The sequence below is a fragment of the Lissotriton helveticus genome, chromosome 4_1, assembly GCF_964261635.1.
Source record: "Lissotriton helveticus chromosome 4_1, aLisHel1.1, whole genome shotgun sequence".
Taxonomy (NCBI): domain Eukaryota; kingdom Metazoa; phylum Chordata; class Amphibia; order Caudata; family Salamandridae; genus Lissotriton; species Lissotriton helveticus.
In genome coordinates this window covers 804,765,585-804,837,673 of record NC_136063.1, presented here as the reverse complement: position 1 = coordinate 804,837,673, position 72,089 = coordinate 804,765,585, and positions in this window count along the sequence as shown.

Below are 72,089 nucleotides of genomic sequence, written 5' to 3'. Positions count from 1 at the left end.
TACAGGGAACACATAGAGATATATTGGACCTTACATACCTCTCTGAGTTGGCTCCGTGAGAAAGGTGTTTTTACTTCCGCATTTTCCCCTCTTCTCCCTCTCACCATGTCATACTTTGACATGGTTGGGTGGTCTTGGTGGTACGGAGAAGCTGGGACCTCACATCCCATTTTTCATATTGCTCCTGCGGACACACAGGTGGGAATTGACAGAACGCGAAGCCCACGCCCAATTTCCGCTTGAGCTATATGGAAAAACACCAGATAACCCTTGCCAATCTAACCTAAATGATAGGAAATTTACAGAAAGAGACTCAAGCTCTTACTCTTAGTGTAGATACTCTGCAGCAGAGTACTGTTCCTAATACTGCTACAGGGACCAATATGGGGCCTTCAGGAACCCAGTTTTTTCCGGACTCTGCTTTTTGGGGTGGGGCAGTCATCCAAGACACCACCCCTCCTGCTATACCCTTAGTCCCTATTGAACGATTTACAGGGATCCCACAAATGTTGCCACATTTATTACTCAATGCCAGTTGCATTTCATGTGCAAAGCTGCATGTTTCCCTACAGAACAGTCTAAAGGGTTGTTTGTTCTATGTTACCTGGGTGGTACTACTGCCACATGGTCAATCCTTTTGGTAGAACATAACGGCCCGATTCTTTATGATTACACAACTTTCAAGGGTGAATTGAGAAGACTATTTGACAGACATTCTTTTATGCAATCTGTTGATACAGAGTTACTGAATCCCACACAAGGCACTAACGACCTTATGACATATATAGCTAGCTTCAAAATAATAGTTGCAGAAGCAGGGTGGCCGGAGGGCAAATATAGCACCCTTTTATACAGAGGACTCAGGGGGGAATTAAAGGATTTGTTAGCTCAAGTGGTAGATCCTCCAGAGACTTGTAGTGTCGTCATTGACCTAGTTGTCAAAATTAGATCATCGGTTAAGTGAAAGACATAGGGAAAGAGGATGCTCAGACAACAGAAAACTGTTATATAAAGAGAAAAAAGAAGATCCTGAGAAACCTTCTGAAGAACCAGAACATATGCAAATAGGCAGCATGAGGGGCCCTATAAGAGAGGAAGAGCCGCAGAGGCGTAGAAATAAGAGCTTAAGTCTGTACTGTGGGAAGCAGGATCATTTTTGTATGATTGTTCTGTGAAACCCAAGAGATGAAAGGAGTTGGAAATGACTAAGCCCGGAGGCAAGATGGCGGTCTAGCGCTAGACCGGTTTGCAGCACCTTGCTGAGCTCCGCTTCTTCATGATGATCAAGACGATATTAACTAAAGACTGATGGCTGTTCACTCGTAGGAAAATTGCGGAAACCGAGTGAAATTGGGAGTCTGAGCTACACCCTTTTTTATATTGCTGCCTTTGTTTGCTACTTTGTACGGACGCTATGCTGCAAGGGTTGTTACATTGTAGCAGATTTATGGGCAGCCTCGATACGCATTCAAACCTTCCTGGCTCTACACGGAGATTTGCGGCTCTCCCACACAGCGTATCCTGTAGATTGCAACCCGCTGTACTGACCGTGCTTCGGTGGGCCTGTCGGGCGGGGCAGCCGCCGCAACGGAGATTCGTGGTTGTGGTCTGCGGTTTCGCCTGCCGGGAGCAGCCGCGTCTACGGGAGAAGACGCCGAGAACAACGAGAAAAGCAATGCCGCCGCCGAAAAATGCCTCAGCCGCCGCAGCCAGAGCACGGGTTGCGAAGGCAGCCAAAGTCCTTCGTAAAGAAGCGGAGAGGCAACAACGTGAGGGCTCATTGGATGGGGGAGAGTCTGACAGTCTACCAGCCAAGGCGGCGAGATCTAAAGCAAAGAAACAACAAGCAACACTGCCTGCGATTAACACCCCAAGACAAGAAGTCCTCGCCTCAAGAAGAAAGCTAAGTACCACTGGGGGGAGGTCGGTACTCGAATTATTGTTAAAGGAACAACCGGCTCATGCTAATTCACAGACTGAGACCGAGTTACCAATATCTACATCTCTAAATGATGATCAGAACCTCATACTGGATGAGAACCCTGAGGTGTTTGCTATGCCTCAGACAAACGATGTTTCGAGTTTAAACAATGGAGCACCTGACCCCCAAAATGCCCCCGCCATTTTCCAGCTCATAGCCGAGGCTACACCTACTAACCTGCCTGCTAGTGAGACTTCTGGGACTGAACCCATACAAAACTGTGAGTTGGTAGAGGGGCTAGAAACTAATGTGAATCAAGCAGAGGAGGGGCGCGCTATGTCATTCACAGGTCCAGGTGGTAATATTCTAGGAGTACAAACTGAACTGGCAAATTTGACTGTGGAGACAGCATTAGCCATAAACCAGTCCATATCTATAACACCGACCCTGCACTTAGCCTCCACTGAAGAACTACTGTCTAGACCCCCACACATCTATCCTGAGCAGACTGTATTAAATGATGGTATCACCGAGTTAATACCGAATGTAACCCTGCTATTAAGTGCTCAGATCCTGGAGGGTGAAAAAGATCTTAGCGAGTTCTATTCCTTCTCTGATGAGACTGGAGAGGTTGGAGCTGATGCTGTAGGAGAATGGTCAGAGAGCTATGAATCTACGGAGGAGGAGGAGGAAGACGAGGAATCAGAACCCCACCCTTATTCTTCAGAAGATAGCTATGGGGAAGGAAGACAGAATGTTAATACCGTTAAAGCTAAGTCTAAAGCAGGGTCTAGAGCCATGCAAAGTAATCCAGGACATTCTGGTATATGTCACGATGCCAGCCCCGGTATCTCGGAGCTACCTTCCACTGCGGTTGAGACTATTTTGCAAGCGATACCAGCTCATAGAGAAGAGGCCGCGCTAGACAGCAAAAGATCCCGGGCGGCTCTGCGCAAAATGCAAGGGGTTGTCAAGAAACTTTCAAGACTTGTAACCATATAGGCGAAACAGTCACAGAAATGGAAGTAAGGGTGATGTCAGCGGAAAAAGACTCTTCTGAGAACACTGAGAAAATCAAGCTTCAAGAGGCAGAGCTGATGGATATTAAGTGGAAGCTTGAGGATTATGAAAATAGGCAGCGGCGCAATAATTTGCGCATCTTAGGTGTGCCAGAGAAAATGGAGGGGGAGAACGTGCGAGCTTTCATTATTAAACTTCTTAGTGAGGGGGAGGAGCTTGGCGGGCATCCGTGATGGCCGCGTGAGCACAGCGCTCTCCGGACCCCCGCCACTCCCGGCATGATATCCTGAACATATCCTGATTCTTCACGAGGATTTATGTAGAGGACGCTGGGCTGATCTTCCTGGGATTTTTGGAATTTGATTTGGACCCGGGGTGCCGAAGATACGGCGATTCGAACTTTCGGGGTCCGCCCTTGAGGTGCGCCCGGGACTGGGTGAGGCTCTCTGGCCGTCTCGGAGTTGAACAACAGCGGCAGGGGGATTGGACTTGTGGGTCCCCCTCTTAGGTTTCGGTTTCGATTCTGCCTTAGACTGAGACATCTGGCAGGGGAGTCTGGCCTGGGTTGGGTCCGGCGCACGGGACGGCTATCGGGCCTTGGCTGGCTTATTCTCCTTTCAGGCTGGTCCTCTCCTAGTGGTGCCCTTGCAGCGGCCTTTTGGTCCCGACGCCCTACTTTCCTGTGGCCATTTCCATCGGGTCGAGTGAGTCTCCTGGTGACGCGGGTTCCGACATGGCGGGCAGAGGGGACCGGGAGACACGAAAGACCAAGACGCCCCTGCGTGGGGACCCGGTCCAGTCTAACGTTATGGACCGTTACACCCATGCGAAGGGGTCCCCCGGGGCCGCCCTGCCTGGCCCAAGTGCGGTTGACCACATTGTGGACGCGTCAACGGAACCGTCCTTGCAGGACATCATGGGCGCCATTTCTGGCATGAAGGAAACGATAGGTCAGCAATATGAAGCTTTGGCCCACAAAATCGACACCGTGGCCATTGATGTGAACTTGATTCGGGCCGACCTGTCTAAAACCAATGAGAAGGTGAAGTCATTGGATATCAAGTCATCCAGCCTCACGGCAGACGTCTCGGAGATGCAGACGGAGATTGGCAATCTCCGTAGGGTGAACGATTTCATGACCCGGCGCTTGGAGGACTTTGAGAACAGGGCACGTCGCTGTAATGTGCGTGTGGTTGGCGTTCCGGAGAATCCAGAACCGCACTCTGTTGATCTCCTGGTCGAGGACCTGATCCAGAACTACCTCTCTCCGTCTGGGCTGAGTAAATTCTTCACAGTGGAGCGTGCCCATCGTGTTCCGGGAGGCCAGGGTAAGCCTGGCGCCCCGCCGAGCCCTATTGTTGCGAAACTCTTCCACTATAGGGATCGGGACGCTATCCTGCAGGCATCACGTGTGAAGGGCCCGGTGGCCTTTGAGAATGCCACGGTGAACTTTTATCCGGACTTTTCTCAACAGGTGCAGAAACAACGTATGGGCTTCCGTGGAGTCAAGAAGCGTCTACGGGACATGGGATTGCGCTACGCTATGCTTTTTCCGACCAGGCTGCGAGTTGAGTACAATGACCGAACCTTTTTCTTTGATCGGCCTGATTCAGTGAATGACTGGCTGGACTCTCTGCCGGACCGACCTCCTGCGGCTGAATCCGTCGCCCACCCGGGTGGTGCTGAGGGTGGTGCAGAGAGCTGAACTATTTGTCTTTGCCCGGGTCCTCGTGTGAAGTGACTTCTTCTGGGATTCTATGCCTAAGTGCCTCTACTGTCTGTGTGTTTTCCTTGTTATTTGTCTTGTTGGGGTGGCGGGTGGGCCAGAGCCTTTCCTCCTCCCGGGTCTTTTTGTAGAATGGGGGTTCTTGGGCGACAGGCACACTGCATGTTGGGGTGGCTTTTTAGCTTCTTGCAGGGGTGCAGGGTGGGGGGTGTTTCCTTGATTGTTGGGGGGTGGGTGGGTGGGAAGTTTGATGTTTGTATGTTGTGTTCTCAAGGCGACTCTATCTTGCTAATGATGTTTTTGATGTCATGCTCATTGGAGGGGGGTTGCGGCGTTGCTGTGTGGGATGGGGGTAGCGGGTTGAGGTTTATTTCGTGGAATGTTAATGGTCTGGGGGATCGTATTAAGCGGGGTGTGGTGTTGCGATGTATACGACGTTTGTCTCCAGATATCGTTTTTCTACAGGAGACTCATTTGGTGGGCAATACATGTCGTGCAATGAATAGGTGGGGCTATCGCCTCGCCGCACATTCGGGGTTTACCACGGGTTCCAGGGGGGTGGGTATCCTTGTTCGGGCTTCCCTCCCCCTAGCTATTGATGATGTGATCCTTGATGATCGGGGGCGTTACGCCGTCCTCGTGGGTCGCTATGAGGGTCGGACCCTTTCCTTGTTTGTCATTTATGTGCCCCCCGGTCTACAGACCTCTACCTTTTCCGATTTGGGCCGTGTGTTGTTGAACCTCCCTGATAGTACTCTCTTCATAGCAGGTGACTTTAATTCTGTGTTCTCCGGTCTACATGATCGTCACCCCCCTAGGGACACCCCTTTGGCCCAACAGTGGCTGGGTGGGTTTCTGGATACGTTCGGCCTGGTGGATTGCTGGAGACTTATGCATCCTACTCAGCTTCAATACACTTTCCACTCTGGGGCCCATGGGAGTCTGTCTAGACTGGATTATTTCCTGATGCCTGCGGCGCAGTCGCTAGCGGTTCGTGAGATTAGACACCTCCCCCGGGGCATCTCTGATCATTCTCCGCTCTGGCTTTGTTTTGAGGTGGGGGTGGAGGCGGCGGGCCGGGTGGCTCCTATCAACCCATGGCACCTCACCTCCCCCGAGACCCGTAATCTCTTGATTAAGTCTTTGGACAATTATTTTTTAGACAACGAGGGTTCCGTATCCTCTGCGATATCCCTGTGGGAGGCCTTTAAGACAGTGATTCGTGGGCAGGCCCTTTCCCTTATTGCTGAATCCAAAAAGGCGAGGAATCGGGAGGTGGTAGACCTTGAGAGGGAGATTACGGAGATAGAGGCTGACCTAGAATCGGATGTTACATCTGCTAAACTCCACGCCCTGGGTCTGAAACAACTTGCTTATAAGTCTTTGGTCACAGATGCGGCTAAACTGATGTTTCGGGAGCAACAGGGTCGTTTGTATGATGTGGGGGACAAAGCGGGTAAATTATTGGCATGGTTGGATAAGAAGGAGAGGGAGAATCGTGTGGTGCCTGTGATTCAGACTTCGCATGGTGTGGGAGTGACGGACCCGGTTGGAATAGTTGAATGTTTTGCGGATTATTTTCGTGTGGTTTATACCCCTGTGTCTGACCGGGATGTTGATGACTCTCGCCTTTTGTTGCGTGATATAGCTCTGCCCAGTGTTTCCGATTTAGACCGAGTCTCTTTGGAATCCCCTTTTACTACGGACGAGATAGCGACGGCCATTCGCTCACTCCGTTCGGGCAAAGCTTTGGGCCCGAATGGATTGCCATTTGAATTGTACAAGTTACGTCCTGACAGGGTGGCGCCTTATCTTCGTACCATGTTTTTGGAATCCCGCGAACGGGGTATTCTCCCATATGATCAGCGTCTAGCTACGATAGTTGTTATTCCCGAAGAAGGCAAACCTCGGGACCTTTGTTCGTCTTACAGGCCCATTTCCCTGTTGAATGTTGAACCCAAGGTCCTGGCTAAGCTCCTGGCTACCCGCCTCTTGACGGTCATTAGTGGCTTGGTTCATCCGGATCAGTCCGGATTTATCCCGCATCGCAATACGGCTCTTAACCTACGTCGTCTCCACGGAGCTGTTGCGAGGGCGGGGCTTCTGACGGAGCCGGCCATTTTGGCTTCGTTAGATGCCTCTATGGCCTTTGACATGGTAGAGTGGCCCTATCTTTGGGCAGCTCTTGAGAAATTTGGTTTTGGACCTGAGTTTATTGGTTGGGTGAAGTTGTTATACACCGAACCCTTGGCACAGGTAGTGGTAAACGGTCGGGTTTCTGTTCCCTTCTGTCTTGGTAGAGGGACCCGTCAGGGGTGCCCCCTGTCTCCGTTGCTTTTCGCGCTTGCTCTGGAACCGTTGGCTGCGTGGCTTCGATGGGAACCTTCGCTCAAAGGGATCCGTTGGTCACCGGATTTTGAAGACCGCGTCTCGCTTTACGCGGATGACATTCTTCTGTATCTTACTTCCCCGCGTAAATCTTTAAATATCTTATTTGACGTTCTTACTTCGTTTGGTGCTAACTCGGGTCTGGTTATTAATTGGGCTAAGTCCTGTGTGTATGTTCTCTCGGATGTTTTGCCCCCATTACCGGACAGGTTTCCTATCCAGATTGTCCAATCTGGCTTCAAGTATTTGGGGATCTTTATTACGCTGGACTCCTCACTCCGGTTCGAGTGTAACCTCCTCCCCCCGCTTCTTCGACTGCGACTGGATGTGGCCCGTTGGCGTAAGCTACCCCTGTCTCCTCTGGGCAGGGCGGCCCTTTTTAAAATGATGTCCTTGCCACGATTCCTATACGCGCTTCAAAATTCTTATGACGACATTCCCGCTACCTATTTCCGGGAGATCGAGAGTCTTCAGAGGCAACTGATCTGGGACGGGCGTCCACGTATTGCCCTTGCGAAACTTACCATCCCTTGGTACGACGGGGGCATGGCGCTCCCCGATATCAAGAGATATTATTGGGCTGCCCAGCTGTCTGCCATTAATCACGCAATGTATTCCCCGGGTCGAGATCCGGCCTTTGAGATGGATAAACTCCAGCTGCCGGGAGGGGATTTTAATAGAGCGCTTTATTCCAGATCGGCCGGGCGCCATCTTGTGGGCCCGTCCAGGATCCCGGTCAATGTGTGGCGCGCCGCGAATGTGAGTTTGGGATGGGAGAATCCACTGACAATGGCGACTCCGCTTTATGCTTCTGAACGTTTGGGCTGTCTCTGGTCTACTAAGGGCTTTGACCGCTGGGATATGATTGGGATATGTAAAGTGGGTGATGTCTGTGTGAAGGGTAGAGTGAAGTCTTTCCAGGCCCTTCAGGCAGAATATGACTTGAGTGATAGAGAGTTTTTTCGGTATTTGCAGGTCCGGCATGCCCTGGCCTCAGTTCTGACTCCTGATGTGACCCTGCCCGAGTCCTCCCCCCTTGAGGATCGTATACTGGATGGACACCTGCCCGATAGCACTATCTCCCTTATTTACAAGAAACTGATTAATAATCGCGCTGACTTATTGGTCCGACTTAGGGAGGTTTGGTTCGGTGACGGATTGGACTTGGATGACGAGGATTGGCAGTCGGCACTCTCTTCTCCGAAAGAGGTCGCCATCCCCGCCCGTCTTCGTTTGGTTCAACTTAAGATCCTCCACCGGGTGTATGTAACTGGTCCGCGTCTGGTTGTGATGGGTTTTTCCCCAGATGGCTTATGCAAGCGTGGTTGTGGGATGAGTGCTACATTTTTGCATATTCTTTGGGAGTGCCCGGTGGTAGCAGCCTACTGGATTGATGTGCTTGCGGTGATGACTGTTGTAACTGGTATTACCCTGCGGCCTGAGGCCCGACGTTGCCTGTTGAATGTATGGGAACCCACCGACTATTCTGTGGCCCAGACCAGATGGGCGACCTTGGGATACATGGTCGCGAAGCGGGACATTGCGCAACTCTGGGGCGCATCCAGACCTCCCGAGGTCTCGGTGTGGGAGGATAACATGGACTGGTCCATGTTCCGAGAGAAGACCGTCTATGTGGCTAGGGGCAGACCCAGGGCGTGGACGAAGATTTGGGGTCAGTGGAATGCGTATCGTGGAGATATTTGTACCCCTCCCTTGGTTGACACTCCCGATGTTACCCTATCTCCCTAGACTGACGTTCCCGAAAATTTTTCATGTTATTTTAGGATTTTCCTGCCCTCCCCGCTGGCACCCCCCCCGGCCTTGCCGTGTCCTATTGATTTGCTTTTGTCTTCCTGATTAGTGGCTTTCCCCTCCGCCTTCTGGGCTGACCTGATTAATGTGCATTCGCCTTGTTTAGAGTTTGTTGTTCTTATGATTATTACAGAAAATTGTCATGTCCTGTCCTATGCTTTGAGCAATAATTGGTATATGCTTTGTGCCTGGCCACGGTAGTGATCGTTTGCTTCTATGTTGTGTGTTGCTGTTAGCGGCCAGCCCGTGTGGTTGTGGGCCCATCTCTGTAATTCTTATTTTATTGCTCAATAAAAGTCTTTAACCAAAAAAAAAAAACAAAAAAAAAACTTCTTAGTGAGTCTATGCCTGAAATTCAAAACTGGAACTGGGATATGGAAATTCAGCGAGTCCATCGAGTCCCGTTCAATTTACCTTCTAAGCCAGGGGTATACCCCGTGCTATTTTAGTATACTTCAGAAATTTCTTGTTACGACAGGTTGTGGCAGAGAAAGCGAGACCTGATCATAAATTATCTTTCAGTGACTTTTCGTTCTTTTCAAGGCCCGATTTTTGTCACGCAACCGTGGAAAGACGGTGGCGGCTACGCCTACTGATCAAACCATTCCAAGATAAGGGGGCCTTGGCATTCCTGAACAATCCCGCTAGACTAAAAATCATTCATGGTGGTCAGACAAAGTTTTTTCAGTCTGAAATAAAAGCAAAATCCTATCTTGAGGAAATATCCTAGATCAATAGACAAAGTCATAGACACTTGTAGTAACAATCTGTATATGCTGAAGGAGAATAATAGCTAATTATGATTGGTCTGTATGGTAATATACATGTTGATATTTCTGTAATAGTTGGCTGGCTTGAGAACGGTATTGATGTCTGACATTCTATTGTAGCCATTTAGCCATTTAGCCAATAGACATGGACATGATCTATGAATTTTCCATTTTTTTCTTTTTTCTTTTTCTTTTTCTTTTTCCTCTACTTATTTTGCTTATCATTGCCTTGATTTTTGTCGGAAGCGATAGTTCAGTTGAGGTGCAGCTACTTCATCACACAGACTCTGGTAGAGTCTGAATGCCTACACAAGGGGGAGAGGGGTAAAGGGGGAAGCTCATGGGGAGGGTTCTGGGGAGGGATTCTTGGGGTCGTGGGAAGGGGGGAGTGTGGGGAAGGGGGGCAAAAATGAAAAATAAACCAGGTTTATTAGCAAGAGTAAGTCTAATTTTTGAAACAATGGGAAAGGAGGTACAGCAAGAAAAGGATTATTATTGGAGCAAAATTATCAGGCAATCTTTTTATATTAACAATGGGTAAACTTACTGTTCAATCCTGGAATGTAGGAGGCCTTTTATCCAGAGACAAGCGTCTCAGACTGGGGGAATTAATGAAGCTAAATCCTGTAGATATTTTGTGTATTCAGGAGACACACATTCCTTGGAGTAAAAGAGCCCTATTAAACCTCAAGGGTTATAACCTGTTGATAACAACGTCCCAATTCTCAACTATCAGAAGTGTCGCAATTTTTGCAAAATCCTGCTTCGGCCAGGGAATACGTTTTTTATCCGACGCACATGGAAGGTGGGCAATTGTTAAATTGGCCAATGGAATCACTATATGTTCCGTTTACGGATCAAATCATGATGACCCCGCAATATTCCAAACCTTGGAAATAGAATTAGCTACGTGGCAAGGCCCGCCTATTCTATGTGGTGATTTCAACATTTCACTTTTGCCTTCTCTCTCTGTTCAAATGCCAAAACAGAAATATGTGGGTAGGAAACCAAGGGTATATCGCGCTGTTAAAAGTTTGGTATATAGCTTGGGCCTAACTGATATATGGTTACAAAACAACCCTAATGACCATGGCTATACATACTTCTCCCACCCCCATCAAAAGCATGTCCGGATAGATTATATCTTTACTTCCAGGGATCTCGCATCTGAATCATACATAAACAAACCACCCAAAATAATCTCTGATCACAATCCTTTAGTACTGCTAACTACCTACGATATTAATCCTGTTCAAAAGAGCTCTTGGTCTTTTGATAGGAAATTGCTATCTAATAATGAATACATCAATTACATTAAAACCTGGACTGATGAATTTTTTAGTATGAATCGCTTTAGCGCATCAAGAAATATTGTATGGGATACCTATAAATCCGCACTAAGAGGCGAGACTATCAGCTTTCAAAATAAAAATGGAAAAAGCATTAAAAAAGAATATGAACAAAAAATTGCAGCCTTAGCTAAAGCCGAGGAAGAACACACTGCCAAGATTATACAAAAACAAGAAGCCAGACATTTGATGATACAGGTAGCAGTGCTGAAATCCGAATTAAATACTAAACTTAGTCAGAAAGCTGCCCAAATATACCAAACACATAGGAAACATGTTTATGAAAGCGGGGAGAAAGTGGGTAGAGAATTGGCACTTTCCAAACGTCAGAAAAATGTTAGGAATAATAGCTCCTCAATAGTAGACAATAGACAGACTTTTACCCACGCGATAGATATCAAACACCAATTTCAAAGGTATTATCAAAATCTCTATTCAGAAGAAACTCCAGCTACTGAAAAGAATATAATAGATTATCTGGATAGCTTTCTTACTAACTCTGACGCTATGAAGTTATTAGATGATGCCACCAAGGAAGAACTTGAAAAAGAAATCACACTAGCAGAGGTCGGTGCTGCTTTATCATTATTATCATCTGGTAAAGCAGCAGGCCCTGACAAATTACCGATTGACTTGTTTAAGGTCCTTAGCCACCAATTATGTCCTATTTTATATGACTTATTCCTTGGGATTCAATATAATGGTGTTCCACCTGCCTCTTGGGATAAGGCTACTATAATCGTTTTTCCAAAAAAGGGAAAATCCCCCGAACAGCTAACTTCGTATCGTCCCATATCCCTGATTAATTCGGACTCCAAATTGTATGCAAAAGTATTGGCGCTCAGACTCAGAAGGGTCATTGAACACCTTGTCTCCCCGTGGCAGCATGGCTTTATACCTGGCAAAGGAACCACAGAACACACCCGTAGGGCAATCGCCTTATTTGATGCCATAGTTGCCACGGGGGGACAAATGTCGATGATCCTGCTCGATGCTGAGAAAGCCTTTGATCGCGTTTCATGGGGCTTTCTCTGGGAAGTTATGAAACGTAATAATTTCGGCCCCAAATTTATCCAATCTATTAAATCAATGTATCTCCGCCCCAAAGCAAAAATTTTAGCAGCAGGGTCATTATCAGGATATATCAACATTGCCAGGGGCACTAGGCAGGGGTGTCCTTGCTCACCCCTGCTTTTTGCTCTATATATTAACCCCCTTATTTTGAAATTATTAGAAAGCGACATTATTAAACCTATTATTAGTCATCACTTCCAAACTAAAGTATTGGCCTATGCCGATGATATCGCGGTCACTACACCTAACCCGATGGAGGCTATTTGTGAAATAGAGAAAGTGACTACTGAATTTGGACGCTGCTCGGGCTATTCTCTCAACAAAGGAAAAACGATTATTCTATGTACTGATAATACCATCTGTTTGGATCAACGAAGAGTTGAAAAGGCCACGTATTTGGGTGTTGTTCTTTGTACAAATATTAAGCTATTACCAAAAGTTAATTTTGATCCGTTAGTGGCTAAGATTAAGAGTGATTTCGAAAGGGTTAATAGCCTTCAGCTCTCTATCATAGGAAGAGCCAACTATGTTAAAATGAATACGCTACCCAGATGCCTCTATTTATTCCGGGCGATCCCGTTAGCCATTGATCAGGAAACGTTAGTGCTGATCACTTATATCGAAATTCATATGGCAAAATGGGAAGACTCGGAGATCACTCCCGGTTGATAGAGGCGGCCTTACTATACCCAATATAATTCTATATCATTGGGCAGCATTTTTAAAACAGATCACTCCCATGATTAGTGGTTATAGTTTACAGAACCCAGAAGGCTCTGAAGAAATACCTTCAATATATGAGCTCCTTTTAGGTCAGGAAGCCAAGGGTTTACTCCTACGGAAGACCGAGACAAGAAACTATAAGGATTTTAAGGGAGAAGTAATGGCTAGTGCACAGAGAATCTGGAATAAAGTGGACAAATATATGCATATTGGGAAGCTCAACCGATATACGCCGCTTTGGCGTTCTAACCCTTTTCAAGGTCAGGATTTTGCTTCTGCTGCAAAGAAATGGGACAAGTTAGGAATCAGAACAATTGGTGAGCTTTTAGTAAATGACTTCGATACTACCTTTTTTGATTTGAAAGCTAAATTTAATTTACCAAATGGAGATTTTTTTAAATTTGAACAGATACTTGCTACATTAAAAGCCAAAGAATCCCTAATTTCTCTTCATAAAATTTAAATTTTGGATGCAATACCTAGAATAAACACCAGGATTGGAACTTTGTATAATATTCTTTTGAGTAAGCAAACAGATGATCTTGATAAAACCGAAAATAAATGGGCTATGAAATTAAATAACCCTAATGTAGACATCGTTAGAGTGCTTGAGATGAGCCAGAAGTTACTTATGGCTAGTAATTTGAAAGCACAACTGTATAAAACTGTATTTGATCTCTTACTCCCGCTAAATTATTTTCGTGGGGTAAACGTGAGAATGATTTATGCCCTAGATGTACCCAAGGACCGGCAACCCTTATTCATATGTTTTATAGCTGCCCTGAATTGATGCTGGTCAAAAATATGCTATTATCCTTTTGGGAAGAAATATTTAGTCATAAAATACCAGAATCAGAAACTTTATTTTTACTAGGTCATGATTATTCTTTAAATGTAACTAAATCTGAAGAAAGATTAATCTTTATAGGTACAGCAGTATTAAGGCTAATTCTGTCAGCCCGCTCGAAAGAAGCAGATCCACCTAGTTTTCATATTTGGCTAGCGCGCTTCCTAGCGGTCTATAGATTCGAATTCGCTATATTTGAAACAAGAGGAGTTAGGTCCAGGGCCCGCGGGGAGGCTCTCTGGTCTCCGATTGCTAATTGGAAAGCGGGCATTATTGGTAGTGGTATTGGTTGACCCAAAACTTATTTACTTCTATTCCATGTTTTAATTGCTTAATGTCGTATCCAGGTCTTATTCTGCTTAAATCAATGTTTATTTTTTCTGTTTGATAAACTGCCCAGCTTGTATCACTCCTGTACGACCTATTTATGTTATGCTATTCTCTGTTTTTTTTTGTAAAATGTCTCTTGCTTTTCCTGGTAAAAAAAAAAAAAAAAAGGAAATGACTAAGCCCAAACACTTTAGGGACAAGTGCTTCTGGTATTTTGGGTTTATTTGTCTCACAAATTGTAGCACAGGATAGTCACTTGCTTTTACAACATCGCTTTTTTGTGGCTTCTCGCCTCATGTGGGGTGAATTGTCAACTGATGTCCAGATTATGATAGATTCAGGAGCTACAGGGAGGTTCATGGTCATTCTATCGGCCAAGTAAATAAAAATTCCTTTCTTGACTAACAACTGTGCAGATGAGGTAAAAACCATTGATGGCAGTAATATAAAATCTGGTCCCATAACACATGACACTGGAGACTTGATCCTCGTCATACAGGAATCTTACAGAGAAACTGTGCATTTTGATCTGATTTAATCACCCCAATTACATGCCATTTTGGGTATCCCCAGGCTAGTGAAACATAATCCTGATATCGATTGAGGTAGTCACTCTCTGTCTTTCCCTTCTGTTTTTTGTAACACCCATTGTATTAAGTGAATAGAAAACCAGAAAGAAGTAGCAGTAATTACAGTAAACATGGTACTTGTATTGCCTTCTTGCCATCAAGATTTGGCAGAAGTCTTGGATCAAAAGAAGGCGTTTTCTCTTCCGCCTCATAGACCTTATGATTGTCACATTGTTTTGATCACTGGAGCACAACTCCTTTGCAGCAGAATCTATGCATTGACAGAGAAGGAAAATATTTATTGACAGGAATATTTCGGTGAAATGTTGCGAATTGGGTTTATCCGACCTTCTCGCTCACCCGTTTCCTCACCTTTTTTTATCCCTGAATGAGAGGGTTGGTTAAACTGTTGCATAGACTATAAATCACTCAATGATATCACCATAAAAAACAGAAACTCTTCACTATTATCCAATCACTGCTTGAGCAGGTCAGAGAGGCCAATATCTTCACTAAACTTGATCTTAGAGGAGCATATTATTTGGTGAGGGTATAAGAAGACGATGAATGGAAGACAGCATTTTGCACAAAATTTGTGCTTTATGAATATTTGGTTATGCTTTTTGGCATTTGTAATGCCCTGCTGCCTTTCAATTTTGTATTAACGAGATCTTGAGAGAACTGATGGATGTATGCACTATCACCTACATAGACAATATCCTGATCTACTCATCATCAGTGGGGGAATACGCAAAATATGTCAGGTCAGTTCTGAAGAAACTGAGAGGCAATAACCTGTGTGTGAAGCAAAACAAATGTGAGGTCCAGAAATCAGAGGCCACAAAGTATCAGCCATAACACGCTGCCAGTCACCTCATTCTGTAAAGGAAGTGCAAATCTTTTTAGGTTTTGCCAACTTTTACAAGCGCTTCATTGACAACTTTTCAGCCTTAGTGCCTCAATCACAAAACTACTATGTAAAGGGTTTACAGTTCAGTCGACCTCCTTGGCAGAAGAAGCCTTTCAAAGGTTAAAACAGGGATTTATCAGTGGACCCATATTGAGAAATCCGGATCCATCCCAACTCTACAAACTGGAGACGCATTGTCCCGGTGTTTATATCCCATTGCTTTTTATTCCCATAAACTCAGCCCCACAGAGAAAACTATTCATTAGGCAATAGAGAACTTCTTTCCATAAAGAGGGCATTTGAAGAATGGCAACAGTATTTGTTTGGAGCCTTAAATGCAGTCACTGTTCTTGCAGATCAAAGTATTTTGCAGATTTGAAGTCAGCACATGCACTGTCTATGAGACAACTGCTCTGGACCAAGCATTTCAGTGAATTTGATTTTGTTATTCAATTTCAAGCAGGAACAAAACATGGGAAAGCGGAAGCCTTATCCCGGTTAGGCTATGAGACCCAAGATACACTTTTGACCATCCCCCTATTATAGCAAGAGAACGCATTTTGTGGGCCATATGTTCTGAAGAACAATTCACAAATGAGGTAATAAAGGCTCAACAATCCAAGGAAGTAGAGGTTCCTAAACACAAGCATAAGGAAGTGAGAGTGCAGAACCGCCTTTACATACAGGGGTGCTTAGTTAGTCCCACAGTACCCTCACAGCAGAAAGCTTTGGAATTGTGCCATACACTTATACTCACAGGACATTCAGGGTACAAAAAATCTATTGATCTTCTCAGGAAGTATTTCTGGTGGCCTACAATGGCAACGGATGCTAAACAGTATATTCAGAAATGTCATGTATGTGCTCAGAGCAAAAATATCCATCAGGGGCCTTCTGGTTTATTGACCCCAATGCCTACTTATCTTAGTCCGTGGCATTCTATTTCCATGGACTTTATTGTGGAACTACCTAAGACTAAACAAGGATTCATAGTAATTCTAGTGGTGATTGACATGCTAAGATGTCCCATTTCATCCCTATGAAAGAGATGCCCACGTCTGAAGAGTTATCCTCAGTATTTCCACAACTTATAGCGTGTTTGCATGGCATTCCTTCCATTGGGTTTCTGTTAGGGGTCCCCAGTTTGTGTCTACATTTTGGAAAGGGCTGGCCACTCTGGTATAAATGGACATTCGCCTCTCGTCTGGCAATCACTCTTAAACAGATGGTTAGACTGAGAGTGAAGCAGTGCCTTGAACAATACTTTAGGTGCCTGTTGCTGCACTCTTCTTCAGACTTGGATACATTTTTATGGATGGCAGAATTTGCGTTTTAAAATCACATGCATTCTTCCATTGGTGTTTCTCCTTTTTTCTGTGATTATGGGTTTTATCCGCATCTCTTGCTTTTCCCCCTCCTGGTATTTCTTACATCCCAGCTGCTCAAGAGCTAGTAGATCACATACATGGTATACCAACGAATTTTGTTGCACACGCTGCACCGCATTTTGCGATGCACAACAAAATTAGTTTTATTTATTTAAATGTTTACTTACCTCCGTTCATCCATATTCCGGTGTTTACTACCCCCCACCCTGCCCTTCTCTGCCCCGCCTCACCACCCCATGGAACTCCCTCCACGGGCCGCTACTATGGTATACAGAAAACAGCTCAGGGTGATCTAGACAGGGATAAGGCTTTGTACAAGATGAATGCGGATCTTCACAGTCACTCTAGTCCTGCTTATGTTGTCGGGGGCATGCTATGGTTATCAGCGCAGAACATTGCAGTCAAGGGTGCACAAAAAATCAAGCCACACTTTTGGCCCTTAGAAAATCATCAAAGTGATTAATCCACTTGCTGTAAAATTGGAACTGCACCCTTAAAATACATCCAGTTTTCCATGTCTCATTATTGAAACCTGTGGCGACTGGGATTCCATCTGTGGTGGTAGATGGCCGACCTGAATATGAAGTGGAAGCGATTGTGGACTCCAGGAGAGTCAGGCGGGGGTTGCAATATCAGGCCCACTGGAAGGGATATGGGCCAGAGGATTGTACATGGAAGCCTGCTGGACATGTACCTGCCCCTTGTTTGTTGTGTCTGTTTCACAGGCGGTACCCTGGGAAGCCCAAATCTGTTGGGGGTGTTCTTGGGGGGGGCTGTACTGTCAGGCATGCTCCGGGTCCAGCCGCATGTGCAGCAGGAACGGAGCAGTGCCAGAATAAAGAATAAAGCTAGCTGACACACGGTGGAAGAGTGCTTCCCATTCTAGTTGCCACTTGTGGTTCTTCAGCCCTGTTACACTTACCGTTGCGGGCCACGGTGCTCTGCATTCGTCGTCCTCGGCGGGCTTCCTGGAGTTCTTGGATTTGGTTCTTCATTCTACTGTCATCTTCTCCTTGATATCTTCCTGCAAAACAAAGAGGAAAACCTTTAAAGTATTGTCTTCAAAGATAGGTGGTAATGCCTTTTGTGTCAGCTTCACTTTGTGATTTAAACACTTTTCTGAATACTGTTCTTTGCGAGGTGAAGACTCCATTTTGCTTGTACCAGCCTTTTTTGTAATCTATACGAAATAAAAAGAATACACATTAGAGATTTTCTGAAACTCATGACATTTAAGAGTTTAAAGTTTCTGTAGCCCTGCACTACGTTTTGTGCTATAGTTACATTTTTGTGTTATATGTTAAAAGAACACTAGTTGTTCTCATATCCTTGCTTCCAGTCTAAGAGATTGTTTCGTTTTTTGGGGACTTTTATTGAACGCATGACAGAGAATGCTTTTAGGTGTGATTTGATATTTATTATTTCATTTCACATAAGAACTATTATCATTTTGGTGTATTCCAAATATAGATGTTCACTTGCTTTCAGAAGAGGGAAATTATACAGGTAGGTAATGTATGAAGAAACAGAATACATGATTAGAGCATACTGATCCTGCACAACATTAAGGTAGGTTCTACACCTACTGATGTCTTTCTTCTTTATCCACAGGGAACAGATAGAAATACCTTGGACCTTGGCTTCCTGGGACAGGTTTTTTCTCTTCCTCCTTTTCCCCTCTCCCCCCTCTCACTACCACGTGCTTTGACATTGTTGGGCAGTCTTGATGATACGGAGAAGTTGGGACCTCACATCCCAGTTTTTCATATCGCTCCTGCAGAAACACAGGTGAGATTTGACAGTTTGATTGTGATGGCTACCCTGCTGACACTATCCTACATGATTTAACAATGTGGCTTTTGATTGAACACAGAAGTACAGGGACAGGTTATGTCACCAAACATTTTAAGTGTTGATCAGCAGTAATCTTTACCCACATCTATAGTTATTCACACTGAAATTATGTAGCAGGAGAGGTTAAACATATGCAGTATATATAAGCATAGTATGCTGCACGATGAAGCAATATATGTGGCATATTGACACACATTTTCGGGAAATCAGATTTCATTATACTGTCATGTTTACAGTTAATAACACTGTCTGGGTAAAATTTTCCACCTCATCAGCACAAGTTTCATACTCAAATATTGACATAGGTAACAAAACCACGTCCAAACACGCTTAGCCTAGCTCATTCCACTTTGCTGCTACATCTGTTAAAATATTGTTTGTAATGTTTGTGTCATGTGTTGTACAACAAATTTTGGTTATGTTAAATATCTGCAGATTTAGCGCCAGATGATGGCTCATGTGCCAAATACATCAAAAAAATTGGATAACCCAACATCACCACAGCTGCAAACGAAGCATGAAACCTGTGGGCCTGCATGCATTGCACCTACATGCACGTTAACGTGCATCCTTGTCAATTCAACATTATTCTGTGGGCAAGTTCAGTTGTGTTGGGACACTGACTATAATTTGGTTGCAGGTGATTGATACATTCCCATACAGTTCACAATGTTACAACTATCATGGATCACACACAGACTATACAGAAGTACAAATATGTACTAATCACATTTATTGGCTGCATTGGAATCCCGGAAGGTGTCAAAATCTCCCCACGTGTATAGGACCTGTCCTCCTACAAGACAAAGATTTGAACATTGCATTTTAAATAGTGCAGTTACATGTGGTCTAAATTCCATTATAAGTAATATGAAATCCCAGTGATTTTAAACATTCAACATGTTTGACACACATATTTAAATGTTTATTAATATGGGATGCAGTAAGTCACCTTGGAGGGCGGGGTTTGCTGGATTTTGAACCTCAGAGATATTTAATATCACATGCCTGAAGCATGCCTCAGGTATGTGATGTTTTATGTGCTTCTGGGGAGTTTCATCTCAGGCCTCCTTCACAATGACACTACGGGGAAAACATTGGCCCTAGGCAGACCAAAGTAGTGCTGTGATGGTAAAGGACAGGTATACTGCATAATGCAGCTCACATAAAAAGCTTAAAATAATAGAAGTTTCAACATATATTTCCTCCTTACCCATCACCTGTGCAGATTTTATAAAGTTTTTGATCAAACCTTGCTCAATCCTGTATGTGAAATCAGGCAATGCTTTTAAATCCATGTGTGTTAAATTTAAACGAGCACCCACAGCCCATTGAACAGCCCCCTGGGGAAGGGTATAGCAACACAACTATTGCTCCTGTGTTGCATTACACAGGCTTTATGTACGCCCTCCGAGGTGCACAAAATGGACGTGTGTTGCTTACATAATAGCACTTTAATGTTTGCATTGCATTTGAAGTCATTTGCATTGTGTAAAATCAAACCACCACATTAAAGGCCCTCAATCCCTCACTCACTATAATTTTTCACCCTACTCTTTCCCGACATGACCAAAATCCTACTAAACACATTACACCCCAAACAAACACCCCATAACCTAATGCCTACCACTAATATATTAAGGGCTTAAATAGATGGACACCCATCAGTACAATGACAATTACTAAGACAAAATACTACAAAAAGACACAAAAGGTACACAATTGACTCAAGACAGGGAAAGACCAGACACCAAGACAAAAAATCGCTCCAAAACCTCAGACACTCTCAAAATCACCTCCCGCACCCAACAAAAGCCAACAGACTATAAGTGAAAATTAAACAAACTTTCACACTTCCCAGCATGCAACCTGCCACACCCATTGCATCATCTCCTGTGCGTTGCCAGCACTTTTCTGACATTTGCGTCAATTTTTCTGATGCATTGCTATGCAAATGGACATTGCTTGGTGGATGCACTGTGCAGTAGCACTTCTGCAGTACAGTCAGTACCACCCAATGGCAGGGATGCGTGGGTTACGACCAATGCAACTGGTGTGATGCGCAGGTTCAGAGCCGTACTACAGGACCAATGCACAGGTTCTGACTGGCGCAACAGGGGTGATTCACAGGATCAGCAGTAGAAGCATGGCTTCTGTTGGTCCAAACACCTTAGGACCAATTTCATTGGTTCAGGACTGGGGTGGCACCACTTGGTAGATCAGAGTGACAAATGTCATTGTTCAGGTGTTGTAGCAGGGTGCAAGGAGGTCGTTCGTGTCCCTGAGACTTAATGCCAGAAGGCCAGGCAGAATGCCCTTGGTGTCAGTCTAGGTTAAAGGGATTCATGTGCAGTCCATATTATCCAGTCAGGAGACCAGCAGGCAACACGGCGGGACAGCAAGGCAGCAATCCAGAGCAGAATACTCACACATCATTTTTCACATCCATTTCCAGGGTACACACCTGGATGTCTCCCATAGTCATAGGTGCATGTAAAGATTGATCCTGGGACCTATACACCAATCATCTTGATTCCATAATCAGTACAATCTCTCTCTAACTGTGATGTGTGAAGACCCCTTCCTTGTGATGTGTCACTGATGCAACACACAATTAAAGAAGCACTGGGGCAGGCTGGCTCTATCACACTCCAGGGTATGTCCCACCCAACTTGCAGGACTGCTGAATTATTAAACTCCATCTGGTGTGATTGCAATAATCCTCATATTTTTATCAGGCAGCCATGTGTTAAGCACAAAGATAGGCAGGTTCCTCCATGTAATGTAACAGCTCAGCCGCAGCTGCACTCAGGGGTATATGTATGACCCAAGTTGCAGGGCAATTGCACCACACAACATGCTACATGTGATACACAAATCAAATAATATATTTGTAAACCCACGCCAGCCCACTTTGCATAGCCCAGAGTGGCTTCTTAAATCTCAAGTGAAGCATGGCAATCCATATTGCTGTATTGCCTTAATCTACACTTGGGAGGCATTCCATTGCTGTTGCTTGGGTATCCCCATGCAACTCCCATGATTTTAGATGCATTTCCAGACTTACCAGATCTGGTAAGCCTAGTATTGACCCAGAAAGATACACCTTCCCAGGAGAGGCATAACAAGGAGTGCTAAACACTGTTGGTCTCTGTTACTTCCTCTTTCAATGTGTGCTGCATTCTGTAGCACACAAAGCTGGAGGAATATTCCTCTCAGGATTTGTTATTTTGCTGGTAGGTGGCACCTCATGAACAAAAAAGCAATGCTGCATGCAAAACAAGCAAGGGTGTCAGCATTGGCGCTAAGCAGTCAAAATGGCACCAGAGTTGGGGAAAAAGAAGGAACAAGTGAAATAATGTAATATTCAGCACATTCCTGTCCTTTATCTATCACTTAGTTCTGCACAGCAAGGTGACTTGCTGCAATGGGTCACAATACCTGTTAATAAATACCACTGTTTATTTCTACACTACCATTGACCTGTACTAGAGTGCGCCTTGTAAAACACAAAGTACCAGCACACACACATTGCCCATCTGCGCACTGTTTAACATTTCAGCCTATGTTTTGTGTATGTCTTGCACAGGCACATACAGTGTGCACATGGTTTTGTCATGCTTACATTTCCTGATTAACCTGTTAATGGCCAGAGGTGAGTGTAAAGCCCAGTAACGGAACATTTGAAGAGGTTTGTGTGCCAGTAGGCCTCACTGCTGTGAAACAGGGTTTAATGGTAATTTACACTACTACTGTTCACTACACAACATGCTGCCATCTCCACATTGGGTCTGTGTTAATCCTGGCAAAGGCAGTAGTGTACATCTATTATGGGGGCAGGTGTTTGTGTGGCCCTCCTGGTCCAAGCAGACTGCAATCCTTGACACAGGCCAATGTTATGGCAAACATGCATATTCCCTGTTCCCCTTTGTATTTATACCAGAGTTGGTGAGTAGCACAACTATGTATCAACAAAGGGAGAGGTAGGGAGAATCGAGGACACTCTCTCAGTCCCCGGTTAAATGTACTTCAACAAAAAGAGAGAGGTCTGGTCAGTCGCAGGACTGCCACAAAATTGGAGCGAATGAAGAAGGGGTAACACACACACTCAATTTTGAGTAGGAAGGCCCTCACACACCGACCTGGTCAGTGTCATGCTTCATCATCGGGCCCCACCAAAGAGGCCGAGTGCCTCTTTGGTGTGCTGCGACGCCAGAAATACTGCGGAGCTGGTCGTGTGGGGAGGGCGTGATGTGAGTGAAGTATAATTAAAAGTGCCTAAGAGGGTATCAAAAAAGATTTTTTAATGAGTGATCCCTAATACACAGGTAAGTGGTATATGTGTCTGAATTTACGTGCCAAGGTTGTTAGGATTTGGTTAAATTCAGCTAAATACCACACAGTTAATTAATCAGTCAACATGTTTCTGCCATACTAGTGGTATATATTCACCAAGGCATTCTTCAGGACTATACCCCGGCGGTATGGACACTCTAATAGTCCACCCTAACCTGGGGGCGTGAAAGTGAAAAAAGAAAATGTGAAAAAGTGCTTAAAATTAGAAGAGCGTGATGCTCATTCTAAAGAAAAAAGCCCCAAGTTCAGGGGTATTTCAGCACCTGTGGAGAGAAGATGTACAAACAAACACACAAGGACATACATACAATTAGTATACGCCATTGCGAATTATCATAGTGCTCCATAGATGGTGGCAAATATTAGTGTGCCCATAGTAAACGCTATTTTAAGCACCATCCAAGTAGCCCTTTGGGGATGTTTAGCGTTAAACTCTGGGAGGTGAAGTGCTAGTGGTGTTTAAAACTACAACTGTAGAAGGGAAATAAAAACACGGTATGAATTCACCTTGTAGCAGGGATCAATTGACCAAGAGGTCGGTGACCCCCCTAAGATAGTAAATTTGGGTGATATCTCACTTTAAAAGAGGGCGCTACTAGCACCATGGGTCTCGGGAGGAGGATTGGAGCGCGCCTGGCACATCCTGCAAAGGAAAAGAGTTAAATGGCATTGCTTCCAAGTACTTAGCTCGTGGAGATTGAGATGACCGTCCTATCGGTAATGTAAGACTCACGCCCTCAGCACTCGCAACCCGCTTTTGAACCTTCAAAATTCCTCTGGACCGGACCCCGACGATGGAGAGCGGGACCGGAGAGTGAGTTTAAATACGCTTTGTTTGTGTTTCAGCGCGCGATTCCGGGTTGGGCGTGTCTCGCTCAAAGCGAGGCTTGGAGCGCAGGCGCTCGTGTGGGCGGGGTACGGTCGGTTTCCAGAGCGAGGCTTGGATTCACAAACCTGACGCTCGCCGGCCGTCAATGTTGTGACGGTCGGTGTCTAGTGACTGAGTTTCTACCACTTCGGCATAAATAAAGGATAATTGGCAGTGCTCCTATGACTTAAGGAAATGGGCATAGTTATAAGGCACTAGACATTCAATGCATGAATTATAAAAAATATATATATGGAAAAAAATTGAGAGGGCATTCTATGCTCTTACACACGATATCAATAATGCTAATGGGAATATTTAGAGGGCATTACTTTTAAACACGATCTCAGTGGTGATATTGGGAATAATTACAAGGCACTAGTTGTTTAAGTGCACAGATAGTCAGCAACAGGAAAAATAAGAGAGCATTTGTATATTGCTGTTACACATGATATGATATTGGGAGCCTGGCTCAAGGGTTTACGACAGAACAGTGTTCCATGGGATGTCGTCGTTAAGGCCATTGATGTTGGTCCCCAGACGATATACCCAGCGCTGCTCTTTTTCAAACAATCTGTTTTGTACATTCCTTGTGCCATCAATTGCTTCAATGATGGTCCATCTCATGTCATTGGTAGTGTGATTATTGTCCAGGAAATGGCGACTCAGTTTAGTTGTTACTTTTTTGCACCTTATATTGCTCCGGTGCTCGCAGATGCGTTGTTTGACCTTTCTCGTGGTCATGCCTATGTAACGGAGCTGGCAGGGACACGTGATTAGGTAGATCACGTTTACTGAGTTGCAATTCGTGTGTTCACGTTGGGTCCACACTTTGCCTTCTTCAAGTGACAATGTTTTAGTAGCTTGAGTCAAATGGCAAACGCTACAGTCCGAGCAGGGGTAGTGTCCGGTGATTTTTGGCAAACCCCAGGCTGTCGTCACTGACGGTATAGTGTTGGGTGGTTTTTCTTTTGGGCGTGTGTGTACCAATGCATCTCTCAAACTGCGTCCTTTTTTGAAGGAAAAAAGGGGTCTTTCCCACTCCTTTTTCAGGGATTTCACGATGTTCCAGTGTTTATTGATGCTTTTCTTCATGAGGTTTGAGAGACTGCTGTATGTGGTGACACACGTAAGTGGGATTTGGTCTGAATTGTTAGTCTTTTCTTCAAGGAGTGCCTCCCTTGGCTGTTTTTTTGCTCTTTTGAATCCCTTGTTTAGGGTAGAGGTTGGGTAGCCTCTATTTTTTAGTTTTTCCGTGAGGTTAGCTGATTGATCTATGAAGTCTGTGGTGGTACTACAATTCCTTCGTAGTCTCAGGTATTGTCCGTAAGGAAGGTTTTCTTTCAAGGGACGAGGGTGGAAGCTGCTGAATTCCAGGAGGTTATTCTTTGCAGTTGGTTTATTGTGGGTTTTGGTGACGAGTATTGTTCCACTCACAGAAATGACCACATCCAGGAACACAATGTCTGTTTTGCTCATAGTGTTGGTAAACCTTAGATTGTGGTCTAGGGTGTTGATCCATGTAAGGAAGTTATTGAGGTCACTGTCATTGCCTGTCCAAATGAGCAAAACGTCGTCAATATAACGCTTCCATAGAAGCATTGACGACGAGAAGACTGCATTGGGTGTCAAAATGTGTTTGGCTTCAAAATCAGCTACATATAGCCCGGCCACACTCGGCGCGAAGGTACTGCCCATAGATGTACCTGAGCATTGGAGGTATAATTGGTCCTTGAAAGAAAAGAAGTTCTCTTTTAACGCTATAGTCGCACACTCAATGATGAACTTTTTTGGCGTCTGGTACTCCCACACAGTGGAGTCAAGTACCTTGGTCAGGACTGTGATGGTATCGTCCTGTGGGATACTTGTGTAGAGGCTTTCTACATCCAGGGTTACGAGAGTGATTGAATTCTCAGGGAAAGTGATCTCCGCTAGTAGTCGTAACAAGCTTTTCGTGTCTTTCAGGTAAGCCGGTGTTGACTGTACAAGAGGCTTCAAAAAATAGTCACAGAACTGGGATAGGGGCTCTAAAAGTGAGCCTATCCCTGACACAATGGGTCGTCCAGGGGGCGGTGATCTATTTTTGTGCATTTTGGGCAACGTGTAGAAGTAGGGTATGACACTACTTGTGTTGTTCAGAAATGTTGCTTCATTTTTGGACAAATGGTCTTGTTCCTCTGCCTGTTTTACCAGGGACGTTATCCTTTTGGCAAGGTCAGCAGTGGGATCTGATGTAAGCGGGATGTAGTTTCTGACATCCCCAAGTAAATCCTTGCAGGTGTTCTCGTAATCGGTTGTATTCTGGATAACAATTCCTTCGCCCTTATCAGCAGGCTTTATAGTTATGGAGATGTCGTTCTGCAATTGATGTAATGCTTGGAATTCAGCAGTACTGAAATTCCCAAAGATTTTTGGGTTCTGGCAGTTTTCTAGGTCTTTGAAAACGGCTTGCTCGAAGGCGGTTATGGCCGCTGGTATTGTGTGCGGGGGGGAATAAAGGTGGAACTAGGTCTTAGTCCCGTGTCGCCTTTCCTGATTGATTCCATTGCGTCAGTTTTTCCTTCGAAAAACGCTTTCAGTTTCAGTTTACGAAAAAAGCCAGCGAGTTCACAATGCAACTTGAATTTATCAGGTTTAGCTGTAGGTACGAAACCTAAACCTTTTTCTAGTACTTGGATTTCCATGGGAGTTAGTGTCCTTGCGGACAGGTTTGTCACTAGACTCATACTCCGCTCGTCCCCGGCTGTTGGTTGCTCCGGGTGTGGTTCGCTACTGAGTCGTCCTCTTGCCAGGATACTCTGGTGTTGCCTCTCCTTTTGCCTCGGCCTCTCCGGCCGCTCTCTAAAAAAGGCTGTCTGTACTGCTGCTGAAAATTAGCCGGGGGCATAAAGCCCGGATTCCAGCCCATGAATGGATAGGGTGGTTGTTGGTAGGCATAAGGATTTGGACCCATCCCCATCTGTGGTGGGTACCATTGTTGATGGTTGCCTTGATTGCCATGCCCACCTCTGTTGTTCCTATTGCCTCGGTTCCCTCTTCTCTTTGTTTGTTTGAAAGAGTTGCTGCTTGATCCACTACTGTTGGATGCATCGTCGTCTGAGTAATCAGAATTGTTGGCATTGCGTGTTGGTGGAGTAAAGGTCGCAGCAGAATAGGGATACACTTTTTCAAACTCGAATTTCTTTTGGTCCTTTTGAAGTTTGGTGGCTTTTGATTGCATCAAGTTTTCTTTATACTCGTTCATTTCTTTGTTTAGTTCGTCGAGCCGTTTTTTATAGCCAGTAATTGTGGCTTTGAAATGGGACTCGGTCTCTCTGATTTCTATCATGAGGGTTTCGGAGAGTCTTAGGGCTGTCTTTATTATTAAGACCATCCAGTCGCGCGTGCAATGCCACGCAATCATTGCCCAGTCTTTTCTAAAAGCAGCATCATTGAGAAAGATGCGGGGGGCGTTTGTTACCAACAGACCTTTAGGTGCTGTGTTGGATGTTAAATAGCCCTTGAGGATCGTGCCATGAAGAATAGTGCGTATATGATCTTTCTTTTTCTCTGATAAGTTTTCCCATTCAGCAGTATTGGCTATTGCCTGTGATATGTGTGGATCTGCAAAGATGGTAGCATCTGACATCAACTCTTCAATTTCTGCCTCAGAGTATGTCAGACCCAGGTTCGCCATAGTGAGATATCAGTGTACGAAAGGTAAAAAGGCAAGCAATGATAGGGGGTTGCTCCGCAGTATTTCTGGCGTCGCAGCACACCAAAGAGGCACTCGGCCTCTTTGGTGGGGCCCGATGATGAAGCATGACACTGACCAGGTCGGTGTGTGAGGGCCTTCCTACTCAAAATTGAGTGTGTGTGTTACCCCTTCTTCATTCGCTCCAATTTTGTGGCAGTCCTGCGACTGACCAGACCTCTCTCTTTTTGTTGAAGTACGAGTAGCACAACTATGCAGTTGTACACTCAGGGCAGGGGTACACTACTCTTAACATGCAGGAGTATTTTCATACCTAACATCTCTGTTGCACCATATTCAATGAGATTGTGTAGGTACACATACATTTGTGCTTGACTTTTGACGTGGATGCGTCACACTTTTACCATCTCTGTATTCTTGAGGTGATGTGATGGTTGGCAAATATCTCCCTCGTCTTACTTCTCTGGTTAATACCACTTCATCTGTTTATAGTGTTCTGCTTCAGACCTTTGAGCCTCCTTGCATTGCTGTGCAAAGCATTGTAAATGTGTATCTTGACAAGTGTGGCCAGATGTAGTATGTATAACAGTCTGTCAAGGAAAGGTGGCACATGTGTAGTGTTTTGTGGACCCCCACACATTTTATTTATTTATTTATTTATTTAATGACATTTATAAAGCGCATACAATTACCCGTGGGCGTCTCGGCGCTAAATTGCAATAATGTCTCTCCCTGAGCAGATGAGGAAGTAAACCCTGAAGCTAAAATTACTGATTAAATAACCATGTTTTCAGTTTTTTCCTAAACTGAAGGAGTGAGGGGCTTGTTTTTATATGATGTGGCAGAGTGTTCCAAAGTTTAGGGGCCGCAACTAAAAAGCGGCGGTCCCCCCATGTAACTGTTCTGCTGCGTTGGACCACCAGTTGGTTAAGTGAAGTGGATCGGAGTGTTCTGACTGGATTATAGGGAGTTAGTTGCTCTTTAAGGAAACGCGGTCCTTGATCCTGCAGTATTTTATAGACTGTGCACAATGATTTGAACTTGACCCTGTTTTGGATGGTTAGCCAGTGATAGCTTTTCAGGGTATCCGAAATAGGTGCAAATTTAGGTTTTTTTGACAGCATACGTGCAGCCGCATTCTGAACGGTCTGTAGTTTTTTGGTCACTCTGTTTTGTGCATTAAGAAAGAGACCATTACAGTAGTCTAATGATGTCAGGACCAGGGAAGTGACTAACGTCTTTGCGGCAGTGTCTGGTAGATAAGGTATAATTTTCCTTATCATTCTGAGCTTGAAATGAGCGTTAGCTGCCACCTTATTTGCATGAGCCATAAAATTAAGCTGGTCATCGAAGGTTACTCCTAAGTTTCTAACCTTAGCGGTGGGGGAGGGAGGGGTACCTAAAACCGATGGCCACCAGGCTACAGACCAGGCTGGAGAAAGGGTGCCAAAGATCACCACCTCCGTTTTATCGGAGTTGAGCTTCAGGCAATTTCTTGCCATCCACTCATCGATAGCGATCATCCCATTTTGGAACCGGACTGCCACCTCCTGCCCGTCTCCCTTTATGGCCAGCACCAATTGAGTGTCGTCGGCGTATGAGGTTAGGCTCATCCCATGTGCTTTGATGACACTAGCAAGGTCCGACACATATATGTTGAATAGTGTCGGACTTAGGGATGAGCCTTGAGGAACCCCACACGGTAACGACAGATTGGCCGATTGGAAAGTACCCAATGTGACTGCCTGGGTTCTATTGGCTAAGAAGGAGGCAAGAAGGTCCCTCGCGGTGAGCTGAATACCCATCCTTTCGACACGGTCGACCAGGATCTTGTGGTCGACCGTGTCGAAGGCTGCTGAGAGATCCAGAAGGACCAGCAGTGCTGTTCCTCCCTGATCGCGGATGACTCGGATATCATCAGCTGCTTTGATGAGAGCGGTTTCCGTACCATGGTATTTACGGAAACCGAACTGGGTGTCATCCAACAAGTTGTTGCTTTCTATGTATTCCGACAGCTGCTGATTCATAGCCTTTTCTGTAACTTTAGCTAGAAAAGGGAGACTTGCTATCGGCCGATAGTTTTTTAATTCTCCCTTATCTAGACTAGGCTTTTTAAGCAGGGGTTTGATCAGCGTATTTTTTAGAGAGTCAGGATAGATTCCAGATGTCAATATTGTATTACAAACATGAGTAATGAGAGGGATGATTGTGTCTGGCAGCATAGCGATCACAGAAGTTGGACATGGATCCAGGGCTGATCCAGCTTTAATTGATTTAACTATGCCCTTGATTTGATCAGTTGTTAGGGGTCTAAAGCTGGTCATGGTATTTTTTAATGTGATCAAGGACGTAGTAACCCTACTGCTGCCAGGATCTGAGTTGAAGGCTTGATATATGTCATTTACCTTCGCGAAGAAGAACTTGGATAAGGCGTCACATAATGCTTGTGATGGGGGCGGATTAAGATCCTGTATATTTCCAGAAAGGGTTTTAGCAATGTTATATAGTTGTTTACTTGAGTTTTTCGCATTCTCTATATGATGTGAGAAAAAGTGTTTTTTTGCTGCTATTATCATTCCTTTGTAAGATGCGAGAGCTTTTTTATATTTTTCCTTGTTTTCGCTGTCGTAGGTTTTTCGCCAATGCCTTTCTCTGTTCCTAGTTAGTTGTTTTTGGATTTTTAGTTCTTCTGTATACCACTGGGCCGTTGGCAAACTTCTATTTCTTGAGAGGGATTTGGTAGGTGCCAACTGAGTCGTTGCATCGCCCAGCCATTTCTGGAATTGGTTAGTTGCAATATTGGGATCACTGGATAGATCAGGGCTGGTATTATTTAAAAGCACCGTTAGGTCGTTAGGGTTAATGTCCTTCCAAGCTTTAAACGTGCCTATTTTCGAATAGACAGCCTTCTTCCTCAGCGCGCCTTTAATAGTTAGGCTGCTGAGTATGACTGAATGGTCTGTCCAGGTCATGGGGAGAACTGAAGTTATGCATAAACCTTCCGCATTTGTAAAAATTCCATCCAATGTGTGGCCTGCCTGATGGGTAGAAGTTGTGACCAGTTGTCTAAGGCCCATTATTTCTAAGTCTGATATAAGGGCAGTAGTATCCCTATCGCTAGTTTGCTCCAAATAAAAATTGAAGTCGCCCATAATTGTAGTGGACTCTTCTGTAACCATAGGCTCAGTAATAGTACTTAAGTTGGCAAGGAAAGCTGATCTAGTCCCAGGGGGTCTGTAAAGGAGCACTCCCTTAAAGTTATAAGTCGGAGTAAATTTTATATTAAAATGTATAGCTTCGCATGAAGTGATGGGGATGGGAGAGAAGCGGACCTCAAATTGGTCTCTTGCTATGATGGCTAGCCCACCTCCTTTCCCTATGGCCCTATCTTGCCGGTAGGCATTGTAGCCTGGGGGTGCTGCCGTGACGTAGTCGGGGCCAGATGCCTCATCCGTCCATGTCTCTGTGATATAGAGAGCGTCCAAGTTAAAGTCGCTAATAAGGTCAGCTATTTCTTGACAGTGCTTGCTCAAGGAACGCGCGTTAATGAGTGCCATGGTAACATGCTTCTCTCTCTCAGACGGTAAAGCTTTAGCTGCGATGGTAGTATAGTTAATAGCAAGCGCAATGTTACAGTGCGAGCATGGTATTTGTTCCTCCAGAGGCCTATGTGATAAATCGAATTTAGTGCAGAGAGGGGCGTAGGTGGGACAGAGCTCCATTAGCGCACTGCGTTTGTACGTAGGTGGAAGGACAGGGGTTGTGGCCCTTGGCCCGGTCCCGGCGCGGACGGGCGCAGATGGGCTTGCCTTTGGCACACCTTCGGCGCGCCGCCGGCGCGCCCGCTGCGCGGTCGGGCAAAGCTGTTTTTATTATACATAATTTGGGCGGGACGGGAGGAGGGTGGGAGGGGCGCAGAGCTATCCGGCCAGCCTTCCCAATTGAAAATGGCGCCCAAAGTGATGCAGACCACTTCCCAGCGCCTAAGTACAGCAGCGCTGTGGGAAGAGAAATGTTAAAGCCTCGGCGAAGTAATCTCGCCTTAAGGTAGGAGCAGGGAAATAAAATCGCACCTAATTAAAATATTTTACAGATTTTAAAAACAGATTCGTAGTTCAATCGTTTTTTGTTGTAAATAGTGCAAGGGAGCAAAGCAGACCTCCGACAGTTTAACGTCTACACCCGAGCCTAGGACTTTGCCCATGACAACTGTCACTCATGATCTGTGATGGTATCTGTGACATTTCCTCCTGACAAAGTTCTGCATTCTGCATGCTAGTCCATCTGTAAGACACACTACAGAAACTGACATTTTAGGAGATTTGTGTTCCATCATTCACTGGAACATACTTTGTTGCTGCAGAACACAGCAAGACTGCTTGCTGCACTGCACTGCTTAAGTGCATGAGGACCGGAATGGACCATTACTATGTAGATACGTGACACTCCTACCCTTCTCTTTTCTTGCAGTACTCTGCATCACATTGGCTTACTGCATTGATTGTTTCATTTTTTGGTGTATGGCCCAATGTTGATCAAGAGCTCAGACAATATGATTATTACATATTGAGGCCTATATCTAGTTGAGAAGATGTCAGTCAATGTTTACATTGATTTTAACATATATACAACACAATGAATTAGTTCTAAAATGTATTTATAGATTGATAAGTTGACATATTTTCTGTCAGCATTACGATCAGGTGCTATAGATTAACTAAAATTATTGTCCACAATCTGATCACTTCTCTGCCGAACGCCATTGTGTACTGAATCTCTCCTTCATTGTCTTCATCCTTGTCAGATCCCTCTGAATTTAGTGGCTCGTAGTCCCAGGGGACATTTGTTTTTCTACAGATGTTGTGCAATATCGGACAGACAAGGATCATTTTCACACCGTAGGGGTGATTACAACAGTCTTCTGCCTGACATATCCAGGCATTTGAACCTGGACTTTACGGCACCAAAAGTCCTCTCCACAACATTCCTTGTCTTGGTGTGAGCCGTGTTATACCATTTTCAGCCTCAATCTAGGGATGGGTGAATGGGATCATGACCCATGGCTGCAACCAATATCCTTGGTCACTTGAAAGTAAAAAAAACACAACAGTAATTCATTTTGACACAGTTACTGAGACATAACTGTACATGTGTTTTATTTATGTTGGCAAACTCATTCACATTTCGTACAGTTTTGATCAATATGTATTAGATACTGTCGACCATTAGTTTAGACATGTATCTTCAAGTTCTATGTGTCATTGCAAATATTGTCCAAGCCCTGATACATAGGACACTTCTACATGCTGACAGACTTGTTTAGACAGTACAATACTATGATAAGTATTTTGGAATGTTCTTAAAATCTCTATGTTACTCATCAATGAGTAAGTGCCTTCTGTGAATACTAAAATGAATAAGTGCCTTCTGTGAATACCAAAATGAGTAAGTGCCTTCTGTGAATACCAAAATGGTAGTAAGTTTTGGATTTTTTCTTAAGTTAGTTCTGTGAATCGGGCCCTTTGTTTTTTTGCCATTGTGCCACTTCCTATGCCTGGAGCAAGTGTGGTGCATTTCAGGGTTAGTTTCGCACTTCCTGGGGATGCGTGACAGGTTGGGAAACCCATAAATACCACTGCATCACAATTGCTTTGGAATTTGCATGGGACCGCCTGCATTGCATAGATTATATGTGAGTGGTGCAGCTGCTTTCAGCGCAGTGGTTGCACCATGCAACCCTTGAAAAACTGTGCATATATGAAAATGTATGTTTTATAAACATGATTTAAAACTTGCACCACCATTGCATAACAATACGTGGCACAATGCCGGTGCAAGCCTCTCATAAATATGCCCCCAGATTACTTGACAGAATCTGGAATGTTGAGCCACAGCCCACAACAAGATCTCTAGACCCTATATCTTAGCAGTCTACATTCTTATAATTACTTAAAGACTTGGATAAAGCCCTATAGGTGCAGACCTTTTTATGAACCAAGCCCTTAGTTTCCCATTTTAGAGGCTTCATATTGAGAATGATCATCCAGCATAAACAGCCATCCCCAAATACAGTTCAATCTAGGAATACAGAAAGTATTTTCCATTTGACAATACTCTCGCCATACTTTGTAGGACTTCTCAGCCTAAGCCAAAGTAGTTTTGGTTTGATAGTCACCTGGTCGGCCACATCAAAACCACATGGTCACTGAGTGTTTTAGTGCTAGAATGAGGAAAGTAATGGCTTGTAGAGGAAGGCTTGCCATTGCGGATAGGGCCCATTATAAAAAGCTACCCTCACTGTTAGATGTTTATCTGTAACTAAAAGACATGGCCTTTCAAAGGTCGCATATGTTGGGAGAACCATTATAAAATTAGTGCAGGCAGGAAACAAGTATGAGCTGGGGAAAAGCACTTATACAAGAAAAAACTGTCTTTGACTAATCTTGAAGAATTTTGACGTGGAGTGTATTGAATCAAAACCTCTTCAACAAGTAATGGTCATGGAGGAAAGTTTAAGATGGTTCTGTGGCCTAGGTAAATGATCTTACGGACAATTAAAGTTGAGGGCTTGCACCACTGCAAAACATGCAAAGTAGACTGGAATAATCAGAGTGTGGGGAAATTGCACTATTTTCCAGGTTATCTCAGGGAGTTGGCCCGAACACTTGGGACTGGAGGGATTGCATATCACACAAACTAATATCAAAAGAGAAGTGCCAAACAAATTCTGATTTCGATTTAGACTGATGACCCTATAACTATATCCTCGGCATAAAGAAATGTGGCAGTGCCAACTGAGTTATGCCATACCAGCCTGTACATCGGTCAGGTAGGACATCGATTGAGCACTCTATTTCAGTTTCTAGGAGTTATTACTTAAAATCCCTCTGTACTCAACATGTACAAAACCTCTTGGCACTTGGAGCACCACATAACAAGGTAGGTATGGGATATCACTATGCCTAGAGTTCATGAGGAAGCTAGCTCCTCCTGCTCTGGGAAGCAAGACATACTTTCCAGCCTCTTGTCTAGAGAGTCAGGAATTATTGCACTCCAAATACAGCTTCATAATTTGTGGACACAGCTAAACATTATTTTCTCTTATCTGATTGGTATTTTTTATTAAGCCTCTAGGGTGACCAATTTGAGCCTTTCTCCCAGGTGACTGATTCCCCTTTGCAGCATTCACAGTTTATGAGTGTTTGTTTCAGGCTACCGTGATTTGCATGCCATTCTACCTTTTAATTAAGAGATGGTGCCTGCCCTAACGTCCTGTTTTAATCAGTCAATGAAAAAGTATCTTCTGGGTTAGCACATGGGGCCATATTAGCAAGCGCGTTTTATTTTATCGCCGTCTATCGCTGGATCACATCTCACTCTTAGCGGCGTATTCTCAATGCTTTGCTAAGAAGCGATGTGAAATCCAGCGATAGCGGGGATTAGCGGGAGAAATCCTGCGATAATGCCAATGCGATACTGAAAAGCTTGCTAATAGGCAAGCGTGGACTTAACATAACAATCCACCTCCCATGTTAAAGGTGGTTAAGTAAACAATTTTGCAAGCATTAAATAGTTGCGATGAACGGTGCTTAGCGCACCTGTATTCATCGCTTCGCGGATATGGCTCCGCTTTGATAATAGAGCGATGGTGTGTTAGCGACATTATTCATTACATTTTAGTGGGGAACGCCTACTTTGCGATAAATATCGCTGACATGCAAAGTGGCAAAAAAACGGGTGCTATTGAAAGGGTCAAAAGGGAGAACTCTTGAGTACAGCCTAATTGTGTGCATTCCCTGATGCAGCCATCATTGAACGGAAAATAACCCTGAACATGTCACACTTTGGAGAGTGAGGCAGGGATTTGCCTCACAACTACTAGACCTTTGACCTCAAGGGAGATTGTGTTGTTGCATTTGAATATCAAAGAGTTAGAAATAAAATACTACTTTTTATTATAAAAGCAAGTGCATGACTGTGCACTGATTTCTTGTTTGTACTGTTTACATTTTGAATTATGATTCGTTTTCACTGACCTGTATCTACCTCCCCCCAGGAAGCCTTGACTGCTCGACTACCACTACCACTGAAAGTCAAGTGCAGAAGGGGTACTTGGCCCAGTTTAGTAGGATCCATAGTAATTCGGGTCCTTGGACATCAGGAGTAAAAGGCCTCAACCACCAAGGTTGGGCCCAGTAACCCCTGTGTGCTTTGTGGCCATCTGAAAGGGGTTCTAACAAGCGTCTTGCGCTGACTTGCATTACCCTGCCTCAGGAAAGCACTATATTGGTGGAGCAGGGGGTGTACTCTGCATCCATCCATGTTTTTTGACATTTACCCACATTTACTAAAACCAGTAAACCTGGGCCTGCACTAAAAATTTTATTTCTCCTTGTTACTTCCTCTTTATGCAGCACATGTACAAAGAGGTATATGCCTCTAAGGATTGATTGTTTTTGTGCAGGAAGGTATCCCTTCCTGAACAAAAACAATCCCACCCACAATGCAGGCAACCTTGCACCGTGGAGCAAGGGTGCCTGTGTTTGCCCTAAGAAGCCATAAGTGCAAAATCACAGGGAGCAATTCGAACAGTGCCATATCCATGTAAATATGGCACATTTCAGCTCTATTCCTATCACGTAACGCAGCTCAACAACTTGCCTTGCTGCACTGTATTGTATGAACTGTTCGTAAATCCATGTCTTACAGGTAGATTCATCAAGCATTTTTGCGAGCGCAAACGGTGCGAATCGCAGAATTCGCCCGCAAAAATGGCATTTGAGATTCATCAATGGTTCATGAACTCGCAATTTGAAAAATCGCAAATAATTGTGATTTCTCTAATTGCGATCGCATTTAAGGAATCTCAATTAGAGATTCCTTAAATGCTATTCATGAACCTTTTAAAAATTGCGAAATCGCAATATTGGGCCGCTATTTACCGCGAAGTGTAACTTCGTGGTAAATAGCGAAAACTCTGAAAAATGCACTTTAGTGCATTTTTCTAAGTTGGATGTTACACAAACATGTCCTTTGGACATGTGTGTGCGCAACATCAGTCTACATTTACATTTCAGGGGTGCTACAGGGTGTCCTTTGGACACCCCTGGCACCCTTGAAATCGCATCCTTATTTGCGATTCGCTAATTGCTAATCGCAAATAAGGATTGACTCCCCATTCATTCCTATTGGCCCATAGGAATGAATGGGGAGTAATTCCTTATTTGCGATTAGCAATTAGCAAATCGCAAATAAGGAAGATGTAGAAATCGCTATAAATTTGGCGATTTGTACATGCATCCCGCTTTGCGAGTCTTTAATAGCGATTCCTTAATAATCGCTATTAAGGACTCGCAAAACGGGACTTTGATGAATCTGGGGGTTAGTGACCAAGCACACATCAATCAACCTACTTTTCCAAGGTATAACACTGGACCAGTGGGAAAGTTGACAAATAGTTGGGTGGATATTAGTCCACCACAAGTGATAGTTAGGCCTGGGCGGAATTTCAATTTTGGTAATTCTGCATTACTTTTTCACAGAATATTACAGATCATTACTTGATTGCTCCACCTTGCATAATTAAGAGGATTTTTCCCCCAGATTTCTAATGAGTGAGCACATTTAGCGAGTGTGAGTGGCCGCTACTGCTATTTGTGTTATGCTGCATTTGCATCTTCGCAGACTTTTAGAATTTTGCACTAAGAAATATTGCTAATTGCTGGGAGTAAGTTGGGATACAACCCTACCCCAAGAGCATATTTGGGAAGTGCAAACAGTCTCTCGTGCTCGCAATTTGAGCCCTGTTGTATTTACCACTATTTCTTAGCACATAATGCATCCTTGCTTCCATTTTCGACTTGTGGTGGCCTTTTGGCACTAAGAAATGGCACTAAATGCAGAATTACTCTTCTCGCATATTTTCACACAGTTTTTTGATAATTCTATGTGATTGACTACACTGAATTACAAGGTACACCCACCCTTAGTAATAATGTAATTATTATTTTATGTCTTACATGTTTGAGTAATTTAAACCTGAGTTCAACTGCTGGTAGTTATGGCACAGGCAAACAAAAAATGGCATAATGCAGGAACGGATTCCGTTCCAGCATTATACCATTTTTTGTTTGCATGTGCTTTCGCACAGGTTATGTGGGATTACTAGGGCTAACACTTGTACATTTTGTGGTAGTTATAGCACAGAACAGGCAGGCTTAACTTTAGTAAATTCGAAAATCATCAAAATAATTAAAAAGCTGAAAACACAATACAAAAAAATCCCATTTCAATTTATGAAAATAGAGAATAGGTTAAAGATAAAAATGACACAAAAACGACAAACATACAGTTCGAAGAACCGGAGATATGAAATTTAAAGTCAAAAAATGTTACACGCGGGGGCGTGGCTTGGACGCCGCGACGACATGGCGGACCCGGCGTGAGCTCCGTGGAACGGTGGAGCGTTTCTTCTCCTAAGTGCCGTTTCTGAACCGCTGTTTCTGCTATACCCGGTGGTACCGCTGTCGGAACATGCGGTGATCCGAAGGACAGCATTGGATTGACGTTTTTCCTGCTGGCGAGAGAGTTCGCGATGGTAACGTCTCCTCCTCAGCGCGAGTGAGAGCGGCCGCCATTTTGGGCTGCCTCTGCCTGTCGGTAAGCCTGCTGCTCGCTCGCTTTCAGCGTGCATCCACTGCCTAACGTCATATGCCCTCTCACTAGCGCTATGGTAGATTTTCTTCACCTACCATTCTTTTTTACTGTTTCATTTTATTTTTCTTGAAAGGTGCGCACCTCGTATGTTTTCAATGAGGTATTTGCTGTTCTTTGTTTTTCGCGCCCTTTTTATCCTTCTCTTCCCGCCTGAATTTACTGCAGTATTATAACTATTTTTGATGTCTCCTACGTCGTCGATGGTCTCCTCCTATGCTGTTTCACGCTCATGGCTCCTCTACACAGTGGCTGTTGGATGTGGGGTTCATCGCCTTCTATAATTCGCCTGTCTCATTGACTGGAGCTGTGTGAGTCCGCGTTTTCTTCAACCACTGAGTGCGTAGTTTCTTCATTACTGGCAGTGCTCCTATATTGACGGACTACTTCATTTTTCTGTGTGGATACTCTTCAGCTCCTGCAATTTTTTTCTCTGCATTGAGAGTTTCTTGGCTAGTGCTTGTAATGGCTAATGACGCTCACTCAACCCGTTCCTCTGTCACTGGCACCAAACCCAAGCGACTGAAAAATGACCCTCCTTCACCTATTCATGCCTCACCAAACCCTGTTCTTGACTCCATTTTGGAGGAAGTTCGTGGTCTGCAACCATTTATGTCTTCAACTAATGAGAAGTTGAAACAGATGGAGGAGCGATGGATCACTATGGAGAGCAAGGTCCTGGATCTAGAACAACGGGTCGGCTCTCTTCAGGATGTTGCTACTAAAATCCCATTACTTGAACAGGAAATTCATAAGCTGAAATTGCACACTGAGGACCTTGAAAATAGGAATCGTAGAAATAACCTACGCCTTTTTGGCCTGCCGGAAAATGTTGAGGGGCCTAACATGGTTGCCTTTCTACAAAAATTTCTACCAGAGCTCTTAGGTCTTCCGTCATCTCCTAATCCCTTAAACATTCAAAGAGCACATTGTTTGGGCCGAGCTGCCTCTAACTCCGCTAGGCCCAGAGGCGTCATCATGCTCTTTTTGGAGTTTACCGAGCTTATGTCTGTCCTTAAAGCTGCAAAACTCAAACGACGTCTTACTTGGTCGGGACATAACATTTTCATTTCTCAGGATGTCTCCAAAGCAACGAATGCTAGACGTAAGGAATTCCTGGAGCTTCGTCCTCTCATGAGGCACCTTCATCTTCAATATGGAATCCTCCATCCTTGCCTTTGCAAGGTTACCCATGATGGTCGCTCCCGTACTTTTGACGATCCAGTGAAGCTGAAGACATTCTTACAAAGTTTTCCCTCTACAGGAATGGATACTTCAGTTTAACTGTTACTTTCCTATTTCGTTTTTCTTTATGATTCCTCACACTATCTCCTCCTTGAATTGTTCTCTATCTTTTCTTTAGTCTCCACTTATTGTTCATCATGTTCTTTTGCTGTCTCCTGTCGCATCTAGCCTAATATTCTGGCATATTTCTCCCTGAATCATTCTTTTCTCTTTTCTGTCTACCCTACGCTAATCATTTATCGTTCTACGCTGCCTGTGCTCTGCCTTGTCGCTCGTCACCATGCTCCATCTTCATTGCTTTTGTGCTTTCTTACAGATCTGGCTTTTTTGCCATGATTTGTTTCTGTTTCTGTACTTTCTTAATCTCTTTTTGTTTCTCTCCTCTCTCTCTTTCTTTCTTTCTTTTTGTTCTCTTTCTCTTCGGTCTTTTTCGTCTTTTGAGTATTTATTTTCGATCTTGATGCTGCTGCCGCAGTTTGCCTGTTCTTCTCATGTATTTCCATGTGTGGTTTTACCCGTTTCCAATACTCATGATCACTGTGTTTTTATTTGTGTCCCCTTGCCTGCAGTGTTTACCCTTCATTCGTCTCCCGTTCCTCACCTCCCTCATCATGTGTAATTTCGTGTCGTGGAATGTCCGTGGTCTTGGAAATCCTGTTAAACGTCAAAAGGTACTGTCCCATTTGTCTAAACTTCAATCTCAAATTGCATTTTTACAAGAAACTCATTGTTCTGAGGCGGAGTCGTTAAAGCTGAAACGTCACTGGGTGGGTCAAGTTGTCTTTTCACCTGCTCCTGATAAGAAAGGTGGTGTTGCTATAATATTTCATAAGGCTTTGTCAGTTCAAATTGTATCCACTGAACATGATGCTGATGGACGATGGGTAATGGCGAAAGTTATAGTTCAGAACAAGACGTTAGTCCTGTTGAATATTTATGGCCCTGTTTGCTCTGACCCCAAGTTTTGGTCCGATATTAAAATTCTCTTGTCCTCTACTGATTGTCCTAACATGGTGGTTGCCGGGGATTTTAACCAATGGTTGGACCCTTACTCTGACAGACTTTCCAAATGTAAATTTCAGCCTGACAAAACTCACAAAGCATTTCAATCAGCCATTGCCTGTCGTCCATTCTATGATGTATGGAAAACTTGTAACCCTGACTCCTTTGAATATACTTTTTTTTCTAACATGCATCAGACTCGTTCTAGGATAGATTACATTTTGGTCAGTAAATCCTTGCTCCCCTCTATACTGAAGTCGGAAATTGGCTCCATTTTTATTTCTGACCATGCCCCTGTGTTTGCCACACTTGATTTGTCACTCACCTCCTTGTCTTTTAGTCGATGGAAATGTAATACCTTTCTTTTATCTGACCCTCTTTTTATCAAAAATGTTACTGCCTTCATTAATGAATTTTTTACTTTTAAAGATCCCTCGGATACCTCCATTCCCAACACGTGGGATGCTTTTAAAGCTGCCCTACGTGCTTTTGTTGTATCCTTTGTCTCACAAAAGAAGAGAGTTGCTAAAGCTAAATATGAGGCTCAATTACGTGATCTCAAACACTTAGAACACACATATTTTACCTCTAAGGATTACTGCCCTTATTGCGGCTAAGACAGAACTCAATAAGTTAGCCACTGTTGAAGCCTGTAACGTTTTACTTAAAATCAAATCCAAATACCATGGGGGTCAAAACAAAGCGGGTAAGATGTTGGCCAATTACCTGAAAATTAAAGCAGAGCGTAAAACCATCGGACCCATTCTTAATGATTCCACGAACAAACTGGTATCCTCTGATGAAGATATTGCTGAGGTCTTCCATAATTACTATCAATCCCTTTACTCGGATGATATTTTCCCCTCCACTCAGAACCTTGACTCTTTTTTTTTCAGGCCTCCCTTCCCCTCCCAATCTCTCAGATGAGTTTGCCTCTTTAGAGAAGGATATTACCCTCCAGGAAGTAATCTCTGCTATCCATGCACTGAAACGCTCTAAAGCCCCTGGCCCAGATGGCCTCCCTGTCGAATTTTGCCCCTAAGTTGTTACAACTTTTTAATTCCTTTATCGCTCAAGCCAGGGCCTCCGGCTCCTTCATGGATGCGTTAATTATTATTATTCCCAAGCCAGATAAAGACCACTCCCAATGTAAAAATTTCCGCCCTATATCCCTGATTAACTATGATTGTAAAATTTTTGCCAAACTCATCGCCACACGTCTTGACAATATTATTCCCCTTTTGATTAAAACAGACCAAGTTGGATTTGTTAAAGGTAGGCTTGCTTCAGATAACGCCCGTATGTTTGCTAATATTATCTCTATGAGTAAACAATATAAGGACCCCCTTGCCGCCCTTTCTCTAGACGCGGAGAAGGCCTTTGACGGCATTAATTGGCAATTTATGTTTAAGACTCTCCAATGGTTTGGTTTTGGGCCTTCGTTTATTTCTTATGTAAAATTGTTATACTCTTGTCCCCGTGCTAGCATTTTTGTAAATAATCAATTTTCTAAATATTTCCCCTTATCACGTGGAACGAGACAAGGTTGCCCATTGTCTCCCCTATTATTTATTCTCTGCCTTGAACCTCTCCTTGAGCGTATTCGTAATAACGATTTGATTACTGGTTTCAAGCTCTCCTCTGTTCATACCAAACTCTCTGCTTATGCGGAAGATATCCTAGTCTACATGTCTAACCCTGTTGCTTCACTGCCCCATTTTATGTCTGAAGTCCATTTATACTCATCTGTTTCTGGCTATAAACTAAATTTATCCAAGACTGAAGTCCTGCCCCTGAATCCTGATTGCTCCCAATACATGTTTAGTGATACTGAATTTACATGGTGTCCCACTAAACTTAAATATCTAGGTATTTGGTTTTCGTCTTCTCTAAAAGACACCCTTAAATATACCTTTAATAATTTGGTCCAGAAATTACAAGCTCTGCTTCTCCTATGGTCCCCGCTATTTCTTTCCTGGTGGGGTAGGCTTGACACTATTAAAATGATGGTTACCCCTCATGTCTTATATACAGTCTCTATGCTACCTTTCAGAATTCCCAATTCATACTTCTCACGTATAAACTCTCTATGCACAAAATTCCTATGGAATAATAAACACCCTCGTATTGGATTACTCAAACTTACCAGACCAAAGAATGAAGGAGGTGTCCGTTTCCCTTTGTTTAAATCTTACCATTCTGCTTTTCTACTTAAACAATCATTTTCCTTAGCTTATGATTTTCAAGCAAGACCAGTTCCCAAATGGGTTATTTTTGAACGTTCGCTTTTGAAGGATTTTCCTTTTGCACATATTGCTTTTATGTCTAATTGCTCATTTATATCCAAATACCCCATTTTGAAGTACTCGCACACTCTTATTAATGACACTTTTTCTAAGGATGTTAACCCCCTGCAATGTTTTTTGTCTTCTATTGTTTGGTACAATCAATTTCTCAAATATAAGGGTAAATCCTTTCACTACAAATATTGGAAAGAGAAGAATGTTTCCTTTGTATATCAATTCCTTCAGGACTTTAATATTGTCCCTTTTCAAGAGTTGCAACTGCGATATCATTTACCTGATACCCTTTCATGTGAATATACTATTATTGTTACTGCTATTTCATCACATCTAGCTACTTTTACACTCCCAACTGAATTTCCCGTTGTTACCCCACCATCTCCATTATATCCCTTGTTTTCTACCCAAATTCCCAAAGCTGCCCTGGTTTACAGCCTGTTGTTATCTAATAACCAATCCCGTCCTAAAAATCCTGTTGAACTTTCTTGGGAAAATGACTTATCTGTCTCTTTCCCCATTACTTTATGGGAGAAAGTTTGGGCAAAGTTATTTAAAGTCTCCGCAGCGGCCCGTGTGACTCAATCTCTATATTTTGTATATTGTAGAGCGGTTATTACTCCTGTTAGCATTTGTAAATTTTCTCCCACTTCTTCCTCCCTATGTTGGTCTTGTTCTAGTGCCCCAGGTACATTAATACACTTGTTATTTGAATGCCCTAAGGTTCATTCCTTTTGGAGTTCAGTTTGGAATGTTTGCATGTCAATTTTTAAATTCAAAAATGATGTATCTTTTCTGCATGTTTTTCTAGGTTCCCTTTCCCCTGATATTGATATGATCTCTTCTGCCTCTAAGTTGTTTGACCTCTTTATTGCTCTAGCTATTAAGGTTATTCTATCGTCCTGGAAAGATAATTCCAAAATATCTATATCCATGTGGTGGAATTTTATTTGTGATGAACACAGAATTGCCAATGTATCCTCCTCCTCTATCCCTCAAAAAATTAAATCTGATCTTCTCTGGTTACCCTTTGTTTCTTACCTCTCCTCTAATGCTATATTCCACTGACCACTATCTGTCTTTTCTCGTCTTTTCTCTTCTCCTCTTCCTTCTTCCTTTCTCTATTTCCTTTCTTCCTTTTCTTCTTTCTTTCTTGCCTTCTATTTTTCCCTTCCCTTCCTTTGCATTACTGTATTTCATCGCTTACTGTTATGCCCGATAATATCCACCTATTTTCGTTCATATGTTCTAATGTATGGCATGTACCTTGTTTTTACTTGAAAACTTTTCAATAAAAATTAATTAAACAAAAAAAAAAATGTTACACGCCAATCACAGTCATCTGGTTGGTTTTGCCTCGAACATAGGGGTGATTTAAGGCCAACCCCAATGGAGCATTGGCTGGCTACAGAATCCAGTTCCACCCCAGTCAAACGTTTTACCTTCTGACTTAGTTTCCGAATTGGAAGTCAAAAATCCTCAGCGTGGCAAGGCAGCAGGCTGTGGCTGAGAAAAGCAACACATATGGGAATGGCACTCAGATGAGGTCCCAGTGAAGCAGTTGACTTTTGACGAGAAAGCACAGACAAGGAGAAATTCTAAATTTGTACTGGGGCCTTGGCTTGGTGAAAATTTCTATGTTTAGAATTGGGACCTGATTTAGAGTTCAGAGGATACATTACTCTGTCACAAACATGATGGATATACTGTCCACTAAGTTACAAATGCATTTTATGCAATGACATTTGTAATATGGCAGATGGGATATCCTTCACGTTTATGATAGGGTAGCCTATGACAGCCAGGCGAGAGAGAGATATCTCGTCAATAGACGGGCATATCACAACCTAATCAGGAGAGCGAACACTGCCCACTATGCCGATAGGATCATGGGTGCAGAGAATTCAGCGAAAGAATTGTTCTGTGTTTATAAATCCCTGGCTGTCCCCAAGTCCTCGGCAGGATTAGAGGATTGTTCAGTTGTTGCCTGCAATCGCATTGCTGACTATTTTGGCGACTTTCCTGCCCAACCCTTGGCAGGGGGAGAGTTTGAAGCATCAGTAAGAGAGGCTGATGGACAAAATCTGCTACTTAACTTCTCCACCCCACCAGTAGAAGACCTGATCAAAATATGTAGATCAGTGAAATCAGGCTCCCCACGGGACCCAGCATCACCTAAACGGCTGGGGGACAGCTTGACGACACTAGAACCATACATTAGGCATCTGTTGGATGTCTCCTTCAGGTCCAGCACTATGCCTAGGGAATGGAAACAAGCTGTGGTGCTCCCCCTCCGCAAGAAGCCTAATATCAGCTTCGAAAAGCTGGAGAATCTGCGTCCCATCTCTCTTCTACCCTACTTCTCTAAAGTGGCGGAGAAGGTGGCCAATTTGCAGTTAATGCAATTTATGGAAGATACCAATCTTCTACATCCCACCCAGTTTGGGTTCCGGCCTCGACACTCGGCGGAGTCAGCGCTCCTCATGGCATCCGAAACCATCAGGCAGGGTGCCGACGAGAGCCATACTATGGCCTTGATCCTTCTGGACCTTAGCGCTGCGTTCGACATGGTAGCACATTCCATCTTGCTACAGTGTCTGAACAAAGGAGGGGTAGGAGGTGCAGCGCTAAAATGGATCCAGTCGTTTCTATCTGGCCGAGGTTTCCAAGCCAGGCAGGGCGACTGCTACTCCGAGCGAGTAGCCTTGGACCAGGGGGTGCCGCAGGGCTCGTCCCTGAGTCCAACTCCTTTCATTCTGTACGTTGCCCCGGTTGCCACCATAGTGGAGAGTCACGGTTTGCGCATGGTGTCGTACGCCGACGACACGCAGCTGGTCATCTCCCTATCGCGTGCACCCGGTCTTGCGGCAGACATCTTCAGAGCATGCATGCAAGACCTAGCTGCCTGGATGTCTGCCAACTGCCTTAAGCTCAACGGAGGCAAGACTGAGGTGCTGGTGGTGGGGGGAGACCGAGCGGCTTGGACGTCGGCGTGGTGGCCACCTTGCCTGGGACCAGCACCAATTCCCTGCCAGGAGGCGAGGAATCTAGGTGTCTGGTTCGATTCCAACCTAACTTTCGGACCCCAGGTCAATCGGGTGGTTGGTACCTGTTTTGGGATCCTCAAGACCCTCAGGAAGGTTCTGGAGCTCCTTCCTATTAAAGCCCGCCAAATACTAGTGCATGCACTAGTCACGTCCAAGATGGACTATGGCAACCTGCTCTACCTGGGGACTCTCGAGAAGAATCTGAGCCGCCTGCAGGTTTTACAAAATGCCGCAGCCCGGTTGGTTCTCAGACTGCCCAGAAGATCAGCTTCTAAAGCCGCGCTCCAGGCCCTGCACTGGCTTCCGGTGAGAAGCAGGGTGGAATTTAAAGCATTATGCACCTGTCATCGCATCGTCAACGGCAGGGCACCTCTTCCCCTACAGGGTCTGCTGACACAATACGAGCCCTCTCGTTCCCTCAGATCCTCTGGCTCAGGGCGCCTGTCCATTCCTAAGGTGTCCAAAGCAAGGATGGGCGGCGGATCCTTCAGGTATCTGGCTGCATCTAGCTGGAACAAACTTCCTGTCGCGTTGCACCTGGAACCCTCAGAGCCCATTTTCAGAGCCAAGCTAAAAACATTTCTATATGCCCGGTAGTGGGTTCCCACCTTAGTACCTTCTCCTGCTAGCGCTCGCATCATAGCGCGGGGACATGCCGTTGTGCGTCACCAAGCGCTTTACCCCCTATTTATTATTATTATTATATTATTATTATGATAGAGTAACCCACCCGCCGGACTCAAAATCAGGCTCTAAATCAGCTGAACATGTGTGGAAAAGTAAATTTTGCCATGTTCTGTGTCCCTACGTGTTCCCCATGTTATGTTGTATGTGCATGATTAATATGCATATGTATTCCCCATGATCGATTAAAGACGCAATTACAGTTGTGTCCATCTCTAGTATGCCAGTTTCCAGTTCTCGTGAAAGCTACGAGTATTAGGCCTATGTAAAGTTACGTTGCCACGTTTCTCAGTGTGCACGTTATTTCATTGTAAAAATCCCCGTTTCTAGGCCTCAAAAGGGCCCGGACACCAGATTCAGCTCCTGTCTCCTGAACCCTCGCTAAGGAGCGATACAGCCCCCACCTGTATCCCTGACCCTTCACTTACTTCCTGCCTCACAGTGCCCGGCTCGGCCTGGCTCTGCCTGCCAGTCTGCCAAGAGTATGTTATGATTCTAGTTATCAGTCCAGCTCTCCTTCTCTGCATTCCTAAGCTACTGAATCACATCAATAGTTTCCGTCATGGTCTAGCCTTTACGTCTCCATGTAAGAGAAATACTGCATGAATGGTCATTTAATATTCCTCAACACGCACCACATGTAGAATAATGCATGCACCAGTCTTAGTGTCTGTTAGCCTTTGCCCTGATAACTTTTGGATTCTATCAACATGTTCTCTAAACATCAGATACTAGATAGTGTTTAGGTACATGTCGCTCTGACTCTCCAGACTTTCGTCTCTCCTCCTAGCTCAGAAGTCATAGCCCCCAGCTTCTCCCTAGTAACACGTCATTGCCAGCTTGCGCGCACCACTAGGTCAGAGGTCCCGGCTCCTTAGGTAGCCCCCTCCATGTTTCTGCCCCATTTATGACATATTCCGTTACGTTTACATCACATGTCTATGTATACGCCCTGTTCACGCCTCTTGTTACACCTACTTTCTGCCTTATCTTTCGCGACTGCTACAGGCCCTGCCCACTGCTACACCTATTGTATTGAATACCATGTATTTTGTTTAAGTATATATACTTGTGCACTGTTATGAAAAGTTACCATTCCTTTGTCCCTGCCCTGTGCAGCGCTGTCATCCTATTCCCGTGCAGGTTGTCCTGTTCCTGTCCTTTATGCTGTATTAAACCTGCCAACTCCAGTTACCTCGAATCTTGACTCTTATTTATTGAGCTATCTGTTATTGTATATCCAGTCAAAAATAGAGGTATTATTTATTTATTTACCACATAATGGCGCCCGAATAGGGACTTGCCCTTTCCCCGCGCGCCGGAGAAGCCACGCAAGCCCCCTGATCCTCTGCAGCCGTGACGGAACCATACCGTGCACGTGCAGATATTTCTGCTTCAAGTATCCCTCAGGCCCACGGAGGAGACGGAGGTTGCGGTCCAGCATCCAGACGAGGCGGTGGAGGAACGCGGCGAGTCCCGACCAGAGCCCAAGCCGAGAGTCCAAGGTCCGAGGTATCCGGAGGCCCACCCGTAACAGAAGTCCGAAGTTCGTCCGTCCGTCGTCGTAGCAGTCCAGTCCAGTCCGAGGCCTTCCGTTCTTGCTGCCCGGTGAGTACCGTTGCTGGGGTAGTATCTAGACAGGGTCAATTGCATTGTCTCTGGTCCGTGGGTTTGGGTACACAGATCCAACACGAAGTGTCCACTTAGGTGGATGCGGGTCCTGACGCGTCTCTTTATGAGACCGGTAAGTTTCGTACTGTTTTAGCAGTGCATCTAGTTTCTGTTCTAGTCCGTTCTGTTCTCGAGAAATTCATGTATTCTGTTTTTGGTGTTCCAGGTAGTATTTTGTCCGAACTGTTATTTTTAAATGTCATTCATGTATTTCAATGTCGTGGTATGAAAGTGGTGTATCTTCAGTAATTATCGTGTTCATTGTGTATCGTATTGTGTCTAGATTACAGCCCAGTCATGCCATTGTTCTCAAAATTACGTCAGTTAAGAACTAGAAAAGGTCTGTTAGAAGAAGCAGTTCCTGTCCCGCCTAGGGACAGTCCAGGTCATTTTATGTATCAAAAGCATGGCATAAGTGCCATATTGTATCTAGATTTATGGGTGGAGTACACCAAAAAGTTAGAAGAAAAGTATAGATGGCCCGTATCGGGTACATGGGATGCCGAGTGCATCATGCGAGAAGAAGAAGCATTATGGAAAAAGAAAGCCAGACAGTCACAGAAAGATGCCATCGAGTTATGGCGCAAAGAATCTCATAAAAGAACCGAAAAAGAAATCAGAAAGTCAGAATTAAGTAGAGAATCCTCAGAAAGAGCCCAAGAAAGGGAATTAATCGAAATAGGTGAACGAGTTAAAACCGAACAGTCAGACAGACAGAGGAATGCCCTCATTAAGGGTATGTATCCTCTTCTTGCCGAGGGCTTGCCAAAAGCAACCCCGGAGGCATCCAGTAATTTTCCGCCACCCTTAGATCCGACCAAACTACGTCACAAACCGACCGCAGCTGATATTTTTCTCTCGTCCTATTTGGACGACACAGTCCCAGAATATGCAAATCCTGTTCCGCCAGCTCCTGTAAATAATGTAAATCCTGCTCCTCCAGTCACCGGGGCACCTGTTACAGCACCTGTTACGGTACCCCCGGTCCAGCCTACATTACAAGTACCCGCTACACTGGTCACTCTGCCAGCACGAAGAGTATCAGTCGACGATTCCAGTTTAGGGGCCGCGGGAGGAGGTCCTCCGGGAACCCCGCCGCCACACAAACGTGTAACGTCAGTCGAGTTACATGAACGTGCGTTACAGCGCACGCCCAAACATCAGTCTGTTGCAGATATCAGACGAGCTCTTACCGAATGCCGTTATGATCCGGTCCCAGGTGATGATAGTATGGTTATATATTCATTACGTGTAAGACGGGTGACCGAGTATTTGGACACCCTACCAAATATGAAAGAAGATCTAGACAGAATGTATCGTTTCATTCGTACAGGACAAGATCCAGAAAGTATTGGTGAAGTCATGTCTCTCAGGAAAGCTGAGATCCAGTTCATGTTATTAAAGTTTCTGATCAATTGTTTAATACGGGAACAAGATTCCCCGACTAAAGATCCGACCGAAATGAAAGTTCTGACAAGGTGGAGTGATAATATAGCCGAGGGTAAGCACAAGACACTCAATAGTATAGAGAGTATGTACAAGAAAATACGTAAAGAAATAATAAGGTTACACGAACAACGCAAAGAAGCTCTAGGAAGCGAGAAAGAAAATGACTCTTCTACTGAAGAGGTGGAAGACGAGAATACCGCCAGAATAGCGTATGTAGGTAAATCTAGATTTCCAGACCGACATTTACGCCTAGAACACAAGAAAGTCTCTCATCTTCCAGCACCAGAACAAGGTTCTCTAGAACAAGTATTTCAAGCTACCGATCACATTCTGAAATCACGAATCGGTTATAGTGAGTTAAGTACCATGCATGAACAAGAACTAGCCCGATCAGCAGTCCGATGGACTACTGATTCTACCACTTTTCCAGACGAAATAGTGGCACAAATGTTTCTGAAACTGCCCCCAGCCGAGCAGCGACTGGTGGGTATGTATATGATCCAGCACCTCATTACACTGTATGAGGGTCAGCATTCCGATCCAGGTCCGTTACATGATGTTCTGAACGAGTTACTCCAGTATAAATGGAAATGTTTAGGTACCGATTTAATTAGTGTCATTCTAGAACAGCGCCATAAATATAGAACGTTTCTGAACCCACATTTTGTTCATGTCTCACCTCCAGAAAGTAAACCATTTTACATAGATAGACAGCATCCGTTACGAGAAGTACACCCAGTTAGGACAACGGGTGGTGAAATGCAACGAGTATTTGTTTACACCCCAGTTACAAAGATGGAACTCTTAGAGATGAAGAAATTAATTCCCTGTCACGACAAAGATCCAGCAGGGTTCCACCGAGAATTAAAAGACATGCTCCGTATGGGAGAATACACGTATCCAGATATTATTAAAATGTTAAAAGTCCTGTTGCCTGCGGGCATATACGAAAAACTCAAGGAAAAGGATTGGGAGGTGGGAGAGAAAAAGATCGATTGGACAGCTCTAGAAGCTGAAGATAAGATACGAGTACCAGGTACCGGTCTTGGAGACAAATGTAAAGAACTACCAGAATTATTGATACAAGTTTTGCCTAGATTATTAGCCACTAAAAAGGAAGACTGGGATGCAATCTCAGCCTGTAAACAGAAACAAGACGAAGACACTAGTGATTTTTATTCTAGATTCGAGAAATGTTTTATAATAAACAGTGGTTTAAAGACGAGTAGCGAGTCATACCCTCATCTTTTTGTTACTAAATTAGTCGAGAATTCAAGTCCACAAGTTAAGAATCGAGTTTTGAAAGTCGAAAGTACATGGCAAGCTAGTACCCCGTCACAGATGTTACAGATGCTCCAGTATCACCAGAATAGAATCAGAGAAGAGCAAGAACACGAGAGAAGACGTATGAAAGACACGAAAATGAAAGTACTAGTTGCACAATCTGTTCCACAAGACAGTCAGAAGAGGGGTCCGAATCAAGCCAGTCATCCTGCAGCTCCCGTTAAAGGGACATGCAATTACTGTAAACAGCCAGGTCATTTTATAAACGAGTGTGCAGTTCTGAAACACAATATAGCCACTGGTAAAACTAAAGAAAGACCACGTCCGCCTAGACAAGAACAAGTTTCACAGACTTCTCAGCCACAGAATGCACAACAGACAGTTACAGCACCGCAGCCTATCGCTGCAACACAGCATGTTACACAGCAGATGTACCAGTATGCACAGTCCGAGTATCCAGAGTATCAAGCGTATTCATGAAACAGCCTAGAGAGGGAGGTAGGCTTGCCTCTCATCGAGATTCCTGTAGATCAAGAGGGTCCCTATGTTCACAGTCAAGTATTAGGGAAAGACAGAAAGTTTTTGATTGATACAGGGGCAAGTAGGACTACTATTAGTCACGACGAGGTTCCAGGGGCTCCGCTCTCAGGCTCTAGAAATGTTTCCCTTGGATTTTCAGGAAAGCCAATAATTAACGAGATTTCCAAACCAGTTACTCTAGAAGTTGGTCCATTGTCCCGAACTACTGATCTATTACTTACGAAGTCATGTCCAGAAAATTTGCTAGGCATTAAGACACTGAAAGAATTAGGTGCAGTTATTTGTTGTTCCCCAGAGGGAATACGTTTGTTTTTACGTGACTTCAAGGGTCACTATGTTTTACGAGATTTTGATCCAAGATTATTGAATGTCCCCCAGCATCTATGGGCGCAAGGTCCAACTGATGTTGGTTTTATGCAAATCACACCCCATCGTGTGACTCTCAAGCAAGGTGTAGTGTTACCACGAATCAGACAGTACAGATTGCCACCTGAGGCTGTAGCAGCCTTATCCAAAATTATTGACGAGCTCATTGCTCAAGGAGTAGTTGTAGAAACTGACTCCAATGTATGTAATTCTCCTATCATTCCAGTCATGAAACGTACTGATCCAAATGCACCCCCAGTATATCGATTAGTGATTGACCTTCGAGAACTCAATAAATGTATCATTCCCCAGTACCCAGTTGTTCCAGATATCTCATCTCTATTGACAGCCATTGATTCTGAGGCTACATTTTTCACAGTCATAGACCTCAAAAACGCATTTTTCAGTGTCCCCATTCATCCAGACAGCCAGTACCTTTTCGGATTCTGTTTAAATGGAAGGAGCTATAAATTCACACGAGCTCCTCAAGGTTTCACAGAAAGTCCTAGTATTTACAGTCACGCACTTAAGAGACAACTAGACAATATTCACATGCCAACTGACACTGCTCTGCTCCAGTATGTCGATGATCTACTGATCACAGCCCGTTCTGAACGTGATTGTGAGCGAGCGTCACTTACAGTTCTGTATTTCCTAGCCGAGATGGGGCACAAGGTGTCCCCTTCGAAGCTTCAATTCTGTGTCCAGCAAGTGATCTACTTAGGCCACTTACTGTCCAAGAGGGGTAGGCAGTTGACACCCGATCGTATCCAGTTAATAGCGAGTCTTCCTCAGCCCAAGACACAGAAGGAGGTACGTGCTTTTATCGGCCTCACTTCTTATTGCCGACAATGGATTCCTCAGTGTGCATTTCTAGCCAAACCACTGATACAGTTAACGACACAGGAGGCAGCCGTATCGACTGTCCTCCCTTGGACATCTGAACATACACTTGCTTTTAATGAATTAAAGAAAGCCTTATGTCAAGCTCCTGTTCTAGCAACACCGAACTACAGTAAGCCTTTTACGCTTTTTGTCACAGAACGTGATGGTACAGCCTTATCTGTTCTCACACAAGATCAAGCAGGACAATACAAGCCCTGTGCTTATTTTTCGAGCACATTAGATCCAGTAGCCCAGGCTCTGCCTGCGTGCCTCAAGTCAGTTGCAGCCACAGCACTAGCTATCAGACAAAGTGATTCCATAGTATTAGGACACTCCTTGACAGTACAAGTTCCACACTCCGTGGAAGTTCTTTTAAACCGAACACAGACTCAGCACTTGACAATTGCACGTTTGACAGGTTATGAATTGACACTGTTCCAGCCACACATAGAAATCAGACGCTGCAACGTTCAAAAACCTGCTACACTGTTACCGTCAGTTACTTCAAATCCCGCCACACATGACTGTGTGGAAGTTGTTAACACTATGACAAAGCCAAGACAAGATCTGACAGATCTGCAGCCAAGCAGAAAGTCCGTACCTGTATGATATGTTGCCAGTTCAATCCAGGTAAAAGTGTTCCGGTGGAACAAGGTGGATTCCAGCCTCCTGACCACCCTTTTGAAGTCCTCCAGATGGATTATATTCAGATGGAACGATGTCGAGGTTTCAAGTATGTCCTTGTAGTTGTATGCGCTTTGTCCAGGTGGACAGAGGCATATCCAGTCCCAGATTACACAGCCACGACCACTGCCAAGCAATTGGTTCGTGAATTCTTCCCCCGCTATGGACTCCCTAGGGTCGTGTATTCTGATAACGGCCAGCCATTCTCATCCGAACTTATGAAGCACGTTTCCCTTTTGTTAGGGTACCAGTGGAAGTTCCATTGTGTACGCCATCCTGAAGCAGCAGGTCTCGTAGAGAGACATAATCAAACCCTGAAAATCCGTATTGCCAAAGTCTGTCAAGAAAAAGGTGTAGACTGGTTAGTAGCCCTGCCAGTCGCTCTATTCTATATGCGCATGGTCGCACACTCCAGATCAGGTCTGTCCCCTTATGAGGTCGTATTCGGCCGCCCCCCGAATATGTGGGGTACACCCAGACCCCGAAGTATTACAGATGTTTCCAGTAATATGCTGACAGATTACCTAGCTTCCTTGATGTCTGCCCTACACTCTTGTCGTTCACAGGTTGCCGCTGCATTTCCCGACAATACTGAAGTCAAGCCACACGAGGTCCTTCCCGGCACCCTGGTTTTAATCCGGAATTTCGATCGTTCAAGTCCGCTGGAGCCTCGCTGGAAGGAACCGAAGTTAGTCCTTCTGACCACCCGTACTGCCGTCAAGTTGGAAGGCAGGAAGGGGTGGGTGCACCTGTCGCATGTCAAGAAATTTCACGGACTCCGACTAAAAACTGTTTCCAAGAACATTTCCAAGGATTGTCAAGATTTTAAAGACTGCCAAGATACTATTATCAAGGACTGTCCCGCTATTGACTCTGATTCAAAGGATTCCCTGTTAGAAAAAACTCCGCAGCAGGAGTATAAAAGTAAGCTCCGGTCTAGTAAAATAAGTCAGCCAGTTTAATTGTCTAAGTCCCCCTGGGTGAAACGGTTAGACAGGTTTCTGACATGTATGAGATAGACCCCCATAGTGAGAGAGTTAGTCAAAACTCTATCCGATGTATCGTTTTTCTAAGTTTTATATTGTTTTTCAGTTTAATGATTACCTGTACAAGTTATGCATTTCATTTATGTTTTCCAATTTCTCATGTAAATAAGTATTCTAATGCTACAGTAGAGCATACGTTTAGTGATCTGCCTCCTCACGAACTATCCTATCGTCTTGCTATGCGCAACAATACGTTTATCCGTATGTTACACTATTCACACCAGACCAGCAATGCCACTAATTGTTGGGTGTGTGGTCGACTCCCCCCTTTCCAGACACCGAAGGGAGTTCTGCCACTGTTTCCTTATCCGTTTTCACATAATGGTTCATGTGGAGCCTGGTCCACGTTAACGTCATCCTCAACAGATATGTCTTTTCTGAACAGTACATGTTTTCCAGACAAGCAAGGTCTTCCCCACAGAACAGGGTTAGATCTAGAAAATGAAGTTTATAATTTGGGTAATTATTCTTCGAATTTCATGGTTCTGAATGTTCAGTCTGTTCCTACTCCAGACTTACCTGCTATTTCAGTACTACCAGTCAAAGGCGAATTATGTGTCCGAAATAATGGTTCCGCACATGTAGGACATAGTGATTGTACTACTATTGTCAAGTATAGTGACAGTGGGAAATCTATTTTCAAAGCTTCACGTCATTCTTATTTTGTTTGTGGTCAGACCGCATATGTTCGTCTGCCCCTCGATTGGGATGGAACCTGTTACATTGCCTTCCTACTGCCACCAGTTTTCCTAGCCCCATCTGATTATCACAGAAACACACATCTAGTACACATTAGACATAGAAGGGAGATCGAGTCCCCGATTGTCGATCAAACTGAAACTGCTCTAGAACAGTATACAGATTTCAATAAAGGATTCTTCTTCTTTATAGGACCTATCCAGAATAGTAAGTTAATCCGTAGGTTAACAAGAACCCTTGAAGCAGTAGTGAATGAGACTGCCTCTGCCCTAGGTAACTTAACCGAAGAGCAATCTGCTATGAGATTTGTCGTGCTCCACAATCGTCTCGTTCTTGACGTCATACTGGCCGATAGAGGAGGAGCATGTAGAGTCATCGGATCTAGTTGCTGCATTTTCATTCCTAATAACGCGCCGTCTGTTTATTCAGCTATAACCAGACTTCATAAAATTGCCCATCAGTTACACCAGAATCCAGGCACCTGGACATGGTCCGGTTGGTTTTGGAGTATAATTTCTGCCTGGGGATGGAAAGTATTGTCATTTCTAGGTATTGCAGTAGCAATCATATTCAGTTGCTGCCTCTGTTTACAATGTGGCCCTGCGATTTGCGGCATTTGTGCTACATCCTGTATTCCAAGTCCTAGTCCTAAGTCCCGTTCCAAGACAATTCGAGACGAGCAAATGATACTGTATGAAATGATAGATGGTATCATGAATATTGATGTTTCCTGATGGAAACGTAGTGACAAGGAGGGAATGTGGAAAAGTAAATTTTGCCATGTTCTGTGTCCCTACGTGTTCCCCATGTTATGTTGTATGTGCATGATTAATATGCATATGTATTCCCCATGATCGATTAAAGACGCAATTACAGTTGTGTCCATCTCTAGTATGCCAGTTTCCAGTTCTCGTGAAAGCTACGAGTATTAGGCCTATGTAAAGTTACGTTGCCACGTTTCTCAGTGTGCACGTTATTTCATTGTAAAAATCCCCGTTTCTAGGCCTCAAAAGGGCCCGGACACCAGATTCAGCTCCTGTCTCCTGAACCCTCGCTAAGGAGCGATACAGCCCCCACCTGTATCCCTGACCCTTCACTTACTTCCTGCCTCACAGTGCCCGGCTCGGCCTGGCTCTGCCTGCCAGTCTGCCAAGAGTATGTTATGATTCTAGTTATCAGTCCAGCTCTCCTTCTCTGCATTCCTAAGCTACTGAATCACATCAATAGTTTCCGTCATGGTCTAGCCTTTACGTCTCCATGTAAGAGAAATACTGCATGAATGGTCATTTAATATTCCTCAACACGCACCACATGTAGAATAATGCATGCACCAGTCTTAGTGTCTGTTAGCCTTTGCCCTGATAACTTTTGGATTCTATCAACATGTTCTCTAAACATCAGATACTAGATAGTGTTTAGGTACATGTCGCTCTGACTCTCCAGACTTTCGTCTCTCCTTCTAGCTCAGAAGTCATAGCCCCCAGCTTCTCCCTAGTAACACGTCATTGCCAGCTTGCGCGCACCACTAGGTCAGAGGTCCCGGCTCCTTAGGTAGCCCCCTCCATGTTTCCGCCCCATTTATGACATATTCCGTTACGTTTACATCACATGTCTATGTATACGCCCTGTTCACGCCTCTTGTTACACCTACTTTCTGCCTTATCTTTCGCGACTGCTACAGGCCCTGCCCACTGCTACACCTATTGTATTGAATACCATGTATTTTGTTTAAGTATATATACTTGTGCACTGTTATGAAAAGTTACCATTCCTTTGTCCCTGCCCTGTGCAGCGCTGCCATCCTATTCCCGTGCAGGTTGTCCTGTTCCTGTCCTTTATGCTGTATTAAACCTGCCAACTCCAGTTACCTCGAATCTTGACTCTTATTTATTGAACTATCTGTTATTGTATATCCAGTCAAAAATAGAGGTATTATTTATTTATTTACCACACATGGCTCCATGAGACCAGAGACTCTCTCTGCTATGTCCAGCTAAAATGAGGTAGAGCAAACAGAATCTTTGGATCAGTTGCAATGCACCTTTCTTAGGTGGAGATAACAGTATTAAAGTTAATATGTTATCTCTATGTTTTCCTATGGATCAGCGAACACTGCTGCAGTGAAATAGCTTTGGGGGGCTTTTTCACCATATGGGCTGTTTAAAAAGTAAGGCATGTAGAAGTTTCATGATAAACACAATGCACCCTGCCTTAGGGGAGTTAAGGCCTTCTTAGGGGTCACTTATTACTATTTAAAAGGAGGGTTTAGGCTTGTCAAATGGGTTATTCTGACAGGTGGAATTTGCATATTTAAAATTGCACAGACAGTCTACATTGGTAGGCCGGCATGCATGTTTGCACTGTCACTGTAGTGGGTGGCACAAGGGTGCTGCAGTCCACTGGTGACATTTAGCTTACAGGCACTGGCTACACACCTAATAGGCATATTTAACTTACCTATAGGTCCCTAGTATATGGTACAAATTTGACATGTTTTTGGGACCAGAGCACATGCTCTAATGCCTGGTAATCAGAGTCCCAGTTTTGTAAAGTAAAGTAAAACAACAGCAAATGGTGGTTACTATGAAAAAAGAGGCTTTTCCTACAGTCCCCATAGAGGTCTAGAGATGGACGAACCTTACAGTCACTCACTGTTGGGGTGTAAGGAGTGACAGTGAGCCAGTCTCAAGTATTTAGTTAAAATATAAAGGCACTCCATATTGTGTAGAATTATCCTACTCACATTGTCAAAAGTAACCATTAGCTACTCACCTAGACTCTCTGCTAGCCCCTGCTTTTTAGTGAACAGTGGCAACGTCCTGGCTCTGATTCTGGCACTGGCGTCTTCCACATCAAGTGATCAGAAGCCACTTTTGTGATGACAAGAGGCCTTAACATGTGCCCCAGCCTCTGAGGCATATGTGTTGCTGGTATTTTAGCCTAGCCTGATCATTGTTTGGGCCAACAGTGTACCTTTGGGACTCCAGTACTGTGTGCAGCCACTTTTTTTTATAGTGCTGCATTTCACCTCATACATATGTCCCAATAGATTTTCCTAAAAGCAGACAGTTCCTTACATGACCGTGTACTTTTTCTATGTACTTCTTGCATGGAGTTCACGAGAAAATGTTTTTAATAAAAAATGTACATATGGGTTGACTGCCTGCATGTTTTTTAAACAGAAGGGAAATGGGAGCACACTGCTTCACGTCCCAGCACAGTTCGCCCCTTTGCATCCTGGTAAATGCAGTTCAATTTAACTGCTTACTTGAAATTTTGCAGAGTGTTTCACCAAAGTTGGTGCAGGTTAGTGCTGTTAATCTCTAGTGAGGCAGTGTGTGCCCACCCCCCTCCTATTTAAAAAGGCTCCCTTGAGCTAACGAGCTGACGAGCTCTGGTTGATGCACCTATGCCCAGCGAGTGGTACTGAAACCTGAGAAGACTTTGGGCAGCATCTCCAGCACCCCCAAAAAAGTGTTGCTCTCTACTGAAGAAGGACAATTATCCTGAAACACGTGTCTAGAGATACACAGCACTGGCTGCACCAACAAGGGTGAAAAACTAAAGCCTGACACCGAAGAAAGTGTTATCATGCACTGCATTTATTATGATGCATTGGGGCAAACTTAGTGCTGGAGTGTGAGGCAGTGTGTGCCCACCCCCTCCTATGGTTGTAGAATAGGCTTATGTCGTTCCCTGGGGGACCTCTTCCTATGAAGAGGTACATGAAAATGTCCAACCCATCGTTTTTCAAATTGAGCACTTGTCTTTTTAAACTTTGTTGTATATGAAAAACCTGGGGGACGTGTATGCCTATAATTTCCAATCTTCTCATTGACATTAATTGTTTGCTCCCAAAAACGTTCTGATCTTGATCAGTGATAGGAAAACAAAATGTTGTTTTAATTTTTGTTTTATTCACATTCATCAAAAGTAAACAACATATCAGCAACAGTCATGCTGAATTTAAAAGTAGTGATACGTTGCACACGTTTTAACCATATACATTATACATGTGGTAACCCCAATATCGTCATTTCAAAGGTAAGACCAAGAGTAGACCCTAAAGTAACACAGCAACAGCAGTAGGAACCCATTAGGGTGGCAGGTTAACACAAAAAGCAGAAGTAGCCGGCACTCAGTTGGCGGGCGCCCAGAATAGCCTAGTGTTGAAAGGTTGTGTAAGGAATCACAATGTTAACTGCCCAAAAACATTGGTTTTCCAAAAGAGAGGTTTACTATATTTAATATCCTCCAATATGCGATAGCTATTTTCTTCACTTGGTCAGTTATGGTATTATGTGCATATCTGACTTTTGTTTTGAGTTTTTTTTAAAGTCTCTAAAAGAGCTTCTCTGTTTGTATTTTTGGCATATTTTTAGTTTTTTGTGTAATAGATTCTGAAAAGTCTTGTTCTTGTCATTGTATGCCGAGGGCTTGAGCTTGTCTAGTGAAGTCATTTACATTACCTCATTAATTGACTGTAAAGGAGATTGTCTCTTAGGATATGGGGTGAAAGCTATCTAATTTTAGGAAAAGATTCCTAGCTGTAGGTTTTCTATAAGTGTCATGACTGGGCCCCCATTTGCTGGAAAGATCTTCCCTTTTAAGAAAGAGTTCTTGATTACTTACAATGTGTGTCAAACATAAGTACTGGTTGTATGAGTTTGCATAGGAGATGAATTGTAAGGCGGACTCTTGGTTACCTTCCCATATGATGAGCACGCCATTGAATAAAACTTTGGACATGTTGCATTGATCTCTGTGGAATTTGTCAGGTGAGCGGATGCACTTTTACTCAAAATTATGTACATAAATACCTGCTTTGGTAGGGCCAAAGGTATTGCCCATTGAAAGTCCCATGTACCTCATCCCAAGAGGAAGCCCTCAAATTCAAAACAGTTTTTTGTTGAAGCCAATCTTGCGCATTCCAGAGCAAATGTCTAGGGCTCATATGATCCCATTGTTCTTTGTATAAAGGTTCATCACATGCAGAGTTTCACCATGAGGTAAACTAGTGTCAAGACTTTCTAAATCAAGTCCTATCATTAGGTTTTTTTCTGGATTAAACTCTAATTCCTTCAAAATGTTCAGGGGATCTTTAGGGGCTGATTTACAAAACAGATTCCTGGGTTTGCATCACAAACATGATTCAAACAAGAGAAAATGTTGTTTTTTTGGATTTACTTTCCAGCGTAAAACTTGCTTTATGCTGGAAAGTTGTCTCACAATAAAGGAACGCTGCGCAAAGAGCTGCGTTGTGTAACTCTACGTGAGTTGGGTTTCTATGAGTAATACATGGGCATTCCCATGCAACCACAAATGGTTTTGATGCAAAACCCTGTCTACTAATAATAGTAGACAAGGTTTTGCGCCCATAAATAATGCCATTTTGAAGCGTGTTTTTAGAACAAAAAATGCCTTTATTTCTCCTACGTTTTCAGACTTTGCATGTGTGCTGCACTATATAGCACATTACTTAGTAGTAAAAGGTATTACTCTGTCTATGCATAGTATTTTGTTCTGGAAGGGTACCTTTTTAGTAAAAACCCCATGCCTGACATCACAATGTGGTACAAAATGGTGGAAGTGTGCGGAGCTAGGTATCATAATTGCGCACCACCACTAGGGTAAGAGCAGGACAGTGACATATCTTAGTAGATATGCAGCTTTCCTGCTCTTTCCTCTCATACAACCCAGCACAGCAAATGTTGGTGCTGCTTTGTGTTCCATTACATGTTTCTAAATCTGGGCCTTAATTTATTTCAGGTATGTTGTAGTTGTTTGCCACATAGGTCTGCGAAAGTGGTGGCAGAACCTAGACAGAGGTTCTAGAATAGAGCCTATGCCCATCACTATAGGGGAAACTGGTGGAGGTGTTTTATTTTGGTGTATTGTAGGTGAGGAGTATATGTACAGGGTAAGTGGTCTGCTTGTTCTTAGAAATTCTTCTTCATGTTTGGCTATCCAGTGCCCATCTTCTTCGATTATGTTATCTATCTCATTGGCAATGGCTTTAGTGGGGTCCATGTTTAAGGTCCAATAGTTCTTTTTGTCTTCAAGAATAAGTCAATAAGAAATGTCTGTAGAACTATGGCGCCTGCCTTCTCAGATGTTTTTATGACCAATTTTCGGTATTAACGTAGCTCTTCTAATTCTCTCTTCTCTCCCCTTGTCATGCTGTGAAAAGTTTTCAAGTGTGAGGTGTCTTTGTTTTATATGTAATCACCAGTGCCTGTTCAACCACTTGTATCTAAATTGGAATGGTACTTATGGGAGAGGTAACATTTGATATTTTTCTAGAGGCCAGAATTTTTATTACTGTCATTGTCCCTTTTTGAGTCAGTGAAATCAACTCTCAATTTTATTCGCTATAGGAACTCAGCTAGTTCACAACTTATATGTATCTGGGATTGGTACATACCCAAGGCCTTTGTTCAAAACTTTCAATTCTGTCTCAGTAAGAGTGTTTTGATTCATCTCTAGGCTGTTGTGAAGCTTGTCCCTGGTGTTGGTTCCTTTGTCATACTTCTGGTAAGAATAGGTGATGTTACAACGCATGCTGTTACATCGCATGCAGTTGCAGCACAAACTTTTAATCTGGCTTTCTGTCGGGGGCGCTTGCAGTTGAAATAAATACATTTTCTATTCCAACTCCAGTGTGTTCAACAGAATGGAGGGTGTTGGAGTTAAATCCAACACCTTCTACCCACTGTTGCACACCTTTTGTGTTGTAACGACATGCGATGTAAAGGCATGTGTTGTAACAGTTTTGTTGTAAAGTCTGTCTCCCTTCTGGTAAGTACTCTCTGAGTGTTACTTTCTCTCTGAAAACTCTTTTCTATTTTTCTTTCTTACCCATGTTGGCCCTGTCCTCTTCCTAAAAAAGTAGTATATGTTAGTTAAGGAAGAAATCTAGAAGCTAAGTTTTTTCCATATAGATTCGGCTACCTGCATCATAGGGGTGTTGGAGGGGATGGTTGATAGAAAGGGTGTGGGTAACTGTTATGTGTACTCCTTTTACATATCTCTGGCCTTTACCACTTTCACAAATGCCATTCCAATTGAAAAGTTTTAAGTGGGCCTAAATGACTCAAATCATCACATGTCTTGTTAAAACAAAATACAATTGTACAAGGTTACATTAAGATATAATTACTTTTTTCTATTGGGACCCCAGATTCCAGTATAGCTAAATAGTTAACTCTAGTCAGATGTAGTTGAGATAAAAAGATGTTTCGGGTTCCATTTATTGTCTGAGGGTTATTATATTATATTTAACATTTTTATTTCAATATCTGCCATCTGAGAAACAGGATTCAATACAACCAAAAGATATTCTTTGCAGAACTGAGCAAGTGTCTAGATATCAATTGCTGCTATCAAAGCCTCTGATTGTAATCTTCCAAACTTTTGCAGTACCACATTCTATCGAAGAGGCATGCAAAGTATCTCAATCTGAAAACGTTTTTTTCTTTGTTACTATTTGAAGTTGATAGGCAATCCTTGGCTTTTCCGTGATATTATTATGTAAAGTCTTGCCATCCAATATTGCTTCCAAAACAGCTTGATAAGCTTAGCAATAGCTGTCTACTAGGAAAAGCTTCTAAACAGCCATGGTAGTGTCAAGCAAGAAGCATAGACCGCATCATAAGAAGCCCTTGATAAGGTCGGCCGTATAACGTTTGTTTTCAAAGATGTTAGGATATCAAATCTAAGCTACTGTATGGTATTCTACTGATCTTATGGGTTTTCTGTGATGCCACCTATGTGAACATGCCTTCCTGCTACTACTACTTAGTCAAATACTATTTTAGATTAAGGTAGTTGGGATTATATAACAGTAATGCCATCAACCAAAACATGTTCTTTAAACTCAATCAAGTTGGTTCTCTATCAGGCAATACCCATTTAGCTTATCCTCTTGTGATTTGGCCCTGGAAAAATTTGTTAAATTTTTATTATATTGATTATTGGATGTTTGCTATGACTTGTTAGTCTTTAGCACTTCCAACATCAATTTGGATGGATTCTCCAATACGTTATGTATCCATGTAACATCTAAATCCTATTTCATTCATCATATCAGTAAATAGCATGAGAGGAGAATCTATTGCAAAACATCTTTGAGATTTCAAGCCAGTAGGGGCATACATGAAAGACCTCACTATGAGATAAAAAGTGTGAAACTGCTGCTTAGGTATAAGGTGACTTAACTGCAGTGTTGCAGCAATCGCCTTCAAAATGCACTCCATTCATTGCATATGTCTCACAGGCAAAAGGATCACTGGATAAGATATTGTCCATTCACAGTTATATGTTCATGCATGCCTTTATTATTTTTATTACCTCAGGTACAATAATATTATTAGAGACTCAGCAAGTTGTAAAGTCAGAATCCCAGATTTATCTGCATGAACCAAAGAGAAGAAATTATCAGAAAACAGTATTGTAGGGAGACTTGGATAAATATTGGCAGCAATCATGTCACCCAAATCTCCTTCATGAAAAAGCATCATGTCCAAGGTTTATGCAAGATGAATATTGTTGGGGATTTTGAGCTTGTAGAATATGGATTACGGATAAATGATATTGCCATTTTGATTAAGTGATGTTTTTTATTTTCTTCCTTTACCCTCCACATCTGGAAGGAGCATATTAAAAAGGAGTTCAACTTTCCCAAATAGCGTGTTCAGGGCTGAGATAATTTTTGAGGCTGACTTGTGAAGGTCAGCCTCAGGAGAAATAAGAGTTTACACCATGAGCCTGATTCACAAAGGTAAACATTCACTTTTTGTGTAACTTTATGATAGTCTGCTATTCGCAAATGTATTTTATGAGCAGTATATTTGATGATGATGAAGTATTTATAAAGCGCACAATACCCCAGGGTGTCTAGGCGCTAAACCGTGAAGGCAGGTGAATGAGCTAGGTGGATTAGGTGTTGTGCCCAAACAGCCACACTTATAGACCATTTCTTAATTTTAGCAGCTCTGTTTCTTTTTTGAGAGAGGTTGGTAACGAGTTCCAAATTTTGGTTGTTGTATTTGTAAAGCTCTTAACAACCCATCTGGCCCTTATTATTCTTGGGATGACAAGTGTGGAGTCTCTGCACATAAAAAGATAGGACTGTGCTATCTTTTTACTTGCGGATATTCCTCATTCATAAATATACTACTCGTAAAATAGCTTTGTTAATAGCAAGCAGTCATAAACTTATACAAAAGTGAGATCTAAATATGTGGTTCAAACACATTGGGCCAAATTTGTGAAAGGCTTTGTGTCGCCCTTGCACCATGCAAGGGAACGCAGGGTGATGCAAAACACAGAACGCAATTTACCAAGCGACGCATGTTCACCTTGCGTGTCCCTGCAATGCTTGGTAAATCTGGAGAAATGCAAGGCAGTGCAAGCCTCTGCATTGTGTTACTCCTGAGATGCGTTCCATGGGTGGAGTGTGAGTGTTCTGGTGCATTCGCCCATGGATTTTGGCACATTCCCAGATTTACCATGAGTAGTACACCTGGGAATGCATCAAAATGCTTGACCTTCCCAGGAAAGACATAACGAGGAGAAATATATTTATAATTTTTTCCTCTTTCTAAATATGCTGCATTCTGCAGCAAAGTAGAATGTAGAAAAAGCTTCAATGGATTGTTTTGTGCAGGATGGTGTCCGTTTCTGCACAAAAACAATCTTGCCTGCATTGCTGGCACCCTTACACGTGGTACAAGGCAGCTCTTAAAAAGCAATAAAAAGCATATGAGAAACTGTGATGCTGCATGCAATGGGGTGGGGTCAGTGGGGGGGGTCAAAAGTGTAGCTAAAAAAACTAAATATTCTGTACTTTTTTGATCTTTCACCGTCAGGTAGCTATATATAAAATAATGTGTACCTTACATTAAACATAGGTTTTAAAAAGTTTTACTGAATGGGAAATGCACTATAGTACACAGTGAAACCTCTATTAGTTAATGTACTACAAAGGTCTGTGTGTAACCAGAGAGCCACATAACCAAACCTTGATTTGTGCATTGAACAGAATAGTGAATTGTGTATTTTTAGTGCTACAAGGTCACAGCCTGTGACAGACATCACTGTGAATATGTAAGTCATTATTTTAAACTTGCATTACACACAGTATAAAATAGACTGCGGCAGAAAGGTTTAAGTTAAAATGGTGCTTCCAAAAATATAGATTTTAGTAATACCCAGGCTGAACGTAATGCAATTCTTTAACATAACTGTCCCTTCAACACCTCGTCACGGTTAAATCACGCTATATAAATATAATTACAATTAAAAGCACGCATGTCACAGCTCAGTTGTCAACGCTTTGCATGACCACTGAAATGAATGAATCTTTGTCATCACAAAGCTTCAAGTGATATAATCAATTAAAGTCAATACCGGCTACCAAGCATCCTTTACATTTTCATATTACCCTTTATATTTTTGGTTGAACTCATCACGCACATTTGCATTTCTTTCAGGCGAGCATGCAGCATGGCAGGAAGGCTTGTGTTGCTGTCTGCCCAGCTTTGGTTTCACAGTAGAGAAGACTCACTGAATGACACTTCAGCTGAAGCATTTAAACTATTAGAATTAACTGTCCCGGGACTGTTGTCTTTTTACAAAAAGTAGGAGAACGATTTTTAATAAATCAATTAAGTATAGGCACGTCATGCTCCTCTGATCCCACCCACTTCAACCTCTGGTGCAAGGGTGCCTACATGCTATGAAGCCATAACTGCACCAGTGCAAGGAGAAAAAAAGATTTTACCATATTTTAACAGATATGGTGCATTCCTGCTCTCTTCCTTTCATGCAGCATGGCAAGGTGTCTTACTGCGTTGCATGAAAAATGTATAAATATTGCCCAGTCTATAAATGACTATGTTTGCTCATAGTACCCAAACAAAAATGGGGTTCTTGGTGGAGACCACAAGCAACAACAGACAACATTAATATCAGGAATAGAGCCCCATTCGAAACCTGGTGTTCATAAAAATTATCTTCAAAGAAATGGCTAAGAGAAGGATTCAATATAGCCTTTCCTGGACATTTATGAGCCATGGATTGTCTGTATAGAGACTCCAACTTCCTCTTCCGGTCCAGTAAGCTTCTCCCAGTGATTTCTCCATCTCCTGATCACTTTTTAATTGTATTTGGAGCTGGAAGGATCACTCTCTTTGTCTGCTGCATATATACCATTGGATTTAAAACTTGGCATTTGAGATTTCACAAGTAAGTTAAAAAAAACTCTTATGTATGGGTGTTGTTTGTTTGATAGAGGGCATTCACCAGTATTTATTTGTACTTTTGCAAAATCTTCAAATTTATTGTGGTGGGTGGCCTGCAGTTTCAGTTGGGGCCTTGTTATAGATTTGCTCTTGATTTTTCTACTTTTGTAAAGGATCAATGTTGAGCAGTTCAGAACATTTTCTCCATGTTTGTTAAATGTGCAATATTTATTTATTTTACTATGTGGCCTAATCTACCAAGGGGCCATTCAGTCAGTAGGCTGAGGCCAATACTAGTCATGGTGCATGAAACAACTGTTTCTGTGGTAATGCTGTTTTAAAACATCATTTAGGGCTGGGATGGCATTGTACTAAATTAAAAAATGTGGTGGTTTTTATGTATTACAGTTTTTATATTTGATGTCTTGGAAGGATGTGTGTTGTTGTAAAGTTTGTATAGCTCAGTTAATTTTCATTTTTGGTATTGCTAGTGTTTTCTTCAGTTTTATCATGCCTCCCTTGTCTGGACGGTGAGTGTGCTTGGCATAGGCCACCATTTGTCTTTTTTCTACAAGCAGTGTGGCCAGGGGACATTTTGTACATTCTGTGTCTATAGGCCTGAGTGTCTTCTCTTTGTTCCCCATGCGTCCTTGCTCAATGTTGTTGTTTGGCCATGTGACTGGCAGCCATTTTGTGCACCTAGCCAGTGAGTATTTACGATAGGTTTGCATGTGTCTTTTGTTCCCCATGCATCCTTACTCACTAGTTGTTAATTGACCATGTGGCTGGCAGCACTGTTGTGCATTCACTCAGTGTGCCTTTGCCATAGGCTTGCATCTGTTCTTTGTTCCCCCTGCCTCCTTGCTTGCTGCTGTTGTTTAACCATGTAGCTGGCAGTCACTTTGTGCATCCACCTAGTGTGTCTTTGCAACAGGCGTGCATGTATGGATGTGATATCAGTTTAATGATATGCTTGAGGATCATTGTAGTATATGTATGTTAAGAATATGATTTTGATGAACAGTGCATATATATTACATGCATTTTTTGCATTATTTTTATTTTGCACCTCTTTGCCTCACAATATGTTTCTTTTTATCCCCCATACAAACATCAACAATTATTGATCTATTTCTCATTTTAATTTTTTACTTTGATTTTTAAATTCTTTTTAAAATGTTTGTAAAATGCATTTTAAATTTATTTATGTTTTTTATTTTTAAAATGTCAGCATTTTGCCTCAGGTGGTCCATTTATCCATCCATTCATCTACCATAGGTGCACAACTGCACAATAGCATTCAGTTTTTTGGGTATAATTGCATTTTCTTCTGGACATCCTGGCTGCATTGCACTGCGGATAAATCAGCATCATTATTTTTTTAAAGGATTATTTAATTTTCCCCTGGATCACACTGCCTGCCATATGCCCATTCTAACCTTCATTTTTTTAAAGGTTATTATTCCATTTATCCATGCAGCTCCCTGAGTGCCACAGGTGTCGCCTTTAGAATATGGGGACAACAAAGAAGGAGCTCTTCTATCGGTATGCTGTGCTATCCTGTTTTGAAATTAAATGGTATGGTATGGTGGTAGTGTTTGACTTTAAAGTGGCTGATTTATTATTACCAAAGTACAAATCACACTAATATTACCTTTGTCTTTACTAATTCAAACTGCAACAATGCCAGGTTTCACTAAATGTTTTTCTTGCTTGTTTGCTTTTAGGTGTGCAAGAAAAGGAGAGACATCACCCATAGTACTACCAAACTGAAGGCCTGTACAGTGACATCAGTCCTCCAATCTCTACCGCTTGTGAAGCTTTGTGCCACTGAGAACTGAGAGCTTTAAGATGGCCTCAAAGAAAGTTGCTCCCAAGAACGTGGGCAGTGAGAAGGATCAGATTTCCACCAGTGGGGTACTAACTGCAACTTTTTCAGGAGCCGTGTGCCTGCCAGACCGGTCTCCTAGGATGAACCTGGGAGCACCGTTCCTGCATCAACAACACCTCCCAATTAACCCTACGGCCATGTCTATCAGTGAGGTAGACTCTGCAATCATGGTGACGCCGATGAGCAGTGGCGTTGAATTGGATTTGTCCTTTTTGCAAAGTAGTACCCAGTTGTTTCAGACAACAGAGCAAAGAAGACAGCAGCCACAGCCAGCAATAGTACATCTTTCTGGAGCAGAACAGGAAGTTGAGCTTCCTCTTGGGCAGGAACCTCCGCTTTTAGAATCACTGTTTCTAGATCTCCAACGAGGAAAAGAAAGGGTACTATACTACTCCACCATCTTCTCCAAGCACCAGTTCCGATGATAATGAAAGGGACATGGAGTTGACCCCGGCAGAGTCCGGGAGATGCCACGAGAGGCAAGGGGAAAGAAAAGAGTCTGAAATCCTTAGAATTTATGGGAGGGGATGATGAGAAGGATGTCAACGAGCTAGTCATTGTGGAAGGTGACACAGAGGATTCCACATTACTAATCAACCTCTTCCAAGGGATGTGGCACAGATAGCATTGCCAGCGCACATTATTGTAAAGCCCCAGCTAAAACCGGTACCAACCCCTACCTGAGTAGAATAATGCACTGCAGAGAGGCACCCAACAACACACTCACCTACCTCCAGTTCTTCTTTAGGTATTGGCAGTGGCCCAGTAAAACAGTATTCCTTCCAAGTTTGGGACTTTTTTATGGTTAGCACACAGTGGGAGCACATTGCAATCTTCACCATTTACCACCCACATTTTCATCAAGATAAGACTGGTTAACATTATGGTACTGGAGGCCAAATGACACATATGAAAAAACATCATGCAAATGATGCAAGGAGCACCTTAAAAAAATGCTGAAAGTGGTTGTGGTAGTGAAGGTGAGGAAAGCCAGGGAACATCAAGTCCAATCAGGGTGGGAGGTGGTGAGGAAGAAGAGGGTGCCATCGGTCACACAAAGCAGCCCTGTCCCCAGCACTGCACCAGCAGAATCCCCTGCCTTAGCGACTTCACAATAGATAGAGACACCACAGCATACAGTGACTGCCCCACCATGATGCACACTGAGTCTACCACGACCTACTTCTCAAATGTCACCTGTGTCAGTGGCCCCAGAAAAGAAGAAAATACAGGCTACTATTATAGGCATGTTTAGGCAGGAGGGGCCCTACGATCGCAACCACCCAACGGCACGTTTGTACAATGGTAAGCTGGCAAAAATGTTAGTGCTGGACCTCCTCCCTTTTTCTTCTGTGGAAAGAGTGTGATTCTTATAATTTATGGCCGCTATCTGTCCTAAATGGAACGTTCCAAGTCAGACCTATTTTGCCAGAGTTGCTTATCCAGCACTTTATCATGATGTGCTGAAATTGGTTGGACAAGATTTGAAGCAAAGTGTTGTTCACATTATCCACCTGACGACAGGCATGTGGGCCTGCTGTCAGGCGACTGATTACTTGTGCATCACTGAACACTGGATCTCTTTTGTGGGGTAAAGCAAAGGCTATCTACTGGTCTTGGCCCTGAAGAAAGTTTTAAGAGCATTCGGTAGCATGAAATATTAGTCATGTTCGCCATGGAGAAATCACATACAGCTGCAAACATATTGGACAAATTTAACAGAAAGGTGTCTGAAAGGCTGTGATCCAGAGGTATCCGAATTTGGATTTGTTGTCACGCACAATGACAGAAACATAGTCAAGTCTGTGGCCATTTCATAGTCCTGTGTTTGGTGCATTGCACCAATCTAGTGGTGCAAGACTTCCTTAAAAAAAAAGACATAGTCAGCAACATACTGACCACCTGCAGAAGAATCTGCACTCATTTCTGCTGCTCTTTTAGAGCCCAAAAGCCGTTGCGGATTGTTAAGCATGCTAATAGAGTACCAGTTAAAGCCCAGATACAGGAGGTGCCAACACTTTGGAACTCAACCTATTACATGTTACGTTACGTTACGTTAAAAATACTTATACCGCGCACATTCACCAACGGTTTCTTGGCGCTCATTTGTTTGAGCAGCACAAACAGATCAATGACTATGTCATTTAAAGAGGAGGGGATGCAATTGGTAAAGCTATGGCCATGGATGTGGACAAATGGGGCATAGTCAAATGCCTAACACAGATGCTATTCCCTTTTGAGATTTTCACACGAGAAGTTAGCATGAACAACAGTACAATAAGCCAAGCTGCTGCATCTGCTATAGGACCAGCTAAAAAATGTGTCGAAAGGTTTGCACTTGCCGGTGTAAATAAAAACACAGAAGCGCATGCGTTAGGTGAAAGCTTAATTGTTTGCTTGGCTTATAATACAAGGCTGTAACATGACATCATCTCATCCAAGGAGTGCATCTGTGCCACACTCCTTGATCCACTGTACAAAATAATTCTGCCCACTTTCATTCCATTTTCTGAAGGGGATGTTTCAAAATACAAGAGGTGGATTGTTGAGCAAGCAACAGAACTGAAAGAAGAACAGCTGGAACTAAAAGTTCCACTCTGCAATTCTGGGGTGCCTCCTTCAACTTCCAGAAAAGGTAGTCTTGTCTCACAACAGCCAACAATAGTAACCAGAACACTGAAAACAACAGCAACAGAAGGATTGGACCCAACCTCTGCATTGGATTGGTATCAAACGGCAGGGCTTAAGTCCAGTGCAGAGGTGATGGCAAAAGAGGTCAAGTAAGTCGCAGCACCAATTACCATTCAGAGGATGTTCCAGGAGTACCTGGATGATGCAAAAGAGGTCTATGAGGATCAAACCCCATTTATATATTGGTATGGGGAGATCCGCCAATGGTCACAGTTCAGCAGGCTGGCAATAAAGTATCTGACTTATCTTGTAGCCAGTGTATGTGCTGAGCATGTTTTCAGTACAGCTGGCACAGTTGGTACAGTGAGAAGGGCCAGTTTCTCACCTCAAACTGTCAAGAGATGGACCATGATCAACATGAACCAAACTTTCATAACACACAGTTACAACATTCATGAAACAGCACAGAAGGAGGAGGAAGAGGATTGGTCATAATCAATTATGTTAGCTGACCAACTTCCAGGTGAAGCACCTGAGTTAGAAGATGAACTCTGCTTCCCAGACTGAGCATGCCAATGCCACCATAGAACGTATTAATTATTTCTCATTTAACTTTTTTCTTTGCAAAACAAAGTAGCTAGTGGAACATTATATTAATGGCAGATTTATGCTGCCTGCCATTTTTTTGTCACATATATATCCGAACTGCAGTTGGACCAAATAAAACAAAAATTCTAGGCACACATAAAAGTAGTCAAACAGTATGTAAGTTATTACAGGAACTACAACACAGTAGCCAGAATTTCGAAAAAAGTCTTCTGATGAGTCAGATATTGCTTAGTCTTTAATTTTCTTGTTCATAGAGCCAACGACAAGGGGGAAACCAGCCGACACGTGTTTCGTCGCGTATGGAAAATAGTTCCGCGACTTCCTCAGGGCTGGCAAGAAAACAAGGGGTATGGATGATACATGTGTCATGACAAACACGTAATACAAAAGACCACTGTGAACCAGAGATGGTTCCTTGTGATAACATACAACTATTGGTGGAAACCCACATCACCGTAAGACTGTGTCAGCAATATACAAATAACCATAGCTAAAGAGATA